Source organism: Sesamum indicum, linkage group LG11 (assembly GCF_026168435.1).
Source record: "Sesamum indicum cultivar Baizhima isolate 11 linkage group LG11, ASM2616843v1, whole genome shotgun sequence".
NCBI classification, from domain to species: Eukaryota; Viridiplantae; Streptophyta; class Magnoliopsida; order Lamiales; family Pedaliaceae; genus Sesamum; species Sesamum indicum.
In genome coordinates, this window is record NC_142667.1 from 7,384,393 (window position 1) to 7,453,108 (window position 68,716).

The following is a 68,716-nucleotide window of genomic DNA, read 5'->3' on the forward strand; positions in this document are numbered from 1 at the left end:
AGAGGTCGCGACAACTGCGACTTAAGAACTTAGATCTATTGTCAGATCGCATAATCTTTATAGATCGATTGAACTGAGTGTGTATGAGAGAAAAAAAATCTTAAGAGTGAAAGCAACCTGATTCTCATGCTGTATAAGATAGGTCTAGAGACTGTGACTACAGTCATCCATGATAGTCAGAAAGTAGCTACAATTAGAAAGTGTGGGAATTCTGGAAGGCCCCCAAAGGTCTACATGAATGAGGTCGAAAGGTGCAGCAGATCGTGTGTTACTGCAAGGAAAAGGAATTTGTGTTTGCTTAGCTTTATGGCAAGTATCACAAGATAGAGACAATGAAACTTCATTCAAATGGAGCTAAGGAATTTTATTTAATACTGTTAAAGGTACATGACCTAGTCTATGATGCCAAAAAGAGACATTACTGGCAGCAGAGTAAGAACTGGAAGTATTAAGATAGTGGGTCGCAGGTCGCTGTATAGAAGGAGAAAAATACTCTTGTTTAAGGACATACAAGTTCCTTGAAATAAATCCCACGACCAGGTTTCTCCTAGTGACCTGGTCCTGCAAGATACAACTTGTATTAGTAAAGTGAAAATGATAAGAATTCTTGCGACAAAGTTGAGTAACAGAAAGCAAATTTACAGAGGAGGGAATATAGAGAACATCTTGAAAAACGACCTCAGCATTAATATGTACCTCACCAACATATGATGCATCTTTCTTTGTTCCATCAGGCAAGATAATGGTATAAGTTTGTGAAGGTTTAGAGTAGGAATGGAATAAATCGAGGTCAGCACATATGTGGTTAGCGGCTCCAGTATCTATAATCTAGTAACTCAGATCATTAACAGAGTGTTTAGAAATATTACCAGCAAAATCATCATCAGTGCATACAAAATTGGCAGAATTGTTAAGAGGGTCTGAATGCATCTCCTCCTTCTGCATAAGTCTGAGGAGATCGCTCATGAGTTCAACGATCTGCTTGGTAGGAGCTCGTCCTCCAGCGATCTTATCATTTGTTGCTGCTCCTGCAAACCCTTTAACACCAGAACTAGATGCCTTTACCTTTCTGTTGTCACTTAAGTCTTATACCAGTCCGGGGTGCCATGAAGTTGAAAACAAGTTTCCCGAGTGTGTCCAGACTTATGATAGTGAGAACATGTCGTAGCTCGCTTGTCCACATGCGACCTCCTCCTACTTGGAAACTTGTTCGCAGATTCTCGCCTGCCATCCTTAAATGCAAGATGATACGCTGTATGACCCGAAGAGTGCTATATTAGTTAATCTTTGTTTTTCAATAGTATATAGCATCGCAAAAGCTCGCTCCATATTAAGCAATGGATCTTGCATAAAAAAATTGGCTTCTTTTCGCATCATAAACTTAATGAAGCCCCATAAGGAATTGCAGCAATTGAGTCGCTTCCTCCTTTGCAGAATGGCTTTGTTAACTCCACAAGAACGCTCCCCACATGTGCAACTCGGTGTATGACAAACACAACAACTCACTCCACAGCTTCTTAAATTTTGTCATGTACGATGTCAGGGACATGTCTCCCTGAGCAATAGACGCAATCTCCCATTGGAGAAGATATACCATAGGGCCATTACTACTCCCATATCTGGCTTGAATTTCAAGCCACAATTCACGGGATGATGAGACATACATAAATCCTTCAACGATATCTTTGAAAATAGAATTCCAGATCCAGGAGGTGACCATCAAATTCACTCACCTCCATTGTTCGAAATTCGTAGTACCAACCATGGGTCTAGGAAATGACCCATCAATGAAACCAAGTTTCATCTTGGTTCCAAGTGCAACATATACTGCCCGACTCCAGGGCAGAAAATTCGTGTCATCTAGTGGCGACGAAGATAAAGCCATACTTGAATGCTCCGAGGGATGCAAATGTAAAGCATCATTTTCCAATTGAGTTAATTCCTGCGTATTATTGAGATCTGCCATGGCTCTAATACCATGTAAAACTAGAAAATAACTCAAAAGATGCAGGAAATGAGAAGGAAAAACTCTTTGAAATTTAATATGTCGCAATACCAAAAATATATGTCATAATACAAGTATTTATATGTACAAATATTGTAATTACTTGTAATAAAACTAACAATAATGGATAAGAACATGAAACCGTCTAAAACCAGAAAAAAGCTACCCTGCGGCTTCCAAATCTTTATCAGATGAAATCTTCAAACTCTCAACAGTTATTGGGTTCTACAAATATTATTTTTTTTTAAAAAAATTATAAATCCTCGTTTAAATAGAATATAATTTTGTAATCCTTAGATGGTGTGGTAGGTGTAAATTATTGGTCTAAGAGGTTCATGCTTGGTCGCCATAGGATATATTATAGACTGAAGGGGCGTCAACCACCAAGAATTTTGCCATCTTTGGTGTCTCGCCTGTTAGAATAAGTGACTAGAAATTGCTTAAATAGATTATAGAACAGTACCCCAAGAAAGGGAATGAAATTTCGTGGCTCTTGTTGCCCCAAGAGAGAGATAGCGCTTGATGTGGAGAGAGTTTTTGTGATATAGTATTATAGTGTATTTAAAAGACATAGTTTTTTAAATTTTCACACACCTAATATTTGGACCGAACTTATTTTAATTTGTCCTACAAATTATGCCAAACCCAATAATAATCTGTTGGATTTATTATTTAATCCAATTAAATAAAATACCTAATACAAAACTATGTCTATATTTAATCCAATTAAATATATACATACCCAAATATTCTCAATTAATAAATTCAATTTATTAATGCAACTCCAAACAATTAATTAGTTCAACTAATTAATTTAAGCTCATATCCATTAATTTTGCCTTTGATGCAATCTCCAAAGTGAAGCATATAGCCGAAAATGAGATCAAGAAAGCTTCTTCATAACTCGCCTAGCCCAAGGACAAAATGTAGTAAGATCTCCTCCACGAACTTAACACACTCATCGAGCTAGTAATCCAATCCATTAATTTTTTTTTTGAAAAAAAGATGGTAGTATAATGTAACTTAAAAAATGAGGTATAAACCAATGTTTTGGCCACAAACACGGAACAAAAACACTAAAAATTGAAAGGTAAAGCAAACTAAGTCTCAGTGTGAAAACAAAAGAAGACTATGTTCAACCCTACAAATAAGGACTAGAGTAGCATTTTGCAATCTCTCGCCCCAGCTTCACTCAAAACGAACGATTCTCTCCATAAGCTCGTCAGCTGCCGAAGAAATGTTCTCAAATATCATCTTATTCCTTGCCCACCTTTAGAATCAGCAAGTGAGGATAGCTTCAAAATTCAGAACCCTCCAAGGATTGATGGAGGCTCTGGATCCATAGCTCCGGGTTTGCACATTCCTAGGAAATGTAGCTCCACCTACGGTTAGATAGAGCCTAGACTAATCAAGCAAAAGAACACCACAGTAGAATATGAAGTATGTCTTCGTGGTTAGTCCCGCACCACGGACAAATCCCTTGAACTTCCATTCCCTGCCTTGTCAGATTTAATGAGGTAGGTAGAGCATTTCGACAGACCCTCAAAATGAAGTTCTTGTTGGCATGATTACCAAAGGAGGAACCACAGGACCACATCCTGGAATAAGCCAAGGAGAACATATTTCGTACCCATGAAACACCCGTGCTTCTCTTAATGCCACCGCAACATATCAGGTTTTTGTCCTGTGTCTAATGGAATAGCCAAAATCTGATCCACATCCTCAAGCCTAAATATCCTGCAAACGAGCCCCTCATCCCAATTTCCATCTCCCGTAGTCAACTTACTAAATGTTGCATCCAACTCTAACGTGTTAGGCGCTATGAGCGGTTGGAAGGACAACGACCGGGGAACCCATTTATCTTTCCAAATGAACACGTTGTGCCTATCACCAATCTACAACCAAGATCTGACCACCAGCGACGCATGTGTTTCTAGCATATGCCTCGAAGTGTATGAGCAGCCTGGCTCTCCTTTCGCTGAGAAGGTATCAGAAGTGGGGAAATACTTATGCTTCAAAATCCGACTTAATGTGCTATACGGGTAGATCGATGGAGGGATAAGGAAATAACTCATCATGGAGGTGGGAATGGCCCGAGTCACAGTTTTCAGCACCAGAAATCGCCTTACCTGAGATAAAGTCCTAGAGTTCCACTTCTAGAATTTTTCCCAAAATCTGTCCTTGAGGTTTTGAAAGACATCTCTTTTGGATCGGCCAACCATCGCTGGGAGACCTAGGTTTTCTGCTACTCGGACTCCAAGTGGCTCAAGCCAGTGAGCGCGATCCTCTGTAGGAGTGCTCTAGCTACAAACCACCAAGGACTTCTCGAAGTTAACTGAGAGTCCTAAAGCCACCTCCAGTTTTTCCTAAACTTGCTTAACACTCTCCATAGCTGCATAAGTGGCCTCGCAGAAGATCAAAGTGTTGTTGGGAAAAATTAGGTAGGACACTCGTGACCTGTGACAATTAACAGCAACCCCCCGAATTTCACCATTTGCTTTAGCCATGCTAATGAGGTTGCTCAAGGCTTCTACACAAAACAAGAACATATAAGGGGAAAGGGTCCTCTTGAGGGAGCCCATTTTGTCGGTGAAAGTAACCAATTTTTTTACCAGTGAGCATTACAGAATACTACACAGAGGAGATGCACTTATGAATAAGAGAAATATAATTATCATGAAAACTTAGTTTCTCTAAAACTCTCGCAACGATGATCTATTCCACGCGGTCGTGCGCTTTGCTAAGATCTAGCTTAAGCGCCGCATGATCCACCGAACCCCATTACTTGTGATCTACATGGTGATTGAGCTCATAGGCTATTAACATATTATTTGTAATTAATCTACCGAGAATGAAAGAGGATTGGTTCCGAAGAACGAAAGAGGTGCTGAAAATGCTCAAAGATGGTGCACTGCACCTCCTCCCACGATAATCACCACTGGCCATCGTGCCGCTTCAAACAGGATATCGAATTCTTTCGTTGTCTCGAACTAGCTCATGCCTGAAAGAATGTCATATTTCTATACCCCTCTAGCAGCCATTGGACTTTACCCTATTGCTTCCATAGAATCTCTTCCTTAGATAGAATATCCTCCAGTTCAGTTTGCACCTCCGCCGTTCCCGACTTGTTTTAGCACTAATTGCACCTCTAATTAAGAAGGGCCACGTGCCGCCAACAACCAAATTCTCATCATACAGGATTTTATTGCCAATTATCTCAACTCCCATTCATCTCAATTACATGATCTAATATATGTATAAAGGGAAAAATGTAAGAAAACTCCTTGTGATATCGCAAATGTACAAATTAATTTCTTATAAAAAAATAAATAGCGATTTATCTCTCTATATTTTTTAAAATACAATAATTTTCCCCCTATAATTTTTAAAATGAAGCAATTTATCTCCCTCTATAAGGAGGTAAATTGCTTCATTTTAAAAAGTATAGGGGGATAAATTGCTATATTTTTTTCATAGGGAGATAATGTGCTCATTTTCAATATCACAGGGAATAAATTATTGTTCAACCTATGTATATATATACATACACACAAACTAGCCATCTTTAAACACACTGCTCACGTGCATATATTTTGAAAAAATAAATCAAATGCACAAATATTCCACTAATTCAAAAAAATAAAGTTATACATTTTAGCTTAACTGTATAAATTTTCATGCTCCAACGTTTTCTATTGTAACTAAGTTTTTTATTTTAATGTTGCATTACTTTATTATTGGTGGGAAGAAATGAAAGCTACCCTTGTGGTAGTATGTGCAGTTTATTCTCTTATTAAAAAAAAATATTAAATTACTTTTTTGTATTTTTTGAATTTGTTCACTTGCTATAAAACAAGAGGATAAATTGAATTAAGCCCTCCAAACATTCTTTGGAGGTTTATACATTTCGTGTGTTGAATTTCTCAAAAGTAGAATTATGAAATTCTCTAGGAGTTGAGGAACATCACAAATAGGAGGGAAGAATGGTGTTTGTCTAGTGACCAATTAGGGTGGATGGAGGAGATAACAACTGTTTAATTTGTTATTAACATGAATAAGATAAAAAATTATTTTATTTTTAATTTAAAAAAATCAAATAACGTGTTAATTACAAAATAACCGAATGAAATAATTACTACAATTTTATTTGTTTTTAATCAAATCAAATAATTTGTACAATTCTTTTTATTTTTAATCAAAAAGTTATTTCAATTTGTTACTAACATTAATTAAACATGAAATGTACAACTTTATTAACATGAATTAAACATGAAATGTCCAATTTTATTTTATTTGCAATTAGAAAAAACTTTATACAAAAGGATGACAATGCTAAAATAAGAAAAAGAAAACACATAGGTTCTCTCTGCATGATAGTCTATGTTTCTCTCTGCATGAGAGTTTTAGTTCTACTTAACTTCTTTATGTGTGGGGCTATTGACAGCAGATTGATCGGTTGTTGGCAATGCCGGGGAGGTTTGCTTCTGTTAGAATTGGTGATCAGAAAGTCAATTAGATTGGCGATTTTTATAATTATTTAGCAATTTTTATAAATGTGATATTATCTTGATGAATATAATAAGCATTCATCTGTGGCACCATGTGTTTGTTGTGCTTATTATTAACGTTGAATAGTATTATAACGTCACAACAAATGGCCACAGACTAATTGAATAACCCATGTAGTTGGGCTGCGTATTGGATGACAACTATGAAACTAATTTTGAGGGTTGGTCTGAAACGTTCCAAGTCGAGGACCTCGAAATTGGGCATCGAGAGTCCTATAGAGAGTTGTACTAAGTATTGCATTCATTGGATGAGTGGCGTGTTTAATTAGCGACAGACATGAGATGTCTATGCAATTTTAATAGATTAGTTGACAAGGTTGTTAACTAATTGAATTGACTCGCGGAAATCGTTATATGGAAGCTTTGGGGGCTTGGTCGGTATGATTTGAATTTCTGGCTCCGATAGTACAGATTAGTCCTTAGACTAGATGAATCATGGCAGTTGCATTCATATGATGGCTATATCTTGGATCTGACGAGAGATGACTATGTTCTCGATGTGGTCGTTATAAGTCTGGTCTAGTGTAGTTGGATTATGTATTGAGGAAGATGGATTTCAAGATAGAATCCGTCACCTATCAGTATATGATGGATATATCTCCTATGCACTCTAAGATGGTTTAGACTCTGTAAGTCTATGATCACAGCGATTGATCGAATTGGAAATGGTTTCCTTTGTCAAACAATAGAGTAAACGCATCTCAAGTATTCAGCATATTTGCCTGGTCCAGGATGGAAACCGACGCCCAATTTCATGCCCTAGACTAAGGCCGGGAGATGGTAGATGGAAGGACCGCACCTATATGAAACTCAAGAGCCTAAATGTTCACACCAACATTCACCTAATTTCTAGTGTCATGGACTGTTGCTAGACGGCTATCCATATTAACGAGAGTATATGATTAATGATTAATTAAAAATAATTAATTAAATTAAATTTAATTAAGTATTTATATTGGATACAATGCCCAAGTCTTGCTGACGCTGAACCTAAAGAGTCTCATACAATCACTATGAATTTGGTGCAATTAATTTGAAATTAATTCGAGAAGAAATGAATTAATTTAATTAGATTAAATTAATTCGAGGAGAGTATATAAATGATTGAATTATTTATTTAATAATCTATTTGATGGATGGATCAATAATTAATTAATTGAATTAATTAATTTTGAGCTGAACACCTTTAAATTAATTGGATTAATTTATTAGATTTGACTTAATCAATTGATTGGCCCAATTAATTAGTGTTTAAGCTTAAATCAATTTAATTAGATTAAATGAATTTTTTAACTTTGTTGGGCTAAAATTAATTTAATTAATTATTCTCCAATGGACTAGTTGGGTTTGATTTAATTTGATTAAATCAAGCCCGATGCATACTTAAGTCCAAGTCCATTTAAGGAAGGTTAGAGCAAGTTAAGAATAAGTTAAAACTCCTCACCATGATGTACACTATGGAGTGGTTATTTCATCCTGGTTGGAGGTTATATGCATGTGTGTGTATAGGTTGCCTTGAAGGCAAACTTGATAGTTATTGAATTTTGAATTCAATTGTATGTAATATACAAAACTACACACATATCAAGCATAACCTTAAGTCCAAGCCACAAAATTTGCTCCCTTTCTCTCTGAAAAGTATTATCCTTTTGTTCTATATTGAATTTGATTCATGTTGGAACGTAAAACAATCCAAAAACACTAAACAATAGTGTTAGTTTGAAATTGTTTTCTCTTCTTGTTCTTTATTGTATTTAGAGATAGAGAAAGAACTATATCTATTCCTTAGTGTGGTATAGATAAATTAGAGGTGTTCTAATTTGGATTCTAAAGTGAGCGGGAGAATGTAAAGGGAACAATGTACATTGCTGCTCAACTATAGAATAAAAAAGGTAAAAGTTTCATGTTTGTTTCTATATTTTTTGTTTCATCCTCTAGCCACTTGTCTAGCATGTTTATATATTTATTATTATGTTTTTGACAAACACCGAACGACCGGGAATTTCAAAGAAAACAATCCTTTCAATCGATTTAATATTATTTTTTTACAATTCTGTTGTGTTCCCATGCCATACCGATTCTTTCAGCTTCAACCATTCCAACGAGGATAATGTATTACTGCTATCAGGCTTGGACAAAGTGCGCGACGCCAGTTTTTGGTGTTTCCTTTTTATGTTTCTGTTTTATTCAACCTATTTTCTCTCATTACGTCTGAGTTTTCTCTTATCTTGTTCTTCATTTGTCATTCTCTATTAGTGCACTAGAGTCTGCATTTTCATCTTTTTTCCAGTAGTATGAGAATTGCAATTTTCGAGGGCACCACTTCCTGTTAGATTATGATTCTGCTCTCGTTCTCAATTAGCTAACCTTCATTTATCTACTGCAGAGTAGGGCATCCCTCGCCTAAAGGAAAACTGCACATGCTCCACGTCCTATCTTCGCAAGGCCGGGACAACAAAGGGTCACACTCCTTTCACTTCTTATAGGACCATGGGGCGTTGGAAATGACAACGAGAAACTGAGGTGGGTGTTAGAGTTGAGAAATGATGAGGAGGAGCCAGTTATTCCAGACAGGTTATGGCATGCAGACGCAGGAAACTATAGCCTGTACTAGTAGGCTCCTTACTGACCAATCTCACATATAATTTTGAGGGCCTGAGTGCATTAATTAAGAGCATGCTCTTAGCATTGGGGGGTATGAACATTAGGTAGCTATCGGTAGGGGTGTGCATTTCGGCGAACCGAATTGAACTTTTCGGCTAACTGAAAATTCGGTTTGGCGATTTTGAAAACCAAAAACTAAAGGTTCAGTTAAAAAAATCAATTTTTTTTTAAATAATATATATATATATATCATTTTGTTATTTTTTTAATTTTATCCAAAAATACATGTACCAAAATATCAAAATTTTAAAAATAAAATGTATCATGAAAAGAATATTTACGAATACAATTCAAAATTTCAAATCAAAATAAAAGAACACAAAAAAATCAATTCATTTAATTTAAATTCAAATTTAATAGTAGAAGTCACAGGTGTACAACTACAATATTCAATATACAAATATATAATTTTTTTATTTTATATTATATATTTATAATACATATAATAGTAATATATACTTTTTATAATATATATTATATATTTTATAATATATTATATAATGATATAATATATAATATATAAAAATATGTTTTAATATAATATAAATAATTAAAAAATTTTGATTTACAGTTCGGTTTGGTCACCAAAAAACAGAACCGAAAAATAGAATTTAAAAAAAACACCAAAAATCGAACCAAAAAATTCGATTTGATTTTCGGTTCGAACAGAGTTTTCGATTTGGTTCGGTCGGTTGATCCGAACTTTGAACACCCGTAGCTACCGTGGGGCAGTTTGCTGCTGCGGTTTAATCATTGTTATTGATAGGGATCGCGCTTTGAAGGGATACCCGTGGAGCTTTTAAATAAACATCATGATATTAAACAATATATGGGAGGAGGAGAATCTGATTCATGTGGACCTTAATTGGTGTGATATTCACATGCATATACATGATCTATCATTGAGAAAGATGAACCATAGGATTGATACCTTTATAGGAAACAAGCTGGGTAAGTTCCGTTACATGGAAATAGACGCGTTGGGCTGTTCATTGGGTGCATCGTTGAGGATAGGAGTAGGCATCAATGCTAATCTCCTACTAAAGCGAGCATTGAAAATCCGAACGAATATGGGAGAGGAACAACTAGTATCGTTCATATATGAACGCCATCCCCAACTTTTTCTACCTCTGTCGACATTTGGGGCATATCGCGAAATATTATGAGTCGCAGTTCAATGAAAATTTCTGGGACCCTAGGGAAAATACACCTTATGGGTCATGGCTCAGGGTACTGCTGTTGAACAGGGTAATCCAATGAACTGCTAGAATAGAGACACAACAACATTATACCACGACCTCAGACTCACAACATTAGCCATCTTAGAGAGGATCAACCATCATTGGGGGATTTTTAGCACAATGGTCGGGGGAAATATACGATTGCAAAGGCAACATAGAGACGAAAGACAGGTAATGATGGGGTATTGAACTTTCCATGGGAGCCAGATTAGTTCATGTGGGGTTAAGGGGAGGACTAGCCCAATCCCTGTAGGTGCTTAATATATGATTGAACTAGAACAAATAGATAGGAGATGCGAGGAGATTAATAGGGCAGCGCCTACAAGACAAGAAGAAGGGCGAGTTGACTCCATGGTGGTGGAAACTCAGGACCCAGAGGTGGACCAAAGGCAGTTTGTACCCCCACTCAATGATGGGGCATTGATTCATTTGCCACTTAAATATGCAGCACATGGTTCAACCAGAAGAGCTGCCTCAGGCCGTGGAAGGAGACCTCTCCTGAAAACCAAGGCGATCACAAATAAGAGGAGTCGCGGTCCCACTTTCATTGAGCCTGAGGTGGGATTGATACTTGCGAATAAACGTCACTTGCACTTGATTGATAAGGATTCTGATTGGAAGGTAGTAGAATTCGATGGCTCATTCAAGGCTATTCAATAGATTAAAGCAGTCCTTCAAGGAGCAATGAAACTCTTTGCGTGGAATTGTTAGGATTTGGGATACCTTTGGACAGTTCGTACCCTTACAGAGCTTGTTAGGTTCCATAGCCCTCGCTTGGTCTTTCTCTCGGGGACCAATTGTGAGAATTGGGGATATGAGGGACTCAAAACTCTACTGAATTACTACCGGGTAGGCATGGAATTAATAGGTAAGTCACTAACAATTGTGGGTTCAATCCTACTCAAATACCATACAGAAGTCATCGTTTCTTCTTCCATCGAGGTTGAACATCGGAAGTTTATAGACTTTTACGAACATATAGAGGTGGCAAAGTGTAAAGAATCATGGAATTTGCTGCAACAGTTGAGCTAGAGGTCGATCCAACCATGGTTGTGCACTAGTGGCTTCAACGAAATTTTAAGCCAACATGAAAAGGGAGGACACCGAGAGCCCAATGGCAGAACACGGACTTCGGATAATGCCTCCTATATTGTAGTTGGAAGATCTTGACTATCAAGGAAGTGTCTTCACCTGGTGTAATAAACAAGAAGAGGTGAATACGGTGAGAGCTCAATTGGATCGTGCATGCAGCAGAGCGGATTGGGTAGCCAAATTTCCAAATGCGTTGGTCTACCATGATGGCGTGCCCAGTTCAGAAAACAGGTGGTGTAGATCGACTTGGAACTGCTAGTTGTAATACACCAAGAACAATGTAGAAAACGATTCCAATTCGAGGCAGCCTGGATGTGCTCACGAGACTATGAAGATGTTATCAAAACACACTGGGAACAGAGGAATGGGGGCAGTCTGCTGGTGGACACTGATAGAGAAAATAATAGGGTGTGTGGTTTTGTGTTATTGAGACCGACGTTGCTTTGGGAATATTATGAATTAGGTCAAGAATATTCGTAGAGATATTTGGCAACTACAAGATGTAGAGAGTACTGTGGAATCCAAGCACTGACTAGAAGGCATGAAAAATAAACTAAAAAAGCTCCCTCTTAGGGAATAGATGTTGTGGGGGCAGTGTGCCAAAGCATTGTGGCTACAAGAAGGGGAAAAAAACACTTCATTTTTCCGTGCATGGGCCAGTGATGGAAAGACTCGTAATGAAGTGAGGAAGTTAAAAGATGAAGGGGGACGGATGATGAAAGTGCTGGAGAGATTAAGCGGGTTGTACTGAGCTACTATAAGGAAATATTTCGATCCAACAGAACCCGATGGTGCTATGATTAGTGAACTTGCAGACATAATTGAGACTCATTTCGTAGAAGTGATGAAGGAGGAGCTTCTCTAGCCTTTCTCTGAGGATGAGGTACAACTTACTCTAAAACAGATGCACCCACTTAAATCACCTGGTCCAGATGGTATGTCTCCTTTATTCTTTCATAAATATTGGAATGTCACTTGTTGTGACACCCTTGCTTGCGTGCTAGATATTCTTAACATATAGTTCTATTAATCCTCTTAAAAAATTCACACTTTGTCCTCATCCTGAAATGCCCTAATCTGGATAACATGATCGATTTTCGACCCATTAGCCTTACCAATGTGATTTATAAGATAGCCTCCAAAGCCATAGCGAACAGACTCAGACCCTACCTTGGTACACTTATTTCTTATATGCAATCAAGTTTGTACCCGATTGATTAATTATTGATAATGTACTTGTCGCTTAATCATTTTCTACAACATAAAAATTGGGGGCAGCTTGGCCATGTGTCTTTAAAGCTTAATATCAGTAAGGAGTAAGATTGAGTGGAATGGAAATTCCTTTAGAGTGTTTTACTTAGAATAGGTTTCCACACAAAATTAATTGATTTGATTATGCATTGTGTTATTACTGTTACTTACTTTTTTATCCTCAATAGCGAACAATTTGGATTTGTACGACCTAGTTGGGACTCCAATAAGAAGACCCACTATCTTCATTTTTGTTTCTGTTTTGTACCGAGGCTTTTAGTAATCTGGTGTACCAAACTGCGAGGCGTGAGGAGCTATAAAGTGTGGTGGTCACTCGGTATGCTCCTCGTGTGTCCCACCTACTTTTTGTAGATGACACGTTGATATTTTGTCAAGCAAGTGAGGGAGCACTAGGTTGCATCAGACAAATCTTAGGCTAGTTGGAACAGGCTTCGAGGCTGAGGACCAATCTAGATAAGTTGGGGGTTGTCTTTAGCAGAAATGTACTGTAAGTTGATGGGATAACACTGACAAATATCCTTGGAGTCAAAGTGGTTGCCAAACATGCTAAATAACTTGGCTTGCTCACAACGTTAAAACACTGTAAGTGGGATATGTTTGAGGAGGTTCGCACCATCTTCACATGTTCTCTAATACCACAGGTCATTGCTAGATGACCACCCTTTATAATATAGGTACTTTTGGATAAATGCTAATAAAGAGTGATTAATTAAATATGAATTAACTAATTTGGTGAAAATATTTGACAATAAAAATGTGTAGTAACACAAGCTCAAGTATAGCCGAAGATTGACCTATAGAGTCTAACATAAAATCACTATAGATGAATTAGAATTAATTCTAAAAAATTCATAATTTGAAGTGTTCAAATTAATTATATAGACTGAATGATGTGATTATTTAAAGAAGACCTCATGTGATGGAAATCCTAAATTTTAATTAATGGGGTTAATTATATCTCGTGCAAGTCTTGTCTAATCCTAATTTATTTACTGTGATTAAATAAATTTAAATTGGTGCTTTAATTAATATGAATATTGAAAGGACTAGATAAGATTGCAGGGCTTGATTTAATTTATTATATAAACTAAATGGCAAGTCCAATCCAATTTTGAACAAGCCCTAGCCTGAATTAGAGTTGAGCTAGTATTTTATGGTAAGTGGAGATAGTTGAGGGAACTAGGAATTTCTACAACTAGAGTTGATTGATTAAAGTCCCCAAAATCGTTGGTGAATGGATGCCTATTTTTGAGGAGGAAAAGGGGTTAATAGATATGGAAATAACAAATGCCATGCGACCATCAAATTGGACATTAGTAAAGCATATGACAAATTTGAATAGTGCTTTCATGAAATGATGCTTGTTATGTTAGGATTTGATATACGCTTTGTTAACCTTATTATATCTTGCATTACTACTGTTTCCTATTCTTTTCTTTTGAACTGCATCGAATTTGGTTCCTTTTTCCCGTCGAGGGGCACTGCCAAGGAGACCCCTTTATTTGTTCTTATTATATACAGAAGCTTTTAGCTCTTTGTTATAGAATGCAGAACAAATAGGTGCAATCAAGGAATCTTCATCTCTAGGAGGGCTTCAGGTATCTTTTACCTCCTGTTTGCAGATGACACGCATATCTACTGCCAAGCTAACCACTCCTCCATCAGCGTTGTCAAGAACATTTTGGACACTTATGATCAATTACAATAAGTTATCCATGGTATTGAACAAAAACTCTTCAAATAGCTTGAAAGACGAACTACCAGCAATTTTAGGGCTCATCAAGAAGATAACCAGGCGGTCGGTCGCTCAAGAAGGGGAGTCTTCTCCTACATCCGGGATAGAGTTTGACAATGGATTAGTGGCAGGTCTGAGAAGAACTTATTGTAAGCAGGGAAAGCTAACATGATAGAGTCAGTTGTACAGACCATCCTAACTTTTTCCATGAGTGTCTTCAAGCTCCTCAACTCCTTGATTGTCGAGATCCAAGAGATGACCTCAAACTTCTTTTGGCACAACAATGAGAAACACAAGATACATTGGATCAATTGGTCACGTTTGTGAAATAGAAAGTGCGAAGGAGAACTTGGGTTTCGATCGTTGAAAGCATTCAATTTGGCAATGCTTGCAAAACAACTGTGGCGGCTACTAACTAAAATACAATGCCTCTTGCCGCACGTTCTCAAGGCCAAGTATTTTCCGAATTCTTCTCCTTTAGAGGCAAAGGTGGGATACGGACCCTCTTTCACATGGATGTCAATTCTTAGCTCAGAGGAAATCATCATTGCAGGCACCAGGTGGTGGATTGACTCCTGAATTTCTACCAAAATTCGGAAAGACCCGTGGTTGCCTCGACCCAGCACCTTTAAACCCATCACACCACTGCCAACTGGTCTGGAACAAACGATTGTTGCAGCTATGATTGATCCAGAAACTAAGGAGTGGGATAAACACATTATTGAGAAAATTTCCGAGGATCATGAGCTTATTCTCAAGATTGCCCTTGGGTGGGAGATTCTCCCAAACTCTCGCAGCTGGCACTACACATAGACGAATCTCTTTTTGTTTTGAAATGTATACTCTCTTGCAGGTGAGGTACTAAATACCTAATCCTCTAGTTATCTCACTGATCACTTGTTGAACGATCGCTGGAAGTCCAATTGGAAGGTTAAACTACCACTCAAGGTACGATTATTCACTTGGAAACTTGCATCGGGGGCAATTCCTGCAGTTGCAAACCTTGAGAAAAGACTAAAAATGATCCAGTTCGTTTGTGCCTTCTAGGGAGAACCGAAAGATGATATTCCTCATACTTTCATCCACTGTACTTTTACTAGAGAAACTTGGGCAATATCAGATTTATCATGGGCTGTTATATCGGATTAGCAGGGAGATACGCTCAAGTGGATCTGCCATGTCTCATCTCTATTGACAACAGTTGATTTTGAGAAATTTTTGGTGATTGCTAGTTTCTTTGAGATTGCAGAACCAGGTGGGGATAGAGAATGTTGCAATAACACCACATGAGACATTTCATTAGCTAATTCATTCCTTGTAGCTTATGGAGAAGCAAATGCTATGGTCTTGAAATAACACAAACAACATAACTCTAGTCCCTCCAAATGGTTTCCACCTTCCGCCGCACAATTGAAATCAACTTCGATGGCGTGATTCTTCAGTAAGGTCGTGAAGCAGGGATTGTGGGAGTGGCCCGGTACTCAAATGGTTCCGTCCTTGCTTGGTTTTCATGCAAAAATCGGAGGAAAGTTGATGGTGAAATAGCCGGAGCCCTTGCTGTTAGGTAATCTGTTGATGTTGCGATCAAGTTCTGGAACCGTGTTTAGATTGACTGTGACTGCCTCAACCTTATGAGCAAGCTTAACACTATTGACATGGATTACTTGTTTACTGGCTCCTTAGTCTAGGATATTAAAACAACTACCCTTTCCAACTCTTTTTGTCTTTTTCTCATGTGTGTAGAGACAAGAATACTATTGTCCATAAACTCGCTACTCCTTTTGGAGCTCGGTTACACGGTGCCTGTTGTCTTTCTCTATCTGAACCTAACTAGTTTGGTCTGCTTGAAGCTGACTTCTACTATTAATGAAATCGTGTTTTCCTCTCCAGAAAAAAAGGAGGAAAAAGTGTCTAGGTGACCATAACAACGCAATATTTTCTCATGAATATTTATTTTTCAAGTAAGAGTGATGAATTATTATTAATTGAAATAAATTGAGTATAATTATAATCATTCCTTTCGACATCAATATAACAAACACTATTATAATAATTATATCCTACTCAACAACACCTACTATTACAGTAGATAAAAACTCCTACTATGCAATAGATAACATCCCATGCACATGGTGGGGTTCGAACCTATGACCTCTAATAAATTATGATGCATCAACTTCGCCAACTAAATTAAACCTCATTTGCATTTTCTCATGGATATTATTTTGACTATTGCCAATGGTATAAGACATGACTCTACGATAAAATTGATTAATTGGGTTTGCCAATTGTATAAGACATTGCTCTAGGATAAAATTGGTTAATTAGGTTGCATTTTTTTCAAATATAGAGTCTTTGAGCTTTAGAAATTGTATTTAAGTTTCTCATATGATTTCATTTGAAGTACATAATCAGCAGCAACAAATACTTTCATAGAGCTTCTACTCTAGTGGATGAATTTCAGCTTTTGATTTGTGGGATTATTGCTTTTTGTTAAAAGATCAAGCTTCTGAACTTCATAAAAAGTTTCATATTGCTTCATTTCTGATGTACATTGAAGTTTATGAACAAAACCATACTTTGTTACTAGTTGGCATATGCATAGGTCTTCTTTGGTTTGGTTGTGAATTTACCATGTCGTAGCGAAATGGTGAGGCCAAGATCGGTTTGGTTTCTTCTCACAAGCCAAGTACAAGAATAGACCGAAAAATCGTAATGATCGATACAAGAAGATTTTCTTTCAAGGGAGAACGCTGAAAGCGATTATGCCTTAGAAGATGCGTAATAATCAACAGGTTGGGGACCCGTGATCCATCTTTGTTGTTCATATTATCCTTAATTGATGGTCCAATTTTATGTAAATCATATATATTTCAACCAATATATACAGAAAAAAATGCAATTTATCATCATGTGATATTAGAAATGAGCAAAAAACGTCTTGTAAAAAATAAAATAGTAAATTACCCCCTACAGTTTAGAAAAAAATAGCAAATTACACTATCTAAATCATTGATAGAGGACAATTTGTTTTATTTTTTGAATACAAGGGGGTAAATTGCATTTAACCTTATGGAGTCGACAATTTAGTTTTAATCTATTGCTCTATGTATTTAGTTCTATAAATATAAATTATTAATTATATTAACATTTCATTAATTAGTCTGTGTCATCATTATTTTCTTACTTATTTTTGTTCTTCAAATGCTAAATTCTTGATTGTTTTCATAAAAGTTACTCTTTTATTTTAATTCTTTACGATTTATTTTATTTAAATTTCAATTACACTTTTTAAATTATTATGCCATATTTTAATGTTTTATTAAAATCATATCATATATTTAGATGAAATTTGACATATTATTTTTTGTAGTAAAAACACAAAATTTTTATGGATTGAACGCATCAATTTGCAAAACATTCACAATGCAATTTTTATTATGTTGTTTAAGATAATTAATCATTTGTAATTTAATACTTGTTGAAAAAATGGCCCATGACCTTTGGTAGGTCCAAGCCCATTTCGCCTTCTTTTCACTTGGATGGCTCAGCCCTCTCTAGCAATCGGTCCACTTATTTGCTCAGCCCACTCTCCAATCCATTGACTCGACCCACTATCCGACCCGGTTGGTATTATATACTAATACCCCCTAACCCTAACCCTAACTCTAACCCCTAGTTTTTTCTCTGCTTTCTCTCTGGTTCCTCTCCTCTTTGTTTCTCTAATTATTATGGATTTTGAAATATTCCTCCACCGCCTCTTTCTCCCTTCATCTTCAATGATGATCCAATATAAAACCCTCCATGCCTTTTGGTTATAGAGATGTAACAGTTGTTGAGCCTTTCCCTCTCCTTCTTCTGCTTCGCTTGAAAAGTTCTTTATGAGCGAAAATTTGTGGAAAACCTCTGTTGTTTTTCAAGTGGGTCTGTTTGCTTGCTTGATGTTTGGGTTTGAGCAATTGTGAGAGACTGCTGGTCTTTGTGGCCGTGGGCTTTACCTCCCGGATCTGGCTCTCTAAGCCTTACCTTTTCTCTTATTGTTTTTATATATAGTATTGTTAATAGATCTGTAAATTTATTTTTTATTGATAACTCTGCAATTGTCATGATTTTATAGTGATTTAATCTTTCGTTTTAAGCCAAAACATCCCTAATTATGTGATTTTATTGCATATTCAGCAAAAAAGGAAGATATGAGGCAAAGATGGCGAAAATCAAGCTAAAATCGAAATTAAAGGCATCAAAAAGAAAAAAAAAAGAGATTACAAAGAAATTTCTACAGAATTGACTAAGCGTGCCCACGCTTAGTGGATTTGGTCAACTCGGGATAAGGATGAATACGAGTAATTTCCGCAGAAGATAAAGGCATGAAGTGTTTAGGTTTAGAAAGGATTCTTTAAAACTTATCTCTTGTGATTTATTTACCTTTTAGAGTTTATCATGTATTTATCTCCCCCCCTACGCCTAGATTCGTAGGAGACTTTTATTATAAATAGGGGGGTCTCTTCATTTGAAGTCGGTCAGTTATTGATTAGAATTCTATAGAATTCTTCATTCATCCTCTCTCTTTTATTTTTATTTTACAACCGGAATTAGTGTGTTCTTCCATTAACATGTCCGACCAAATTCCTTATTTTTTGGTTAAGGTATGGTGATTGCTTGATTCCCATTATGTTGTGAGATCTAATCTGCATTCTACACTTGTCAAACAAATATTCATGCTATTCTCTGTGCTTTAATTACAAACGTCTGATTTATGAATGATTCGGCCGGTTGTTCATTATTAAGAAGGTTTGCTTAGCTAATTGGACTTTATAAATCCGTATAATTGTTTATTTAGTTTAATGCTTAGTAGCAACGTAGGATGATTAATTATGTCATAGTAATTAGTTATGTTGTGGAGAATGCATGATCTAGTTTAAACGAATTATCCTCGTAGGAGTTTGTTGATTATAATTAGGCCTTTCTAATTCTTAATGCTGTTAATAGATTAAATCTTATGGACGTTCTCAGGGTTGTCTGTTAATTAGGGACCTAGCCAATGGTCGTGCCTTGGCTGACGAAAAGGTAAGGAAAGGTGAGGTTGTTAGGTCGTACCAACAACCATAACTAGTTTATTTGTCTATACATGTGTTATTCTTGCATCAATGATCAACCCATAAGAATCAAGCATGATCCTAGCCTTAACCGGAAAATCTCTCTCTTGTATCTTCGTCAGGTAATTTCAATTATTTTCTAGCTTATTTAGTTTTTAATTATTTCTTTTTATCATCAAATCTCCCCCCATTATTTCCTTTTTCTTAAAGAAATCAACTTAAAACCAATCTCTATGGATCGACCCTACTCCCACTTTCACAAGTGTAGTAGGAATTATTTTTGGTGATCTCGACACCCACCAAATTTTGGCGCCGTTGAGGGGGATTGGCGTTTTTAAGAAGATTTCTTTTCTTGTCACTTGATTTTTTTTGTTACTTGGTTTAATACTAAAATCTTGTCATACAGGTGAGCTTGAATCTGATTCGAGATTGAGAAGACTGGACAGAGATTTCGAAAGACAACCAAGTAACAATTTGAAAGGATACCCACTTCTTACGAGTCATAGTTAGCACAAGAGATATTGGACACTTGGAGTGAAACATAGCGCACAACCCAATTGCAATCATGTGGTCCAACATTCAAAAGTTTGGAACTAGATATGGCAATCCTCCGGTGAATGAGGTAAATTTATTTTCCATTTATGATCGTTTTGATAAACTTTTGTTCCTTGTTGAAAGATATGTCGAAAAAGAATACCAACAAGTGAAGGCTTGTGGAATATGTAATTCTATGGCACATCCCACCGATTTGTGCCCTATGCTTCAAGAAGAAACCATCGAGCATGGCAATATTGTTGGAGGACTTTTTGGACCACCACAAAGAGGATCCTCATTTCAACATATACAATCCAAGAAGGACAGATTACCCCACTCTTAGCTACGTTTCGCAATCTCAAAACTGGCCACCACCTCCTCCGCCTAATTCCACACCTGGTCTATCTCTCGAATACATGATGAAAGCACTAGTGATCAACACACAACAGTTCCAGCAACAGACTCAGACGAGCATTCAACAGTTCCAGCAACAGACCCAGACGAGCATTCAAAACCTAGAATCTCAAATCAGTCAACTAGCGTCATCTGTTAGTAAATTGGAATCCCAAGGTAAATTACCTTCCCAGTCTGTTGTTGACTCTAAACAAAATGCTGGTATATTTGTCCTTCGCAGTGAAAAAGAGTTGCAACCAAACATGGACGAAAATGACCCCAAGCATGCGCATGTCCAGCAAGGTGAACCAAACCAAAAGATGGAGATTTCTGAAAAGCAGACCAACAAGCCCAAAACAACCAACAGTGAACATCACAAGGCGTTGATGGTCAAACCTCCATTACCGGAAGGATTTGCTGAAAAGGAAGAAGGGGAAACGAAGGGAACACTTGAAATTATTAGCAAAGTGGTGGTAAACATTCCATTGATCGGCACAATCAAAAGAGTACCCCACTATGCAAAGTTCCTCAAGGTATCTGGTCCGAGAACTTATAAGAACAAAGCATTTCACGACAAAATAAGTTCGAGGAAGAATTCTCTCATGAACCTCAAAGTTTTCCTTGGCCCACACCATCTTTGGGTGCACTATGACGAAGAAGAAGAGAATTTAAAGTACCCAACTTATTCAAGTTGAGGCACAACAATGTCTAGCCAAACACATTAAAGAAAGGCGCTACATGGGAGGCAACCCATGAAATCTCTATCTTCTCCTTTCCTCTTTCGTTTGATTTTAGTTTTTGCAATTTATTCAAGTTTTGCGATGCGTGCCCACGCTTAATGAAGCATCCAAATCTGTTTGGATGGCTAAATTGGACAGACTTGAAATTTCCACTAAGCGTGCCCACGCTTAGTCGATCTTTCAAAACTATTTTAACTCACTTCACCAAAACAGATTTGGAGTTTCCACTAAGCGTAGCGTGCCCACGCTTAGTCGCACTTCGTAGGCTGTTATTCACTTCATTTACCTTCATTTATTTATTTATATTTATGATAAAAAAAACAAAAATTTAAAAAATCAAAAGAAATAAGGAAATCAGTCAAATCTTTCCATCACACTTCAAAATCTTTGACCGATATTTTCTTTTTATCTTTCTCAGCTCATCCACAGCAACTTCAAATCCGCCAAGAACTCTTCATCTTTGTCAACAAAGCCATCTCACCGGAAAAGCTCCCCGCCGTCGTTTGCCGTCGTCGCTGACTGGAAATTTAAACACTTCGGGCTGACACCAAGGCAACCACCCACACCATGACCTTTTCGCGACTTACACTCAGGGACGCTTCCTTAAACTCTCTCCTTTTAATTTTTCCTTGAAATGCATGTCATAGTCCACATTGAGGGCAATGTGGATTTTAAGTGTGGGGATATTATTGTTGAGCATGTTTCTTGAATTGGGTTGTTGGTTGCGTGTTGAAATGGTTGTTGCTCTTGTTGATTGTTCAAACTACTTGAAAAGATAAATTTGTGCTTGATTTTCTTGACTTTTGAAGATTGAGTCTTGTGGAAATTTTTAGTTGAAATTGCTTGGTTTTGAAAAATTTTGGCATGATAAAACCCTTTCAATTTTGGACTAATCTTGGCTTGATAATGTTATATGTAAAACGAATGCATGTTTTATGTTTGAGGATAATTCACTAGTTGAAAGCATGTTTTTACCAAAATGACTTGAGTTAAAATCTTCTGATGTAGGATTAGTGGACTAAAACATACCTCGTGAGATTTTGAGCTTGATATGTCCATAAAAAATCTTCATTCTTTCTTGAGAGAATAACACTTCTATGGCTTTGTCTTCCTAGAACTTGCCTTGAACCACATCGAGGCCACACAAATGTGCATTTATCTGGATATGATAAAGGCATTAGAAACCACTTTCGGCCTTCTTTAACCACCCAATACATTTTAACTTTAGAGAACCCCTTTGAGCCTTTCGACCTATTTTGTTGAATAACCCGTCATATACGAACCTATCCCGTCGTTTGTTTAAAACCTTGATTTTGATCCCTCTAAGAACTATTAGAGCATCAAGGGAAATGGGTTTCTGTTCGAAAGAACAAGTTCTCAAAATGGAAGATTTTCAAAACCTTTGTGATTTACATGCTTAAAAGATGTATCTCAAAATGAGTGTGGGGGTTCCAAAATTATGTTCTTCTTTACTTTGTGGGAACCGTCATTAATTTTTTTGGTCTATGCCTATCACAAAAAAATGGAGAGGAGAAAAAGAAAACAAAAAAAAAGAGAAAAAGAGAAAAAAAGAAAAGAAAAAAAAAGAGAAAAAAAAATGTATGAACTCTCCAAAAGAAATAAGAAAGGCATAGTTCAAGGAACTGTCGAAAGATCTTGAAGGGAGATGAGTAAACTTTGAGAGTTTCGAATTATTGTTCACTCAAATTTTTTGGTGCTCTAATTAGTTTCTTGGAATTTAACCTCATTATCCTTTTACCCTACCCCAAACCAAAGCCCCAATACAACCAAAATTAAAGATCTTTTGATCCATATATGTGCATATTACAGAAATGGTGGAGATATGGTGTATAAGCAAGCCTATGGTGAAGCATTGTCGTAGTAAGTGTCGAGAGATACACTTGAGCCATATCTACACTTGAGAGAATGGAAAGCGGAGAGAAAATAGTCCACTAGTTTTATGCGATTGGTTTTGATGATGGTCATCACGTGAAAACTTGTTTGATACATGTTTAATTATCTTCTTCATAAAGTATGTCATTACTTTGCACATGATTACAAATTTTCTTGAGTAGTTCAAGTGTAACGGCCCAAAGATTATAATATATAATTGGGGGATTAATTGGTAAATCTTTATGAAATTTAGTTAATTGGTAAATAAATTATGTTCCATAATTGAAATACAATAAACCTTGAACGGATTAAATTGAAATTTGTTATAATATTTTGGGACAATTTGTATTAATTAAGAAAATTAAGAAGGACGTAATTGGTATTTTATGAAAAGTTTAATTAAATAAATAAAATAATAATATTATATATATATATATGTTAGTAAGTAATATAATAATATATATATATATATATACATGTATGAATTATAGGGAGAGGCCCACCGCCTCATTTCTCTCTCCTCTCTTTCTTATTTCTAATACATATACACATGCACAATCACATTCACACACACATTACAATATACATCTGCACATACACAATTTCGGCGACATCTGAGGTACGAAATTTTGATTTTAATTTATATTAATTTATATAATTATATTATTTAATTAGTCCGTTTATTAAATGTTGTTTATACTAAGCGATATATCATTTAATCGGAATATTTTATGAGTTTGGCTATTTCAAATAGTGTCGAATTAAATATCAAATTGGATATAAAAATGATATCGTTGGGTAATTAGATTATTAAATTTATTAGATTTGAATGTTGCTATAGTCAAATTATATAATTCCATCGGAATTGCTAACCAAATACGCAATTATATGTATTATTGTTTAATTTTAAGAGTATAATAGCGAGAAATTGATAGAAAATTCATAGAAATATTCCGAGAATTATATTTAATAAATGGTATGCTAATAAAGAGGAAAAACGAAGATTTGTACTTCGATAGAAATGGAATATTGAATAATTATTAGAAATTGTACAAATAATATTTAATATTGTATTTAAAAGAAATTACGATATTCTCGATATATTAATTGTATATGGTATAACTCATTATAGGATACGGGGGTGAAGTAAAAGGACTGACAATTAGTGACAGAGTAGAAAGAAATATTGTAAGGTCGAGGTAAGTAAATAATTAGTATTATCTATATATGCTTTCTGTATTTGTGGTTTTACTGTTATATGAATTTGTGGTTCGTGCTGATATTCATTTGTCTGAAAGTATATAAGTGATGAATTATTTGATTTGATTGTCGATATTGTGTACGTAGAATGAGGAAATACGTTGAAATATTATGTTTGTTGTTTGATGTGTTGTGGGTGTCTGAAAATGAGAATGTAATGATATATTGTTTTATGTTACTAGTTGTTTACAAGAATGGTGATATGTGGAAATGAGGGAGTGGTGGAAATTGAACATAATTGTGGTGTGAATACCCCTTGACGTGTTGAAAATGCTATGTGCGAAAAGAAAGTGCTATGTGCGCAATGAAAGAGCTTTGATGCGAAATGAAAATGCTATGTGCGAAATGAGATTGATGAGCCGGCTGTCAAGGGGATTCACTTAAATTTATATAACGGTGAGAGTGAGTTGGTGGGAAAAACACAATATCACCTTCTGGTAAGCAAACTAGGAAAAATGGAGTTTGGTTAGTTGTCTTATTATGAGATAGTCATGTGGTGTAATAAAGTTGATTATGTTGGAATTAAATTGATTGTATTCCATTCGTGTTGCTTATTTATCTTGTTTGGGCTATGGTTGACATACATATATAGATAGGACTGGTTATTTGCTTATTGAGTGGCAGGCTCATTCCCCTGCTGACATTTTCTTTCAGGAATAGACTTTGAGGTGTCTGACTATTGAAGAATAGGTCCATGCGCTATACTCAGGCAGGTCGGGCCAGTATGCAGTTTTCTCCTCTTAGTCAGTTAGAGTACAACTCACATTTTGTTTGTACAGAGAGAATATAATTGTACGGATTACTTGTGGTGAATCACCTTGTGGTGAATCACCTTGTGGTGTTTGATATGTATATATGTATATAATATTGTAGGTTGATAATACTTGCTATGACATGTTGGGATTACGTATGCAAATTGATTAGTTGATTATGTGCAAATTTATATTTATGAACACAGGGATTACTATAAGTATGACGTTTAGGGTAGATATAGCCTTTGTAGCGAAGGGGGTGCTACATCAAGATTTGGAGGGAATTTTTGAATGCATCTTGACTTTGCTTGAGGACAAGCAAATAGCTAAGTGTGGGGGTATTTGATAACTCTACAATTGTCATGATTTTATAGCGATTTAATCTTTCTTTTTAAGCTAAAGCATCCCTAATTATGTGATTTTATTGCATATTCAACAAAAAAGGAAGATATGAGGCAAAGATGGCAAAAATCAAGCTAAAATCGAAATTTGAAGGCATCAAAAAGAAAAGAAAGGAGATTACAAGGAAATTTCTACAGAATTGACTAAGCGTGCCCACGCTTAGTGGAATGGTCAACTCGGGATAAGGATGAATACGAGTAATTTTCGCAGAAGATAAAGGAATGAAGTGTTTAGGTTTAGAAAGAATTCTTTAAAGCTTATCTCTTGTGATTTATTTACCTTTTTAGAGTTTATCATGTATTTATCCCCCCCTCCCCCATGTCTAGATTCGTAGGAGACTTTTATTATAAATAGGGGGGGTCTCTTCATTTGAAGTCGGTCAGTTATTGATTAGAACTCTATAGAATTCTTCATTCATCCTTTCTCTTTTATTTTTATTTTACAACCGGAATTAATGAAATTCCACTTTCTAGTGTGTTCTTCCATTAACATGTTCGGCTAAATTCCTTATTTTCTGGTTAACGTATGGTAATTGCTTGATTCCCATTATGTTCTGAGATCTAATCTGCGTTCTACACTTGTCAAACGAGTATTCATGCTATTCTCTGTGCTTTAATTACAAACGTCTGATTTATGAATGATTCGGCCGGTTGTTCATTATCAAGAAGGTTTGCTTAGCTAATTGGATTTTATAAATCCGTATAATTATTTATTTAATTCAATGCTTATTAGTAACGTAGCATGATTAATTATGTCATAGTAATTAGTTATGTTATGGAGAATGCATGATCTAGTTTAAATGAATTATCCTCGTAGGAGTTTGTTGATTATAATCAGGCCTTTCTAATTCTTAATGCTGTTAAAAGATTAAATCTTGTGAACATTCCGAGGGTTGTCTGTTAATTAGGGATCTAGCCAACGGTCGTACCTTGGTTGACGAAAAGGTAAGGAAATGTGAGGTTGTTAAGTCGTACCAATAACCATAACTGGTTTATTTGTCTATACATGTGTTATTCTTGCATCAATGATCAACCTATAAGAATCAAGCATGATCCTAGCCTTAACCGGAAAATCTCTCTCTTGTATCTTCGTCAGGTAATTTCAATTATTTTCTAGCTTATTTAGTTTTTATTTATTTCTTTTTATCACCAAATCTCCCCCCATTATTTCCTTTTTCTTAAAGAAATCAACTTAAAATCAATCTTTGTGGATCGACCCTACTCCCACTTTCACAAGTGTAGTAGGAATTATTTTTGGTGATCTCAATACCCACCATTTATATTGTTTTAGATCTGTTTCTATTACATATTCTGTAATCTTAAATTTTTTTTTTATAAACCACTATTTTTATAATAGTTGAGCTAGGGTTAGTTTTTTTCTGGGCTTACTATTATATGGGTTTATACCCAACAATACTAATTCATTAATCAAGGCATTATCCATTGCCTCTCTATATAACTTGATCGATAATGTCGATCTTTTTAATTATTATGAATATCCTTAATTAAAACTAATTATTTGATCAAGCCCGTTTTTCATATAAAAATTGTGATTTTCTCAAAATTCTAATTTTCTCTACAACGCATGCCCAAATAAAACGATATGTACATAAAAAGTATAATAACTGGTATGGAGGAGAATGAATCAAATTATGAGAGATGTTACAGAAAGCATGATTCTAAAGTTATTAGGCATACCAAATAATGAACATAAATTTGCTATGGTACAAGATATGATGTCTCAGTATGCGAGATTTTGGGTTAGTTGCATATATGATGAGTTTCAACATTATTCCCAGCTCAAGATATACATATGAAGCTCGAATTTGAAACTTATACTTTAATTCTGCATGAAAAGATGTGTATGGTTTGTATGAAGTGGAGCTCTCCTGAAATTTGACATAATTATAAATATTTCTCGTTGTTTGAAAAATTATCAATATTCCTTGATTTTAATGGCTGCCTCACAATTAGTTGAATCCGTTAGGCTTTCACCCATTTTTATGGTGAAGTAATTAAAATGCCCTTATGGATTAAAAGTTATAATTTTATTTATTTTTTAATATATATATTTTTTTATGGACTAAATTGATAATCTTTTTATAATTTTTAAAACTTTTTCGTTCATCTTGTTCGATTTTTTTTTTATAAGTTTTAAATTTTTTTAAAAGAAATACAGTATGGACAAAATTGACAATTTCATACCCTCATCAAAAGATAACATAATTTATCAAACATCAGGGGGTATTGGTACTTTTTCAAACAACGAGAAAATATTCATAATTTTGACAAACTCTAGGAGAGGTCATTCTAATTTACTCTATAATTATTGATTATATTAGACATGTTGCAAAGACGAAAATGACACGTTGCATCCTACAACTGATAGCAATGTCCTAAGAAAAAAAATATGACAAAAAAGCGCACCAACAAGAAGCAAATTGAACTGATACAGGCAACGAAAGACCATTCCAACAACTCACATACGGCAATCCGAATATTTTGCGACAAGACATGAAGATGCATCAACGCCAAGATGTTCTTTTCTCAAAAGAATTTTTCAAAAGTTGCAGATATTTCACAAAGAAAGTTGGACAAAAATAAAAATTGAATACAGCAATTACAATGATAAATGGATGCAAATCGTCGTACTTTGAAGGATATTCGATCGTCCTTAGACATTTTCATTCCACGGCAAGGCGTTAGATATGATCCTTAGAATATTCATGTCAATGTTAATTGATAGTTTAAAGTTATTGCTAAATATATATATTAAATGATAATAAGTTTTATTACCGCAAGTAACTTTTTAAAATATAATAGGAGACGACTTTAATAAGAAGATTGCCGCTATTAAAATTATTATTGTGATAAAATAGCAATTTTTTTTTATCACTTATTAGACATACTTAATGACAAATTTAATTATTCTTACTTAATATTTTATCACTAATATTTAATTTTTTTCTAAATAATGAGTTGGATCAGGGGAGTATAGTTTGAGATAGCATCTGCACAAAGCAACGCTCATATTTTGCTCTCTATATATATGTTGTCGAACATGATTATAACTCGAAATTTTTTTTAATTTTGCCATTAATTTCAAATTATTGTTTTTTAATATTTTTACTACACTAATAAAAAAATACTAAGGATGATAAATTTTTTCAAATTATTATGAAGTTACAATAAAGAATAATTTCAATGTCAAAATATTAAGGATGATAATTTTAAAATTATCAACAAAGATATATTTTAATTAACGACAATAATTTTTATCTTACGCAATATAATTATTAGTGATAGATTATATATTACATAGTCACAGTAAATAGTTAGACACAACTTAGTAGGACAAAACAAATATAATCACAAATATATTGTCACTACGCGACATAAGAAATAAGCCTTTGAGCGACAAATATATTATCATAAAAAACTTTGATTTTGTCACTAATAGAATTTAATCACAATAAATTTTTTTCACAACTACTGTTTTTATATCACATTTTTTGAATTAGTGACAACGGAACTATCACTTAAATGTAGAAATCTTATCACTAAATAATTCCAAGTTGTCTGTCTTTTCGTGAAAAGAAATGAATTATCACTAAAATTTTATGTCAACCTGGGAATTTTCGAGCAAGCATGGCAGAAGCTTCTATGAATTGTCGACAATTCACAAGCCTAAATGTGAAGGCAATTTGTGTACTTCACTCAAAACTATGGAGGAGACTTAATGATACTGTATGTGTTGTAACTCAGTATTTTCCATTTGAAGTTGAAACATGAGCAAAACATAATAACAGAAACCCAACACAAACACGTGGTGGGGTGAAGCACATTTGGGATTGTAATAAGGTCACCCTTATATACTGCATGTTACATGTTCAAATATTGTGGAGAAAGAGAAAAACAGAGCATGCTGTTGTGTTTTTGTTCCTTCATATATGAATTATGAGAGTGTTTTGATATAAATACAACTGAGAGAAAAAAATATCTCCAACTAACCCAATAATCAACTAACAGAAAGAAAAATGCATAATGCAAAAGAGTACAAAAACGCTATACAAAGAACACGACTTCAAGACCTACTTCAGCACTAAGTAATTGCAGGTGAGAACAGAGCAATGGCTACAGAAGCAGCAGTAGCTTCTTCTTCTCCACGAATTCCTTCAGCCCACCCACAAGTTGGACTTGGGGTGAAGTCAACCAAGCCCAACTTGGAGAGGAGAAGGAAAAAGGAAGGCGCAGGTAAGGACTTTGTGAAAAAATCCACAAGTTGAGCTTTACTGGGCACATGCATAGGGTTAATAAGCCCGGACTTGAACTTGTCGCGAAGTATATGGTAGTCAATATCCAAATGCTTCGTGCATTCATGGAAAATAGGGTTGTTAACAATGTGGAGCGCAACTTGGTTATCACAGAAAAAGGGAATCGGAGTAGGCACAGAAATGCGGAAATCCATCAACAGATAAACCACCCAAGTTAGTTCACAGACTGTAGAACCCATACTCCGATATTCCACCTCTGCTGTCGAACAGGAGACGGTATTCTATTTCTTGGTTTTCCAATAAACCAAGGCATCACCAAGAAAGATACAATACCCGGTCAAGGAGCGTCTAGTATCAATGCAACTGACCCAATCGACATCAGAATAAGCGTGTAGCTCCAGTGAATTTCGAGAAGGGAGAAAACGTCCCTTGTGAAGGGTCCATTGAGGTAGCGAACAAGATGGAAAGCAGCATAAGATGTCATTGACGGGGACGTTGCAAGAATTGGCTAAGTTGTTAGCAAGCATGGGAAGTGTCCGGTCTTGTGAAATTGAGATAGAGAAGCCTCCCAACAAGACGACGGTAAAGTTCAGGGTGAGGAAGCTGAGCGCCTGCATCCTCTGTAAATTTAATACCGGGAGGTAGAGGGGTGGTCGCAGCACGAGCATGAAGCAGACCAGTGTCCATCACAATATGCTTGATGTATCTAGTTTGAGTGACAATGATACCTTGAGAAGAGCGAGCTACTTCCAGCCCCAAGAAGTATTTGGCGACACCCAAATCCTTGATGGTGAATAAGCGATCGAGATAAGCTTTGACTGCAGTTATGTGCTCAATAGATGTACCAAACGAGGATGTCATCGACATAAAGCAACAACACCAAAAAACTATCAATGGAGGTCTTTGTAAAAAGACAATAATCGTGCTTCGACTGAATGAAACAGAAAGCGACAATCTGTATAGTGAACTCATGGTTCCACTATCGTGACACCTGCTTCAGCCCAAAAGCGAAAGTTTGAGCCGACATATATGGCCTTGAGGCACAGAATAACCCTCCAGAGGGGACGTATAAATTTCTTCTTCCAAATATCCTTGTAGAAAGGTGTTATTAATATCCAATTGATGGATATGCCAACGAAGAGCTGCAGCAACAGCAAAAAACAATCGCACTGTGACTGATTTTGCAATGGGGGAAATACATTCATTATAGTCGATGCCCTCGATTTGTTTGTACCCTTTCGCAACTGAACGAGTCTTGTATCACTCAATAAAACCATCTGTTCTCAATTTCAATTTATATACCCAGCGGCACCCAATGGGAGTATGGTTAGGAGGTAGAGGTGTGACCTCCCACGCTTTATTTGCTTCCAAGGCAGTTAATTTAGCCTGCATGGCGGATCGCCACTCTGCCGATGCATTAGCCTCTAGGTACAGTGTAGGTTCTCGTAGAAGGGCGATAGCTTGCATTACTGCATGGTGTGAGGGCGTTATAAAGGTTACTGTAGGTGAAGCCGTAGAAGCATCAGAAACGTTGCATACTAAATTGTTAAGCCAAGATGGCTCGGTCACTTGCCTCAAGCATCTTCGCAAAACGGGGACAGAGGAGGCACCTTCATGTTGTTGCGCTGAAATATGTGGATTGGTGTGGTGAAAATCAGACACATGCTCAACTGATGCCTAACTATGTTCTGCTATAGGCGAACTCTGGCTCGAAGAAGGGTCATCATCCCATACAGAGATAGGTAGAGGAATAGCATGCTCAGATTCCGAAATGTCCTTGTAAGGGAAACAATCCTCATGAAAGATGACGTCCTTGGAAATCAACATCACTTTATCATCCAAATCATACAGTTTATACCCTTTTCGACCAAAGGCATAACCAACAAACACACACCTAAATGCCCTCTTGGTGAACTTAGATTTATAGGGTAGAACGTTAGTGACAAATGCTAGACATCCAAAAGTCCGAACAATCAAACAGTCCATTGCTCTATTATATAAAACCTCATAAGGCGACTTCCAGTGCAAAACTGAAGTTGGAAGCCTGTTGATGATATACATAGCAGTAAGAATCACATTTCTCCAAAAATGTGAAGGAATGCATGACTGAAACAGCAGGGTCCTTAGCACTTGCAATAGATGTTTGTGTTTCCTCTCAACCACTCCGTTTTGTTGACGAATACACACACGTCCGCTAATGTATTATTCCATGGTTGCAAATGAAAGATTGACATTTATTGCCTACAAACTCCAAACTATTGTCAGTGCGAATGGTCTTAGTTTTCTTGTTAAACTGAGTTAATACCATTTGATAGAACCCTTCAATAAAGCTCATGGTTTGCAACTTGTGTTTCATAAGAAAAACCCACGTAGCCCTGCTATGATCATCAACCAGTGTTAACATGTATGTGTATCCTGAAGTCGAAAATTGAGAATAAGGACCCCAAATGCCTGCGTGTATCAAATAAATAATATTTTCTGAACGTGATTCACTTGATAGAAATGGTAGTCTTTGTTGTTTAGCTAACGGGCAGACATTACAAATACCCAACTCGCAATTGCGACCATTAATAACATTCGTATGTTTTAATACAAGTAGCGAAGTAGGTCCGAGTCGTCGATGCCATAGCGAAACATCATTGCTATGAGCATTAAAGCAAATCTTTGTTTCTCCTATCATAAAGTGCTTCTTTATTTCATCTGTATCAAACGAGTGACTATCAAGCACATAAAGGCTTCCAACCAATCTTCCCACAGCCAAGGTTCCTCTAGTCCTCTGGTCCTGCACCGCGCAATAATCATGTGAAAATATGAAGGCAATGTTAGACGAAGAAACCAGTTTGCTCACTGAGAGTAAATCGTGTTTGAAACTTGATACATGGAGGACTACATTTAGAGAAAGATCATGTGAGAGACCAACAGATCGACAGTGTGCAACACTGTGCTTTGTTCCATCAGGACGAATTACCAACGAATCAGCTATATAAGGTTTAAGGTTACTCATAAGTTGCAAATTTGCGCACATATAAGCCGTAGCTCCACTGTCAATAATCCACAAGTTCGGACATAAGGTATTGGACAGAAAATTGAAAGAGGTACTTGCTGCGAATTCGCCCAACCTGGCGAAGTGTACTTGAGTTGGATCTGACTGTGTCTTTTCCCTTCAGCATTTGTAGCAATTCGCTCGTTATCGCGGATAAGTTTTGTGTTAATACCTTTTATTGCGAACCTGCAGCAGTCTCAAAAGTGACTACATTCAAGCCTCGAGTATCAATGCCATATCTCTTCTTCTTCTCAGCTAGCTCCTTAAACCATTCAGGATATCCATGTAGTTTGAAGCATGTTTCCTTAGCGTGTCCTGTTTTTGCACAATGCGTGTAGTACTAGTTCTTTTTATCCATGTGTTGTTTTCTCTACTGAAAGCTTTTACCTCCTGTTTCTCTTCTGTATTCAGCACCACGTATCATCATCACTGCATTGCTATTAAGCTTTTCAATACTGATACTGCTCTGTCACTGGCTTTCAACTCTCAAAACTAGGGAGTACGCCTTATCCATTGAAGGAAGTGGATCCATAACAAGAATTTGACTGCGTATTGCGCCAAAGGAATCGTTTAATCCCATTAACAATTGCATTAACTGAGTAGAAGCGATCTTATTGCTCACAGTCCGTTGCAAAGAATATGTACATTCCTGCGTAGGATTGACACACTCAAGTTCATCCCACAACATTGTGATTTTTGTAAAATACGAAACTACATTCATATTACCTTGAAAAATTGAAGCAATTTCGCGTTGTAAGTTATAGATCATAAAGCCATTTGTCTGCCTAAACCGCGCCTCAAGATGCAACCATAAACTTATAGCAGACTTAGCATATGAGAAGACCTTTGCAATGTCTTTAGATATCGAATTCATAATCCATGAAAACACCATACTGTCTGTTCTAATCAAATGTTTGCATTCTTCAGTATTTTTATCAGGGTTTTGGATACGATCCATCCATAAAAGACAGTTTCATTTTTGCCGTGAGTGCAACTTTAAAAGATTTACTCCACAGTAGGTAATTATTACGCGTCCATGGTGTTGAAACCAAAACCATACCTGGAAAATCCTAGGTATGTATCTTCAAATCTTCAAATTCGTAAGCCATACTCGCACCTAAGGATGAGCTCACACCAAAACCAGCTCCAGCAGCTGCTTCGTTCATCTTTGTTGTTTTTCAATTGGTGATTTCATAGATATATTTTCAGTATCCAGACACCATCATATGATGGCTCTGATACCATGTTCAAATATTGTGCAGAAAGAGGAAAACTGAATTATATGCATAGTTGGGGAAAAGCAAAGCATGCTGCTGTGTTTTTGTTCCTTCATATATGAATTATGAGAGTGTTTTGATATAAATACAATTGAGAGAGAAAATATCTCCAACTAACCCAACAACCAACTAACAGAAAGAAAAATGCGTAATGCAAAATAGTACAAAAACGCTATACAAAGAACATGACTTCAAGACCCAATTCAGCACTAACTAATTGCAGGTGAGAACAGAGCAATGGCAGCAGTAGTAGAAGCAGCAGTAGCTTCTTCTTCTCCACGAATTCCTTCATTACAGTCATTCATCTTGAACAGAAGTCCACCTAGAAAACTTCATCATCACTGTAAGTTTATAAGTTTGTGCTGAAATAGTTGAGCTGAGAAAATAGAGAGAAACTCATAGGATTGAGCGCTCAGATTAATCCTGGTGTAATTTCTCTACTCCAAGCTTAACGAAAACAGAAACAGGAAAACAAAGGAGAAGAACTCATCAGAAATTACTCTATCCGTCTTTGTGACAATCGAATCATATTTATACATCTCAAGTGAGTTCCTTCTCCCCGTAATTGTTCATGTGTTGTTGCTCTAGCACAATTTATTGTTGCTACTACCATCGGCTGACACTATCGATATCAAAGACGCACTTTTAGTCATTGTTATATTAGTTTGTATCCCGCAGTAATAATTATTTTTTCTCTATTCGGCTCACTGCAGGGATGAATTCCCAATAGTGGTATCAAAGCCTTCGGGTTCTTTTCTTCTGATGATCGGTAAGATTTTTCTTTTTCACTTTGTGAGATTTTTGCATTTCTTTTTTCTTTATGGGATTTTTGTGATTGGTGCTTAATGCTTATTCCTAAAATCTATAAATCCTGTTGTGTGCAAGTTTATCTGCTATGTGCAAATACTATCAGTTGATATTTTACTCTTGTTTATATCAATTTTGCATTAGTTGCTAGCATTTCTTTTTTTGTAGGCAAAAATGGCGATGATGATTGCCAGATCCATTCTTTGGGCTAGGTTCCCTTTTGGGTCCTGGTCCAAGAGGAAATACGTTGAAAAATTGGCCTAGGATGAAATGTGTTAGGCCCAAGCCCACAACCCAATCCACCACCTAGAAGGCTTGACTAGACCCACCGACCCGATCCACCCATTACCCAACCCGATTCTCATTTTTAGATGACTGAAACCCTTCGCATTCTTATTCTTTTCCCATGACCAAATTTATTAATCATCTTCGTATTCTTCCCTCTTTCTTGATTTTTTATGCCAGCATCAATAGTTTCTCCCTATTTATTCACTACTTTCAAAAAGAAAAAGAAGAGAAAAACAAGTGAAGAAAAAAGAAAAGCGAAAGCTTAACCTAAGTGGTTCAATGATGCCTTGGTGGCCGTGTGTGCACCTTGGTGGCTGTCGTCCGTTGGTAGGTTTGAGCAATTGGTGGTTGAGTTGCTAGCCTATGTGGTTGTGGGCTTTCCCATGGGATCCGGCTCCCTGAGCCGAAATTATTTATCATTACTGTTTGTTCTAATAATATGTAATCATAGTTATATTGATTTGTATTCCACAATAATAATTATTTTATCTTTCTTGGGCTCGTACAGGGATAAATTCTCAAAAACATGAATTTTCCTAATTTTTGTGCATTTTAGCTATTAAAAAATACAAGATGGGTGTTGACTTTTTACTTTTTCATTTCTACCTTTAAAGTGTTAATGTTCTCACCATTTGAAAATACCACAGTATGCTCATCTCATTTCAGTAAATAGAAAAAAAAAATACAAAGAGTATGAAGATTAAATAGATAGGATAATTATAATTTTGGCCCGATAAGTATGAAGATAGTAATTTTAATTTTGTATGAATATTTAATTTTGCACATTGGTCAAGTGTTGGTTGTATTTTTCATTTAATTACGATTGAAGTTGCTACCCTCATTTATTTATAGGACTAAAAATTACAATTTTTTTTAAAATAATATATAAGTTAATACTCTTAACTTTTTATCTAACTATATATGTAGCAATTGAAAGGCCAAATCTAGTTGTTAGTCTCTATCTCTTCTTTTTGTTCCACTTTACTCCCTCATCTTTCAAATGCACTTTAGCAGTTCCTCATTTCTTAAATTTAGCCCATTAAGATCCTTGATCTTTAGATTTAGCGAAATTTAAATTATAAAGGATGGAATATTACGTTACAATGGAAAATGCCAAATTCTTATAGAGATACAGGAGGAGATGCAATTTTTAGTTTACTTATGTTGAATTTTATTTTAGATGGTTTCAGTGTGCCGGCTTCGTTAAGTAAAGTGCTGCAAGATAAGAACTTGTGAAGAAAAACAGATAAACTATCAAATAATAAAAGGATATTCGTAATTATGTCAAAATTTCAGAAGAGATCATTGTAATTTACCGTTAAATATATAAAGTTCTTTGTCAGCATAAGTGATGAATTGATGTTGATCTTTTTAATGCAAAAAATATATATATAATACGTTGTTTGGTAATTTTTGAAATTTTGTGTATTTTTTTTCAAACAAATAAGATTATAATACATTAAGTAAATATTTTATTGAAGAATAATGCAGAAATTTGGCGTTTCTCAACTTCACCCCTTTTCAGTGAAATATTCCATCCCTTAAGTCTAAGGTCAATGATATTAATGGAATAAATTTAAAAGATAAGGGACGACTAAAATAAATTTTGGCCAATTTTGGTCGATCTTTTACTTTTCAAATCAAAAGTTGAACGTATCTTTTCCTTAACAGAAGAACTTTGATATGAAGGGCTGATTTATTAAAATATTATACGCAATCCAAAATGGGGTAGACACGGCACTTTTATTATTAGTTGTTACCTTAGGTGTTTGTTTTTCCTTTTATAAAATTTCGACATGAGTCGTCATTTAAATGATGACTCCGGCCAATTCTTCTTTTTAATTTCAATTATTATTTATTAGTTGAAGTGATATTTACAATTTAATTAATACTCAATAATTATTAATTATTGCTTTAAAATTTTTTAAATTTTATTTGATGATTTATTAAATATTTTACTAAATAAATATTATTGAGTATTTTTAATAAATACATTTTATAATTATTTTATTATCTTTATTAATTTTGTCTTGTAATAATAAGAATTTCGCACATTAACATAAAATTGGCCGATAATTAAAGTGCACGTGACCAGTTTAATTGTATGCACTTTTTCGACCATTTAAGCACATTTCGGCCATGTAATTGTTCTAAATGTGCAAAATTTTAAAATTACAGAACAAGATTATCGAAATAAATTCATACAAGATTAAAATTACCACCCTCATACATTTATATGACTGAATTTTTTATTTTTCCAGAATAAAGTATAAGCCCGTTTGGTTTATTTGATTAAGCATGATAAGATTATTTATCATGTTTAATCACACGTTTGATTTGTATGATTATAACTCGATATTAATATTGGACCATGCCTTACAATCTTAATTTATGGGATAATGGAAATGTTTGCGAAAAATTCTATTTTTACAGAAGTGATTTTTGTAGAAAAAATTGACAGTTGCAGCAGAATAAAAAGTGAATAGTGTTTGTAAAAGGAGTAAAAAACAGACAAAAACTAAATTGGATAGTGTTTGAAAAAAATTACTTTTGATTCGTTCTTCTTAGGGCAGGGGTGTCCACCACGTACTTGCTTTTAATAAAGGTCGTTCTATACTACTTTCTTTCTTCTCTTATGATAGAAAGAGGAAAAGATCACTCCTAAATGCAGTCATGATCAACTATACGATATCACCAAACGCACCTCGATACTTCCATTTTGTCAACCTCAACCAAACCTTAGCTTCTCTTACCCTTTTTAGAGTTAGAAGACAAAAGAAGGCAGAATGCAAAGAAAAAGCACCAAATATAATATACAAGTGGGATCTACAATATGAGCAAGTTGCGCCAAAAAACCGTTTTTTCTTCCAGTTCCCCCTTGGCTTCGTTTAAACAAAAGCATTTCTCGCACCAGGTCTAAGATCAAGCCCTTCTATGGAAAATTTGGTATGCAGTCGTAGATGCGCCTTTCGACTGGCATTCACTCCTCCAAGTGAGGGAATTGACGCAACTCGGCACCAGAACAAACTTAAATAAATGGCCCTCAGGAGTGGGCTCTAACATTTGAAGCCAGAGTCGTCTTCCATTTATAACTTTACAGAAAGAACCCCATACAGAGTCTTTTAACTAACAACTAAGCTATTCGAACCAAGCCAATTGAAAGCAAAGTCAAGGAGCCATTTTCAAGTAGGCCGCTTTCAGTCCTCTCATTGGTAGTGGAAGTGGTGATTTGTTCGCCGTTCTACTAAAAAAACGTTTTACATAAAGAAGTGACTACACCCAGAGGATAGAGGGGCTTACTGCCACAAACTTAATTGATGAAAGATCATTTTGCTCCCATTTATTAAAAAAATACCTTTTTTTTAGCCAAACAGATGAGCATAGCATATAACTCCACTCCAAGAGCAGAAGGAAAAAAGCAGTTCCAAGACAATAAACTAAGACTAAGAACTAAAAACTAGGACAAAGGAACAAAAGAGTTAGAAAAAAACCAAGGCAATTAAATAGAACAAAGGATCCCATGGTGAGCCTCGCCGGACTACTCGATCTCCGTAGTGGCCTGAAATCCCTTCAGAAAACTTTCCTCCATACTCCAAACGCGATTAAGAACCTCATCAGCCAGGAGTGCAAAATCAGTTTATTCCGAGCCCACCAGAGAAACCAGCAAATTAGAAGGTCGCAGCCAAAGCTTATCCTATCCAGATTCCTATGAAGCCCACGAAACCAATCCTCCTAGTCATTGTGATCACATTTGATACAGCCCTAAGAAATATTAGATAATGCCCAAACCAGGAGGGCAAAATGTCATATGAGCAATGTATGGCGAAGATTTTCTAACTCAGTACAACACCATGGACAAGTCCCCCCTACCGCAGCACTTCATCGAGCCAGATTAAACAAACTAGGAAGAAGAATTCTACAGGCCCTCCTAATGAAAAGTCAAACCATTAGGGGTACCGCGACTTTCCAAATAAAATTCCAGCTAGCCAATCTGAAGGATATCGAGCTTGAAGAACCTGACTGGTCCCCAGAAACAAAACCTTGACCAATGAGTTTGTAACAACTATGAAAAGAATACCGAAAATGCTTATTGAAGTGCCACTATAGTAGGTCCTATTCGTCCACATTCAATGGAATAGCTAATATGGCGTTCACGTCCTCAGGCTTCAATATTGCCCGAATAACTAAGGATGGCAATTGCCCCGAACCCCATTTCGGGCGAGTTTGGGATGAAATGTCTTGGGTCTAAGGCAGGTTTGGGGTGGATTGGACATGCCCCGACTAGGTCCAAGGCGGGGTACGAGTCTTGTCTTAAACCCTCCCAGAACCTGCCTCGTCGGCCTCGCCCCTCCCCGGGTAATAAGTTTGGTATTTTTTTTAAATATATTATTAATATATAGTATATTATTGATAAAAATTTATAATATAATATATAAATTCTAAGCAAATTTTGTATGTACCCAATATAAGAAATATAAAACCTAAAACATTATTTGATAAGAAAATTAATAATTTAGATGAACTGATGAACATATTTTTTTGTCTTATACAATTCATTTTAGATTGAAAATTGTATTAAGATATTTAAATCTAAATTGATCTCATTTATCTAAAAATAAAATATAAGTTGAACATATTCTTTGTTAGATATAACTCATTGTAAACCGTAAATGATATTACTTAAGGAGAAAAATAATAATTTAGATGAATATATTCTTTATCATATACAATTTATTTTAGATTGAAAACTACATTAAGGTATTTAAATCTAAATAAAAATTATTTATTAAAAATAAAATATTAGCGGAATATATTTTTTGTATTATATAATTCATTATAAACCGTAAAGTGATATTACTTGATGAGAAAATTATAAATTTAGATGGACGTATTTTTTGTCTTATACAATTCATTTTAAATCGAAAACTATATTGAGGTATTTAAGTCTAAACTGACACTATTTATTAAAATATAAAATATTAGTTGAATGTACTCTTTATATAATATAATTCATGTGAATCGTAAAATGATATTACTTGATGAGAAAATTAATGATTTAGATTAACGTATTCCTTGTCTTATACAATTTATTTTAGATTGAAAACTATATTGAGGTATTTAAATCTAAACTGATATTATTTATTAAAAAATAAAATATTAGTTAAATATATTCTTTGTATAATATAATTCATTATAAGTCGCAAAATGACATTACTTGATGAGAAAATTAATGATTTAGATTAACGTATTCTTTGTCTTATACAATTTATTTTAGATTGAAAACTATATCGAGGTATTTAAATCTAAACCGATATTATTTATTAAAAAAAATAAAATATTATTTGAATGTTTTCTTTGTAGAATATAATTCATTGTAAATCATAAAATGATATTACTTGATAAGAAAATTAATAATTTAGTTGTGTGTATTTTTTGTTTTATACAATTCATTTTAGATTGAAAACTGTATTGAGATATTTAAATCTAAACTGATATTATTATTAAAATATAAAATATTAATTAAATGAATTCTTTCTATAATATAATTTATTATAAATCATAAAATGATATTACTTGATGAGAAAATTATTAATTTAGTTGAATCATTGAAGAATTTTCCCCTCCCCCCATCTATCAACTCGTTCACCATAGCCTGCAAATGCAAAGTGTTTGGGGTTGTAATTACCCAGAAGGATGTCGAGCTCAAAGAACCCGACTAGTCATCAGAAACAAAACATTGACAAATGAGTTTTTATAGCCACTGCAAAAAGAACACTGGCCATGCTTATTGAAGTGCGACTGTAGTAGGTCCTGTTCGCCCACATCCAAGGGAATCGCTAATATGGCGTTCATTGTACTCAGGCCTTAATATCTCCTCGTTCCAGCTTCCCCCCTCCCCCCATCTATATACTCGTTCATTGTACTTTGCAAATGCAAAGTGTTTGCGGTTGTAATTACCCAGAAGCAAATAGGCCGATCTATCCAGATTTTAACAAGCCAACCAGAGCTTGTCACCGAGACCTTGCTGCAATCAAGTCCTGCGTTGCTAAAATACTCCTCTAGGTGAAGGAGCAACCCACCACTGCTCGAGTCTCATGCAACTCGGATGTTGGGAAGTACCACTGTTTCCAAATGCAACTACCAAACTATTCGGGTGGGTAATCATTTGTCAGAGTTGCTTTGCCAACATCGCAAGGTTAAGGGCACACATCTTCTTGAGGCCCAAACCACCCATATTCTTGCTAGCACAAATCTTATCCCAAGCGAGCCATCAATTTTTCTCACCCCTTTATTATGCCAAAGAAAGGCAGCCATGAGACCCTCTATCTCGTGCTAGTAGACAAAGAAACAAGGAAATAACTCATCACAAACATGGTAATGGACTATACAACCAACTTGAACAAAACCACTTTCCCCTCTTGAGATAGATTTTTGCACTTCCAACTCTGCAATTTCTCCCACACCCTATCCTTCAAATTTTTGAAAAACAGCCTTTTCTGAACGACCCACAAGAACAGGTAAGCTCAAGTACTTTTCATGCCTATCCACCACCTACACTCCAAGAATATTGGTGAGGTCCACTCTACATGCACAAGGAATATTACGACTAAAAGTCACCGATCACTTCTCTAAGTTCACTTTCAACCACGATGCCTTCTCAAACATACTCAAAGTCCGCCTCACACACTGCATCACCTGGCTCGTGGCTTGGCAAAAGATCAACATATGGCCATGGCGACTAACAACCACTCTTCGAGATTCCCCATTGGCTTCCTCTATAGAGATAAGATGACCTAAAGTCTCTACACATAATAAGAAGAGATAAGAGGAGAGAGGATCCCCTTGGCAGAGACCCCGCTAGGGGTGAGAGTAACCAGATATCTGATCAGATAGCACAATAGAATAAGATGCCGTGGAAACACACATGTGAACAAGAGAAATAAACGTAGAATGAAAACCTAACTTAGCTATAACCGTCACAAGAAAAGTTCACTCCACACTGCCATAGGCTTTGCTAAGATCAAGCTCCAACACAGCGTGCCCCACCAAGCCTCCCACTTGTGTCCTACTAGGAACTAAAGTCGATTGAGGGTCACAGATAATGGCTATGAGCAATAGTTTGAACCTATTAGTTAATACCTTAGAAGCAATTTTATAAGTGATATTAGAAAGACTAATCAGATGAAAATGACTCATAGTCTCGGGTTTAGGATATTTTGGTATCAGGACAACATAGGTATAATTGAATTTAGCCTCAAAATTCTTGTGGTTTAAAAACTCAAGCACAAAAAATGTACCTCCAAACCTACAATATGCTAATATTTTTGGTAGAAGATAGGAGATATCCCATTCGGCCCCAGAGATTTATAAGGATACATTTGGAAAATAAAAAATTTTACCTCATCCGAGGAAAATGGTTGGGCCAGAGCCTTGTTCATGTCATTACTGATTCGTGCCGCCATCCCCCCAACAACTGCATCAATGTCCTCATATAAAGGATATGTCAACTAAAATAGATCCTTGAAATAATTAGAAATAATCTATAGTATCTTCGAACGAAGAGCTCCAAATACCATCATTATTTTATAGGTGAAAAATCGAGTTTCTACTTATCTAACACTCGCCCTTGCACAGATAAGTAGTATTTATGTCCCCCTCACAGAGCCAAGAGCCTTTCCTCATTGCTTTCACATGAGTTCTTCTTGAGACAACAATTCCTCCAATTCGCATCTCAGTGCATCCCGTTTCTACCTATCCTTGAAGCTAATTGGATCTATATCCAACTTCTACAGTTGCTCCTCTAATTCCTTAACCCTTCATCAAACATGACCCAAAGTGCAATCTGTCCCAACTAATTAACGTTGCTCTAGTGCTGGATAGACTCTTCATAACCAAATGACCTGCTGGGCTGTCCATGCCACCACCCCCACAACCTTCGAATGAGATCCTCACACCCTATTGTCCATGTCCACATAGCTTCAGATCAGAATATTTTCCTCTGCCAATTAAATTCTGTTCATGAGTAGCATTTAGGTGGATAATCAGGGGATTGAGGTTAGATCCTCTAGTTTGTCTGTCACAACTTGTGCATTCGAATGAAAGCACCGCAAAACGCGAGTGGGTCGGCCCAGGAATGCGCAAGTGGAAGCAGTAATATTAAAAAGGAGAAAATTAAAACGAAACATAATAAAACCATAGTTTCAAGGATGTACCCTAGGAGTTCCTGGGCATTCAATATAGTTAATTAAAAACAACAATAAAATTAAATCGAACTAATGGCATAAATAAAAACGAGAGGTAAAAAAATTCTAAATCAAGAATTATCTTTTTCTTGATTTATTTTGAACCTCCTTCGTTTCATCAGTTCACGCAAGACTTCAACGTAGAAGCCCTCTAAAATTGCATCCACACCACAATGGAATTTTGGGATCCCTCAACTCAGTTTATTAGAAAAGAAATTAGGGAGAAAAACAGACCAAGTGTGTTCATAAGAGGGGCAGCCGAGTAGAGTTAGGTGTGTTCACCCTAAGCCAGATTCCTCATCTCAAGAGCCTTAACTGAATTCAGCATACTAGTAAGTAGGGAGACAAGGGCGGCCTCGAACTTAGGTTGCTTGGTCAATAGGAGCTACCCCACCTAGAACAAGTTATAGAACTATGAGTCAGCAGACCAAAGACTGTCGGGAATCACTACCCCAGCACCCTCCGTTTCTGTTAAGATTTTTCCCTAATTTATTGCAAACAACATCCTTCACTACTAAAGAAAACAAATATGCGGTCACTAGGGGATGTGCAATCGTTGACCAAAAAACGAGGCCGTAACGCTATCTTGTATGTCCTGAATGAACTCCAACCTACCAGACAAAGAAAGAAACACGAAGGAAATTGGAAGAAAAGTAAACGCGTCACAGACACGAAATAAGACAAGAAGAGAAGGGATAAAAGAACGAAACACGGTAAATTTAAGAATACATAACCCAAAAACATGAACAAAAAACCACCGAAAAAGTAAACACCAGAGAAAAATCAACTAAACAAAGCACACAAAACACTAGAGACACAGAAAGCCACTGCTAAGAAGCGGAGACCCCAACAATGTCGATGATTTTCCAAAGCCGACGGCTTAAAAACACATGGAGAAACGCTCCCTGACGGACAAGAAGTGATTTGGTGCTGGTAGGACTCTCATGCAGAGAGAACATAGGACTCTCATGCAAAGAGAACATATAATTTTTATTTATTAAAAAGATACTATTATTGCTTATATTTACACTTGTTGTTTGTCAATTATTCATAAAAAATAATAAATTTTATCTCAACTAGTAAATTTCATATTTAATTTTTCAAAATATTTATAGAAAAAGTAAATATTTAATTTAAGAATGCTCCCACTAAGTAATATAATTATTGATTCATATATAATTTAAACTTGCATGATTGCAAAGACAAATTATTTTATTAATTAATTGTAGCTATTTAATTTGTATTTCTTAATAATATAGGAATAACATAATTAGATAATATAGCAAATAAGATATAAAAATTTTAAAGTATTTAATATATGAAAATGTAAATTCATTATTGTAAATTATATGATTATTTGAAAATTTTAATATCAACTTTAAATATGCAAATTTAAAGATAAAATAAAAATGATAAAGTTAATTTAATAATATTAAAATGAGGTTAAAAAATTAAAAAATAATTGAATTTATTTATAAAAAAACCAAAACAGTTAGAAGCACACTTGACTTAAAAGCGCTTTTTTTAGTCATTTCAAAAGCATAAGCTGGCATCCAATTAACACCTTAACAGTATTTTTTTGGAGTCAAAAGTTGAAAAATACTTTTCTAAAACTCGTGCTAACACTCTCAATGTATCCCACCTATCCCACCTAAAAGGTAGAATACACTATTTCATTAATTAGTCTAAGTTAATTAGGATTAAATTTTTTTTCCTTATATGTCCTCCCACTTAAAATTGACATAATTTTCATAATTCATATATTCAGTCATTATTCAATTGGTTGATTATTTTTATTTTATCACGAAAATCAATTTTTCCACTTTGGCTTTTTCCTTGTGGAATATATATATATATGCTTAAAAGAATGTAATTTAATTATAATAATTTAATAATAAAAGATAATAAAAAAATGTTGCTTCATTTTTTTAGGACTTTCGAGAAATACTTAGTTTTGATTAGTTATTAAATTTGAAAAAGTACAATTTTGTGCCATACTTTTGTATTTCTTTTTTAAAAAAATTAAACATTCGTTCTCTTTCTTTTTTTTTTTAATTGAATACTATTTGAATTTCTACTTCATATAATGTAGAAAAAAAATAAAAACTCCACAATAATTATTATTTGAAAAATTATATTTCAAATAATACTGAGAGTTATTTTTTGTTATCTTTTGTAATTATTCAAAAGCTTCAATATTAAGATAAAAATTACATAAAAATGATATTGTTAATGATCTTTTTATTTGTGATCATTTCAACCAAACATTATATTATATTATCAACATAACATCACACGTTTAATATATCAAACCAAATACTATACAATAAATAATGACATCATTTACCATTCAAAATTATAACTTTTTCAGAACAAAGTATCGGTCATTACTATTAATTTTTTTATCCAATTATTATATACATAGCAATTCAAAATGGGATACATAGCAATTTCCGACGCCGATGCCAATGGCACATTTGTGGGATTGATGAATATTATTAAAATTTTTAATTATCATTAATTTTGTAATATTTTTATTTTTTTCCTATGTTTTAAAAAAAATTGCTACACAATATAATATTGGATGTCATTGTTAATTAATAAAGATACTTATAATTATTAAAAAATCAGCAATACTTATTTATTAAAATTTTAATATATCATTAAAAAATTATTACAAGTTATAATTTAATTTTTTTTAAAAAATACATAATTATTAAGTATTGAAAACATCTAAATCGTTAACTAAGACAACGACTCATGGAAAAAATGCAAGTCTACCCCAGCTTGGGGCAGACTTGCATTTATTTATTTTTATAATATTTTAATAGGTAAGCCCTAATCGTAATCTTTTTTTCTTCATTTCTTATATATAAAAAAAAAGTAATTTTATACATTCTGTGAAAGAGAAGATCATGATTTTATGAAATTATTCTTAATCCTTTTATCTAATTTTTTCCAAAAAAAATGCTATCTACAGCAATCAAATATTAATACGAAAACTTAACTTTTAATAATAATTAATTAATATTTATCATAATTTTTAACTATATTTTATATTATTATAACCTCACTTGCAGAAATAATAATTAACATTAATGTTAATTAGTATTCGAAACGATATTCTTCATTTAATTATTGTAATTAATTATAATAAAAAAACCATCTTTGTATTTTTGTGAATATTTTTCTGACATTATTGGAATTTGTTGAAAGTCACTGCTTTTTTAATACTTTGCTTTTTATTAAAGATGTACGGACCAATTGTTTTAAAATAATAATATAACAACGTAATGATTGATTCTATTTTAAACAAAACTCATTAAATTCCAAAGTCAGAACTGTTCATTCCAAGACCCAACGGTATGAGTAAATTAATGGGTAAATCATAGTCTCATTCCGTTAAATTTAGCATAATTCTGTTTTCCCTATTAAAAAAATTATAAATATCTTCGTAATTTCAACGTCCCTTTATTAATGTGTTAATTTCCTAATTCCTTTATTATGTTTTTATTCAATTTTTATGTTAAATTGACTAAAATATCTTTATAGAATATGAATTACATACACTTTTATTTTTTAAAATCTTTTAAAATATATTTGCGAACCAATATGCCTTATAAAATCATTGAAAAAAATTCAAGCAATCCCCTTGTGATATCGTAAATGAGCAAAATTACCCCCTTATGAAAAAATAAATAGCAATTTATCTCTGTATATTTTTTAAAATACAATAATTTACCTCCGTATGTTTTCTAAAATGAAGCATTTACCTCCCTGTATAAGGAGGTAAATTGCTTCAGTTTAAAAAATAAAGAAGGTAAATTGCTATTTTCTTATAAGGGTGTAATGTGCTCATTTTTAATATCATAGAGGCTAAATTGCTACCCTAAAATTGTATATATTACCCACTATTAAATTCTTTTACATTTTTTTCAAATATTTTTCTTAACAAAAATAATTATTCAACAGGACATACTTATTTTTTATTTAATACATAAAATTGACAAAAAAGTGGTGAGGCTGTTGTTGTTTGTCAACTCGGACTGAAACACGTGAATGCTATCATTATCGAGCAAGGGGATATCTTCCAGATACTGTTTCTTATTTAATTAGTCGCATAAACAAATGACAACTCATACACAACCCCACATTTTGAGAACGATAACAACATTGATTTCTTTTCATAAAATAAGAAAAATTATTATTCATGTCTTTCAATATATATTAGACGTTTTTACAGAGGTATTATTTCATTTTTTATTTCCTAAATTATTTTTAGCATTGTTTATTCGGACCAAATCATTTTGATTCGTCAGTTCTTTTTAAATCTTATTATTAGTTGACCGTCTGAACTATCGGAAGAATCTTTTAGAAGGAAAAAAGTACGGCAAATTAGCAACAAAACCCTAAATTAACAACACCTTACCAGAAACAGAAAAAAGATGTGTCGGACACTAATTTGGGTGAAATTAGCTAAAATTGCGAGAAATTTACTTTTGATTTTCTAAGTCAGCCATTAAACTACTTTTGGTATCGCATATTCCGATCTTGTCAATTTTTTTTCAAAATGATTCAAAAATTAGTCTTGGCCATGAGTTGACAAAGAAAGGCCATCTATACTCGTAAACGGCGGTTAATTACTAATATTATTGTGCTGGTTTTTAAATATGACAATTATACCTATAATTGAATAAGTCTTGAAATTAATTGTATTAGTATTATTATTTTACAACTGTGACTCCGTGTTATTTTAACATCACTACGCCAATTCTTTTATTGTGTCAAAATACCTTAATTGGTTTTTTTCTGTTTCTTTCCTTTCTTTTTTCTTTTTTTAAAAATATAATTTGTTGGTTTATATATATATTTTATTTTTATTTATAATATATTTCCAAATATGAAAGATTATCTATTATATGCATATAGAGACGACGTGCTGCGACATCTATTGAGTACAAATAAATAGATTAAAATAGGTGTAATATTTTTATTAAATTTATAGTTTTTAACAAAATGTAATTGAGAGGAAAGAAACGAATAAAAGGAAACAAATATAGAGAAAAATGTGGATGAGTGGAAGTAGTCATTTGAACATGGAACTTGCAGGACAAAAATAAATTAATTAATTTTCAAATAAAAAATAAAAACAACAGATCAAAAAATATAAACACCAAATCATCATAATACAGTACAAAAAAAAACATTATCTTTTCTCTAAATTATAAACAATCATGATTAAAAAATCACAATAAATCAATATTATTAATCACAGTATAAAACTAACGTAAAAAATTTAAATTTTTACCATGATAAATCAATATCTATCATAATTTTTAGCTGTCAGCTAATGATTGTTTCGAAGCAAAAAAAACCACAGCTAATGATTGTTTCGAAGCAAAAAAATTATATTTCTTTCGGTGGTATAACAACGATTACATATAATGCAGTCGTGGAAGTTCGTGAGGACAGATCATATTCTTATAGGAAAAACGTTCAACCAAAGTAATAGATTAAATACAATTTACCCTGTGTGTTAATGAGAAAGTGCGTAAAACTTCCGTAGAAAAATAAAGTACAAAAAATCCCTTTGTGATTTAAAATATAATACAATTTACCTCCTTCCGTCAATTTACAGCGTATATGATTGCACTTTATTTTTTTACAAAAACTCTACACACTTTTTCGTTAACAACGGAGGTAAATTGCATTTAACCCCCCAAAATAATAGAAAATGCTGGGATCATACCGGCCATCTTAAAGTATTCTATGGGCGAATCATATGATTTTGACGTGGTTAAATTAAACACATCATGTGTCAAGTGTTCTGTGCATAGAATGTGCTGATAATAATGATATATTTAATTTAAAAAATGAAATGTTTACATCCAAATATTCTATATGTATATATATTATATTAAGTGCATGTAGCATTTATGAAATCAAATTTGACTTTATGTCCATGTTGCCATTATTGGATAGTAATTATGCACGTAGGTTGCGTACCACTATGGCTAACCTATATCTATTTATACTATATAAAATAAAAAATTATTCTACATTTATAAATAGTAATTAAGGACACTGTTGCATCAAATTATTTTTATATGTAGTTAATAATGTTCTTCAATTGACAAAATAATTAATTTATCTGACTTCCTAAATTTTACATTAATTGATAAATTAAGTTTTTTCTTTCTTTCTTCTTTTTCTATTTTTAATGTAATGTATTGATTTATATATTTTATCTTTATTTTATACTATATTTTCAAAGTATGCACAAAATTTATTCATTATATGTAGGCAAGAATAACATGCCACAATAGCTTGTACTAATAAAAAGAAAACTCCATTTTTACGCTCGAAGAACAGTCACTCACACTGCAACACCAACTTTTTAGATTACCAAAAGTATCCATTATGTGTTTTTCAACCACCTCTATTCAAATTCTATTCTTATATTATGCTATCTATCTATATTTATATTATATATAAAAAAAAATATCTTTTTTTCTCACAGACGTCGGTTATGACACAACAAAACTAATTTTGTTATTATGCTGATAATACCCTTCGGTTGATTTTTATTTCCTGCACTGCTTTCTTTCTTTCTTTTTTATTTTTTAGAAATACAACATATTGATTTATATATTTTTTTGTTCATACTATATTTTATTTTTCTATCTATACTGTATAAAAGAAAAGACTTTTTTTTTTTTTTAACAAATGACAGTTATGATACCGCAACTCCAATTTCATCTTTATACCAATAACACCTCTAAATTGATTTTCTTTCTTTTCTTTGTTGCTTTCTTTCTTTTTTTAAAAAAAAATAATATGATGTATTGATTTATATATATATATATATATATTTTTGTATTCATAATATATTTTAAAATGTAAAATATTATTTATCATATGCACGCAAGGATGGCGTGCCTCGACAGCTAGTTAATATGAAAAAGAAAAATCTTTTTCACTCATAAATAACAATTTGTGACACCACAATACCAAAATTTTATACTGATAATATACTTAAGTTAATTTTCTTATATTTACTTATATGTTTTTATTTAAATGTAATATTTTGATTTATGTATTTCATTCTTATTTATAATATATTTCAAAATATAAATTAATTATTTATTATATGCACGTAGAGACGGCGTGTCATAACGGCTAGTACTAATGAAAAGAAAACTCCATTTTTACCCACAAAGAGTGGTTACATATATCGCGACACCAACTTTTTATATCACAAAAAATATCTCATATGTATTTTTCAACTACCCCTACTCAAATTCATATTCTCATCTATATATTTATACTATCTATCTATACTACTATGAAAAAGAAACATCTTTTGCACTCACAAACAACAGTCTGTGCCACCGCAATACCAAATCTTTTATATCGATAATATATCTAAGTTAATTTTTTTATTTACTTATTTATTTTTTTTAAATGTGATGTTTCAGTTTATATATTTTATTACGTATAATATATTTTAAAATTATTTTGATGTAAATTATTTTATTTTATTTTACTATAACTTCATTTCATGGAATATGAAAAAAGTGATGTAAATTACATAATAATTGATTTATACAAGCAATATAAGCACATTACATTCAAATAAAAATTTATACACGCAGCGATTGCATGCCATCGTTGCTAGTTTATTAAGTATTAGGGGGTTAGAGTAACTATTTTAATTTGACATTCATTTGATTTAGGCTAAATTACAGTCATCCCTTATAAAATTTGACATGATTACAAACACCTTATTATTGTTTCAAATTACAAATATTTTTCTATTTTAACGTCTATTTAATGACGAGTTCATTCTGTTAGTCTAACAATAACGGTATGGTCAGGGTTCGAGGGGTGGAAGTGGTGAACACGTTCAGATCTATTGATTTTAAATTATTATTTTAAATTATTATGTATGTTATAGATTACAGTAATAAAGTTGGTCGTCGAAATTCGTTAGAACAGATCATACTCTTATAAAAAAATGGTGAGCCAAAATAATTGAAGAGACAATGCCGGATCATGTCTGGCTATTTTAAACTATTCTATGCGTGAAACATGTGGTTTTGACGAGGTTAAATTAAACTCATGGCGTATACGTATATTCTTTGTATTATACGATATATATTTTAATTTTAAAAAATTAATATATGTTAATCATCCAAATATTCGATATATTATGTACTGTATGTAGCGTCTAAAGAGTTAGTTATGACCTCATATTCGTGTTTTTATTATAATGATACGTAATGCGTACAAATATTTGACGAAAATGGGCACGTGTTTCTCAAGTACGTGGCTATTGGATTAGGACATTTTGGAGGGAACATTGGCATGTGAGACAGTGAGAGATATATATTTTATTTTTGGAGGGATTATAATTTTTGGCGAATGTAAATAACTTTAATTTAAAAATTAATTTATTATTTAAAAAAAATATAAATATATATAATACTTTTACTCACAAAATAAATTTTAGATTTTATAGTTTGTGATTAAATATTAATATATTTTTAGACCAATAATAATTTAATTTCAAAAATAGTAAAAAGATCTTAAAAATTATTTGAAATATAAATAATTATAATTTTAGAGCTATTTTATTATATATATTAAAAACAAAAAAATTCTAATATTTTTATTTTTTGTAAAAAATAAAAAAGAATCTTATAATTTCTGTCAAAGTTGGTCAAAATATTTTTTTTTCTTTTAATGGTATCAAAAAATATGTTTTTTTTGTTGTTTTGGTATCATTAAACATCACGTGAGGAAATATGAGGTAACAACATTAGCATCCACGTGCGTGGCACATGACCTCTGCCGTTAACTTAGGACCAACAAGGCGTATATTTGGATTTAATGGTACCAAAACTCGAACCCACGATAATTGTGATACCAAAAACAAAAATGATCATTTTTAACCAGACTTAAAAAAAGGATTATGCCCCTAAATCAACTATCATGTATTATTATAATAGGAAAGCGTGAGAGGTCTTCTTCTTGGATTGAAAAAAAATCTGATTCTTCTTTGATTCTCTCATTATTTGTGATTCAGATGTAGGGTGAGATTTAAAAAAACAATAGGCTGAGATTACCATTTTTTCGTGAGAGACTTTGGAAGAGAAAGTTGGGAAAAAATGGATTAGGGCCTTAGGAAGTCTGTTGGCTTAAAAAATGAAGAATTTGCCCCGTTTCCATTTAATTATTTACAAAAAATGAGAAAAACTAAAAGTTAGTATCCTTAAAATGAATTCCCATAATCACTACGATCAAAATCGAACAAGGTCTAAGTTTTGAGATAAAAAATGAAATTTTCCGGACGACATGCCACACACATAGCTTTTCCGTCTAGAACTTAACAACACAATGCATTTTGCATATAACCACTAAATTTACAAGAATATTTTAAAAAGTATGAAACCATTAGCGCCAAACTCTAATATTAAATTACGATTTATTGCATCTGCATGATCACACAAGTTGACATATCAAAGGCCTCTCCACGTCTATATAATGGACCATCGAATGAAACTTTGTGGCATCTGAAAACAAGCAAAGCCATGGCAGCTCATCGCCTCTGTATCACTCTACAAGTTGTGCTATTTCTCATCATTTGCTCATCATTTGCTAGCACAGGGTTTGGAGCAACTAACGACACTTCGCTCAATCTCACCCGCACCAGCTTCCCCAAAGGCTTTGTATTCGGAGCTTCCTCGTCTGCTTATCAAGTAATTAAACATCTCCGTCTGCATTACTTTCTCTTTGACTTGCATTTGTAATTCACAGGAAAATATTTTTTTAGTTTCATAAAATAAGGACAAAATATATTTTGGTACTACAACTATGCCAGGTGTCGTTTTTAGTTCCATAAAACTCATAATTACGTACTTTTAATCCCAAATAGTCACGTACGTCGTACGTTGTGGTTCTGGGACTAAAAAGGCATTGTTTGGATTAAAAAGGCTTAAAATCATATTTTTTGGGACTAAAAGGACGTGATTTTGAATTTTATGGGACTAAAAATGTCACCTGCCATAGTCGTGGCACAAAAAAAAAAAATCTGTCTTTATTTTTTAGGACTAGAAAAACATTTTGCCCTTTGTTTTACTCCCAATAAACCCTAAATTTTTTGGTTCATGCAAACCTTTCGGCCTTACGTCTGATCTTTTTGTTTGGTTTAATTGTTTGGTAGTATGAAGGCGCTGCGTCTGAACATGGGAGAACACCAAGTATATGGGACACTTACGTCCACCAATTTCCAGGTTCATTTTTGTAACGCACAATTTTTCCTTTCTTTATAAATCTAGAATTAATCCGAATAAATCTAAAGAATTTGCACGAAGAATTTTGAAATTTTAATTTCATCGATTCAAATATAGCATCTCAAAATATATTTAAATATGATGTGATGGAAGAACAGTGATCTCAAATACTTTTGGTGGTATTCAGCAGAAGAAAATTTATTATTGTCTAAATTTTAATTTCTATAAATTAAAATCAATGTAAAAACTTAGTTTATTCACAATGACAAAAGTATTCGTCGTGGCACTTAATCATGACAAATGATTTAGTCACGTTGACAAAAATCACAGCTAATAAATATTGCCTGCCGGCCCATAACCAATAATTATTTAATATGGCGATATTTTTTTAATTCTAATAATTTGTTATAATTAAATATTATATTTGTTTTAGTTACTAGTGATTATATATATCATGACATGATCAGTACATGACATGGACGGAATGATATTTAATTCACAATTGACTAAATACTATAATACGTGCATACACATTATTAGAACTAATCATTTAAGTATAATTGATGTGTATGCATGATTTATATGTTTTATTATATTTTTAAACTAAATAAATATGATTGTCCGCTTTCTTTGAACTGTACATCAACTATACAATAAATGTATTGCACTTGCTATATATTGATTTAGGTTTAGTCGAGTCTATCCACATTTTGCTTACCAAAATTAGTTCTATGTATTGCATTTCTTTTTTTTTTTTTTCTTTGCATCTAAAAGTTAAAGTTATATAATCTATAATGCCCTTTCTTTTCTTTCCTTTGGTTATTTTTAGTTGAACAGTTTAATATGTAAAATTGTAAGTAATATAACTTGACAAGTTTACAGAGAGAATCGCTGACCGCAGCAACGGTGACGTGGCAGTCGACTTCTATAATCGGTACAAGGTAGTTTCTGGATTCTAAATAAATTTGTCTTCGATAAAGCAGTATGGATAATTTAATAAAGCTGAATTTTTATTATATTATTTGTTTATATAATTTAATAAAAGAGAGTTATCATAACTGCTTACATATTTTAACTTTAAATGTGTCTAAATAAAAAATCATTGAATGATTAAGTGATCAAAGAGAAAGTTATTTATGAATATCAGTCATCAAAAAAACTATGATGTAAGATGAAGAAAAAAAAATATGATAAGAAATGAATTTAAGGATAAATTTGAGTATTCAAAACTTGGTACGATAAAATATTTTCTTTTATAATAATATGGTCAAATACTTTAAAATTTTATTTTTAAAAATAAAATGCAACATTTTATAAGATATATGAATTTATAAAATTTTAATTAAATACCACCTAAATATCGACGGCATATTTATTCTTTTTTCATATGTAAATAAGTTTAATGGATTCATCTTGCGTTTGAATTTTTCTCCCACTGCTTTGATTATTAATTGTTAGTGAAATATGATGTGGCAGGAGGACGTGAAGTTGCTAAAGGATGTCGGAATGGATGCTTTCAGAATGTCCATTTCTTGGACACGAGTATTACCAAGTAAGATATGGAAACTTATTTTTCTTAAGAAGAAAGAAAATTTAATCAAACCCCTCTCTTGATTTTAATTTTTATTCTTACATATATACTTAATATAATATACCCCGCAGGTGGAAAGTTAAGTGGGGGAGTGAACCAGGAAGGAATCGACTTTTACAACAATGTCATCAACGAGCTTCTTGCAAATGGTGACTAAATTCATATATTTTGTCTTCTTAAATTATTTGTCGAACTCCATATTTTTAAGTTTTCTTGTTTTATTTGTCACTTGAAATAAATGGACAGGTATAACTCCATTTGTAACTATATTTCACTGGGATCTTCCCCAAGCCTTACAAGATGAATACTTAGGATTTCTAAGTCCTCGCATTATGTAAGTCAAATTTACATATAATTACTATTAAAGTAATACATGCGTGAGAATAAAAGAAGAACTGAGTATTATATATTATGGTGGCAGTGATGATTATAAAGATTTTGCGGAGCTTTGCTTCAAGGAGTTTGGGGATCGTGTTAAGCATTGGGCAACACTTAATGAGCCGTATATATTCTCCAGTGGTGGCTATGATGGAGGTATGACTGGCAACGCACCCCCCGGGAGATGCTCCAACAGGGCTATCTGTGCGGAAGGGAATTCAGCAACTGAACCTTATATCGTCGGCCATAATTTACTTCTTTGCCACGCAACAGCTGTCAAACTATACAGGGAGAAATATCAGGTTAATTATTCTCGTTTCATGCACAGAACAATTTTGTGCAGGTACCAATGGTAATTGGATGATAAGAGTTAAAATGAGTCGAGTTAAATCAGAGGCATCATACAAGCACTACATTTAGTTCGTTTGTTGATAAAATTTTAGTTCCAACAGTAAATTTGTCATAACATTATACGTAAACAACAATTAAATAATGAAGTATATCAAATTCATATAAAATAAAAAAAATATCCATTTACATCAAGAAATTCAAACTCATGATGATCTCAGCCGTGTGAACGTAATATACTTGATTCATTATTCCACGTACCCTGAATTTAAAGTTCTTGATTAATCTAAAAGTTGCCAGTATTTATGTTGCAGGCAATTCAAAAGGGAGACATAGGAATTGTACTAATAACTCATTGGTTTGTACCATATTCAAGCAGCAGACTCGACGTTAGAGCAGCACAACGAGCTCTTGATTTTATGTATGGATGGTGAGTATATACACATATAAGTTTATAATGTCAAAATTTGAATTGTCAATTGTCAAAAATTGAAACCAAGTTTAGTAAGTTCCAGCATTGAAAATTTCTTTTTTTTTTCTTTTTTGAATTTGTAGGTTTATGGACCCTATAGTTTATGGGGATTATCCAACAACCATGAAATCCATCGTGAGAGATCGATTGCCAAAATTCACAAAGGAGGAGGAGACATTGGTCAAAGGATCCTTTGATTATGTGGGAATTAATTATTATACGGGGAATTTTGCAAAACACGTTGTCACTAGTGGAAATGCTAGCAGCTCAACGGATAATAGGGCCAGTCTTTCAAGTAAGTTTTGACATTAGTATAATTAAGAATAATAAAATAAATTATATTAAATTTACATAAAATAAAAAAATATTTATATATTTGGTGAAACTCAAACCTATGACTTTGAACTTGTTTATGGGACTTCAGTCTTAATTGTGGTTTAGTCGCACTTTGATATAATGATTCCTGCAAAACTTTGATGTTATGTTTTCTGAATTGTTTGACAGCTCAAGCCAATGGTGTACACATCGGCACACCTGTAAGTTGTCATCTAGAGTTCTTATAAGCCGTTTATAAATTATGTTGTCGGATTAATTTTTATAATATCTCGACCTCATAATTTCAGACTGCAGTGAGCTATTTCGATGATTATCCAAAAGGACTTCATGATCTTCTGGTCTACACCAAGGAGAAATACAACAATCCAACCATTTATATAACAGAAACTGGTAAATTAAAGCGTTCTTCTACAGTGGTATTCTATATATATATATGTATATATATATATAATTAGAAGAAATGTGACTTTTTGTTAAGGTTAATTACTATGACCACCTCTCAAAAAATAAAAAATTACTATGATAAAAAATAAAAAATTATGGTAATATTGATTAACTACACACTATGTAACAACTATTGACCCTGTTTCTGTAAGTAAAAAGAAATATCAGTTGTAGTTAAATGGGTAAAATTTGTTTTAATCCCCAACATTTGATTTCAACTTCAAAATCATTCATATCCTTTCAAATCACTGCAAGTTTTCACCTTTGGTAGGTAATTTTCATATTTACCTTATAAAAAATTTTCTCTTTCGCAAAGAAAATAATGTTAGACTTTTAGTCCCTCACTTTTTATTTTTAATTTGCAATTTGGTCCCTCACAATAAATTTTAAAACATATAACTACTATATTTAGAAGAATATACTTTTAGAAAATAAAAAATGAGGGATTAAAGTATATTTTTTTAAAATAAAAGTTTCATAAGGGTGAAATATTAGAAAATTACCCATCAACTGTACTAATTTAAAATGAATTAAAAAATAAAGACTATTTTGAAGTTGAACTCAAATGTTGATGACTAAAGTAAGTTTACCTATCTAAAATTTATAATACAAATGTTGATCAATTATGTTTAAAATATAATTTTTTTGTACTAATTTTATTTAATTGTGATTGATAATATTAATTTGTCATAATTGTTAAGCTATAGTCATTTAATGTATAAAAAGGAAATTCCGTATTGGAGAATGTTTAATTTAATTTCTTTTATACTAATCCTAGGTATGACCGACGGTAATAACGTTACCGAAGTTGCTATTAATGACAACGGAAGGATTAACTTCTACAATGGTCATATTCGGGCGACTCACCGAGCCATCGAGTAAGTTTAATTTTTAGTTAATTAATTGTTTTTAATTATTTGGAAAAATTCTCTAATTTGTGTGTAAAACTCTCTAATTTGTCATTAAAATCAATCTATGTATATTATCAATACAATTTCTTAAAAAATTCAACAAGGTCAAAAATTAACTACTAGAAATAAAAATAAACTATGTGTGTAATCAATACTGATAATTTTACATTTATTGTTGACAGGCAAGGTGTAAAAGTGAAAGGTTTCTTTGCATGGTCGTTTTTGGACAACTTTGAATGGGGATCAGGTTACACTCAACGATTTGGGATTACCTATATTGATTACATAAAAGGACTTACAAGAATTCCCAAAAAGTCATATACTTGGTTCAAGAATTTCTTGAATGCATAGTGAGAGAGAAGCCTATATGCATGCAATAAGATCAGAGTTTAGTTGCTATCGATCGACTAGAAACTTTTAGGGAATGTTTGGTTTGTGTGATTGGCATGGGTATATTTTTCAATATTGTAAGTGTTTGATTTGTGTTATATTCGATCATGTATTGTGTTCCAGCCAAATAATTGGTCAAATTGTATTTGACATCAGAATTACAATAATAAAATACAATGTTAATCCCTTTTTTTATTTGTTTGTGAGAAATATGTTGGAGGACGTGGATGATAAATTGAAAAAGTAAATTTAATCAATAAGTTTGTTTTTATTAGAATAAATTATAACAAGTAATTGGTTATGATGTACGATATAAAAAACTCGTGACAAATGGATGATGGTTGATAGGCACCAGTTATCATCCAACCATGTGTGATTAACCAAATAGGTGGCTAGCATTGATGTAGTATTTTATTTTATTGAAATGATATGTCTATTATGGTGAAATCGTATGTCCTTTGGGTGAAATGATTCTTTTATTCCGAGAAATGTCATAACCTTTTCCAAGCATCTTTTTCGATTAGACATGTCTATTCAATGATACATTTCCAACTTCTATAAATAGTCACTCCCATTTCATTTCATTTCATTTACTCAACTTGGAAAGTATTTTAGAGCATTTCCAAGTATTTTTTGTTTTGTCATTTTTCAAAATTTGTAGTGCTGCTACTTTGAAATTGTAAGTTTGAAAATAAATTGCCATCACAATTAGCACTAGAGTGGAGCAATAATTATCTTAAAGATATAGGGTCTAAATCTTTCTTGACTTCCTAATACATAACTACCGCATATCCTTCAATTTTTCACAAGTTTAAGACAATCATTTATTGTTGTGCATTATGGGTACTAAATATGTTTCTGCGACTAATCCGATAACTATAGTTGTCTAAACACATGTTGCACACCCTATTGCTACCAAAAGGGAAGGTCGGAGAAATTCTCTAGCAATGACTTTAAGAGATGCCATAAAAAGATGTTATTTTACTCCACTACGTTGAACCTAGCTAAGCTCTCACATGAGAAAAACCCCATTATTTTTTAGGGGGAAATTTATTCTCGAAAGAGGATTGCATTTAATATATGGGGACATGGAGAATTTCTATGGAAAAACTACATCCTCACGACTTGAGTGATGTGTTATACAATGTATATACCTCAACTAAGACTGCAGAAGTTCTTTGGGGATTTTTACAGAAAAGAGAAAGAAAATTGACGTTAAGTCATAATTTTTAAATGATGAGTTAGATTACAAGATTTACACAGAATAACCTAAAGGGTTTGCTGTCCTGCCCAAAAAAAAAAGGTTAGTAGACTGATCAAGTCGTGTCGGGATTAAACAAGCCTCTAAACAATGACATTAAAAATTTAACAAAACAATTTAGTCAAATAACTTCAAGGTCAATGAGTGTGATAAATGCGTCTATAGTTGAAACCGATGAAGAACAGTCGGAGGTGGTGGATGAAGGTGGAGGGAGCTACTCTACCTTTACAAGCAGTATTTAAGAATGGATGAGATACTAAGGCTATAGGTCCACCTAATTGATCTGATGAATGTAACGTTAACGTATTAATCTAACCAGTAAAGATTTTCCTAAGTTGAGGTTTTCCTAAATTAATATGATATACTCTTCCAAGTTATACCAAATCTATTATTACCAAAATATTAGTGGATTCCTTCTTTCTATAGCTCATGATAATAAGATCTGTGAAATTTATGTAACCAGATGAATCATTCCTATGTATGCCTTTATATCACTAATTCACATAATGAATTACCCTATTCACTATGCAGAATTCCCTTCTAGCTCATCAGCATAATTAATTTAATCGAAAAGACGATCAAACTCTTAAATTATAATAATAAGCATAATAATTCATGGAATATAAAAATAAAGTTGTAGATTAATCTCAAAAAAGTATTCAAGATCGAAAAGTTTTAGAAAAAAGTAAATTAGTTCATAATAACTAAATCTAAAACAAATAAGGAAAATTAAGAGATGTTCATAGACTAGAAAATTGGGCTTGAACGGCTGTCACTCTATTGTCGGATTGACTGCTTCATGTGTCTTCTTGTTTTTTTCCCTTGCCCGAACGCGTATTTCATGTTTTTCTCCTCAAAAATTGGTCAAATCCTGAACGTGCTTTCCGTGCTTTTACCTTAAAAAATTCGACAAATCCCATGCTTCCTTTGACTTCTCTCTTTTGTAGTAGTTCCTAATCATGGTAGGAGAGAAAACGAATCCATGTAACCAATTTCTTTCCTTTTTCCTTCCTAAGCCTTTTTCAACCAAAACTCTAAGAATAAATAAAAGAAAAAAAAATGTGGAGCCACATAAAATTAACAACAGAGAATACGTTGGAAAATCCTCATTTTTCACCCCATTGCATATTAGATAACCCGTAGTCACGGGTTAAACTGATTATGCTTTTGGCAACCGAATTTTTTATCACCCGTGGGTACGAGTTTACCTGGATATGCTTCTGCTGAGACGATCTTTGATAACCCGTTAGCACGCAATATCTTGAATGTGAACCACTGAATTTCTTCACTTTTTTTTTTTTCACTTGAGCTCTTTTCTTGAAAAACTCTTCTTTTTATGTGAAAATACCTATAATGCCACAAATATTAGCAAAAAAGTATAAACATATGATGTAGGAAAAATGATGGTCAAAACATAATTCCATCTAAACAATAATATATTCATCCAACATATACATAGTAATTACATTATATACATGTTAGATCTTTAAGTGCAGAAGCAAAATAATTTAGGATACTTACCTCTAGCCATTGATCTAAATAGAAATCTATACAGAAAACCGAAGTGCTGCAAAATTGATGTTGGATTCTTTTGAAATCTGGTGCAATCAAACCGATGATGTGTTTTCTTTACGATCGCAAGATTTTAGGTGACCTAAGCCTTAAATCATGTTTTTTGTAGAAAACTCCATAAAAACCCCAATATTTTTTAAATATATTTTTCTATAAAAAATATATCATGTATACATAATTGGTGGTTCCTAGAAGTTGCATAAGTTAGGTAGTGGACCACATCAAAAAAACTTTCATACAGAAATAAGTCGTGTCCACGGTTTATCATAATTGCACTAGACAGAGAATTGTTATGTGATAAGTCGTGGCCTTGACTTATCTCATATTTGCTTTAGCTTCAAAACAACATGTCAGAACCATGTCCAACATTCTCCCAGTTGGTCCACCTATTCAATAATCAAAGTTCCATTTCAAAGGGGTCCAAAAAGAAATAAATGAGTAGTATTTTTCATGTATTACAATGCATTATATTTCTCACCAACACGGTAACACAACTTAATTAAATAAACCATATGCTTATTTAGGATCCCAAAATAATATTGTTTTCTCAAATTTAAATGTACACACTAAAGTGAGAAAACACAACAATTGAATACGAGTTTCATTAAAAGTAACAATTGTATCATAATACAATCACATCATGGGACTTATTTCCATTCTAACTGCATGATCCTTAAAATTCTTTAGTTCCATGCCTTTAGTTAAAGGATCAGTTATCATCAACTCAGTGCTAATGTGTTCAATAACCAATTTTTGTTCTTTAACACGTTCCCTTATGGTTAAATACCTAATGTCAATGTGTTTACATCAACTTCCAATCTTGCTTTTTTAGCCATAAAGACAACAACTAAATTATCATAATATATCCTTAATGGTTGAGAGATTGAATCCATTATTCTCAACCCAGATATGAAACTCTTTGAACACACACTCTGTGAAGTTGCCTTAAGGCAAGATACGAACTCAGATTCCATAGTGGAAGTAGCAATCGAAGTCTATTTTGCACTCCTCCATGATACAACTCCATTGGCAATCATAAATATATAACCAGAAGTTGATTTTTTTGAATCAACACAACTAACAAAGTCTGAATCAGAGTGCCCAACAACTTTCAAATTCTCAGTTCGCCTATACATAAGCATGTAGTCCTTCGTCCTTTAAGATACCTCATGCCGTTCTTTGCAGCCCTCCAGTGATCCAAAGCCGAATTACTCTAATATCTTCCCCAACATCCGCATGGCAAATGCAATGTCAGACCATGTACAGACTTGAGTATACATAAGATTTCCAATAGCAAAAGCATATGGGATATCCTTTATCTGTTCCCATTCGAGGTCATTCCTTGAACACCGTTTCAAATGTAACTTGTCACCCTTTACAATGAGAGGTACACTAGGTGAACAATTTTTCATCCAAATTTTTTTTATGACCTTATTGATATAGGTTTTCTTAGAAAATCCAAAATGCATTGTGATCTATCTCTATGAATCTTGATGCCAATAACATATGATACCACACCGATGTCGTTCATTTCAAAATTCTTAGAAAGAAATTATTTCACTTCACATAGTATACCCTTATCGTTGATAGCAAGTAAAATATCATCTACATAATGTACAAGAAAAATAAGTTTTGCTCCAACTAACCATCTGGTATATAGATTGATCTATGATATTCTCTACAAATCCAAATGAAAAAATAACACCATGAAATTTTAAGTAATATTGACGTGATGCTTGTTTTAGAACATATAAGTTTCATAAGTTTACATACAAAGTGCTCACTGTTACTAAATGAGAATTCTTCAGGTTGCTTCATATTAACCTTTTCCTCTAGTCACCATTTAGAGATGCTATTTTCACGTCCATTTGATGTAAATTCATGTCAAAATAGGCAAGAAACACCATGATAGTGCGGAGTGAATCTTTCTTGGATATAGAGAAAAGGTTTCCATGTAATTGACTCCTTCTCTTTAAATGAACTCATTAGCTGCAAGTCTTGTTTATATGTTTTGATGTTGCCTAATGAGTCTTTCTTTGTTTTAAAAGACCCACTTACACCCTATGAATTTTAAACGATCATGCAATTCGACAAGATTCCAAACTTCATTATATGCCATGGAATTCATCTCCTCTTTTATAGAGCATCATATCACAAGTTGGATTCCCAACTTTTCATGGCTTGAGAAAACGTTTCAGGGTCATTTTCGACTCCAATATTAAACTCAGATTCCTATAGATATACCGTATTGTCACTAGAAATTGTTGATCTCTTTATCCGAGTAGATAACTTAATGTTGCATCAAAATTCTCCGGAGGAGCTTTTCGATCAACTGGTTGTTCTATATTTTGAAGTATATATAGAACAATTGGATCTAGTGGTTCATAATCATCAACTTGTGGAGTGGTTTAGATTGGTTGTTCAACACGTGTTTGAACCGTAGGAGTGTTGTGAACTACAACAATAAATCCATTACTTGAAGTGGATGGTTGAGATTCTAAATGATTGAAATTAGATTTTTTACTCAATCGTTTATGACTCCCACTAATCAATCATCCTCAAGAAACTTGGCATTCCTTGATCCCATAATTCTAGTGCTATTTGATGGACAATAAAATCTATATCCCTTAGTCCTTTTGGTATATCCAATGAAATACCCACTAATGGTCCTTGGGTCTAACTTCTTTTTTTGTGGATTATAAACTCTCACCACAGATGGACATCCCAAATGTGTACGTACCTCAAACTCGATTTCCAATCTTTAAAAAGCTCAAATGGTGTTTTAGGGACAACATTGGTTGGAACTTGATTTAATATGTACACAACCTTTTTGAGAACTTCAGTCTAAAAGAACTTAGGAAGTTTGGAGCTAGTCATCATGCTCCGCACCATGTCCCATAATATTCAGTTTCTTCTTTCGGCTACACCATTTTGATCTGGATCATGGTGTATTGTGCAATAATACCTTGCTCTACCAAAAAGCTTTGCAAAAGGACCAGGTGTTTGTCCACCTTCAATATATCTATCAAAACACTCTCAACCTCTATCTGACCTCACAGTTTTAATTTGTTTATCACATTATTTCTCTACTTCTGCCTCGTAAACCTTAAAAGCATTCAATGTTTCAGCCTTATGTTCAAAAAGTACAGATACACATGTAATGTGAGTAGTCATCAATAAAAGTAACAAAGTACTTTCAACCATATTAATCTAAGTTTGGATAATGAAGATCCGTATGTATGATTTCCAATAAGTTCGAGCACCTCTTGGCACTTTTCTTTGACACATTGGTCTACTTGCCTTTAATGCAGTCCACACAAGTATCAAAATCTATAAAATCTAGAGTGTTAAGTATTAGTTTACATGTTCCAATAACCTTTATATGTGAACCCATCTTGTTGCATGAATAAATATAGCATTCACTTTCCACTAGTTTCCTTAGATTTTTCCAAACCTGCAAGGAGTTTGTGACTTGAATTTTCAAACCAGAATTAATCCATCATGTGATATGACAAACATCAACCATATTGGACTCATAACAAACATAAGAAAGTTGATTACCTTTCTTTTCAAGTCAAATCTTGAATTCTGGACAATCCTTCTTTATCTGTCCCTTCTTTTTACAAACGAAACACTTGGAATCCTTCTTAATTTCACCATGAGAAAGTACTTTTGTCTTCCCCTTTCCTTCGAATTGATCCTTATTCTTTCCTTGTGTATCCCTATACACAGTTTCCCTAGCCTCCATAGACAATCTCTCTTCCTCTTACACACACATGGTCATAAGTTCATTGATTGATTATTTATCTTTATGTGTGTTGTAAGAAATTATGTAAGGAGCATATTGAGGTGGCAAGGTATTCAAAATATAGTACACAAAAAAATATTTAGATATATCAACTTCAAAATACTTTAACTGAGGAACAATTTCCCTCATTTCCATAATATGCTCATGTGCATCATTTAAACCGGTGAGTTTTTTAGAATTAAATCTTATGATCAGGGCGTTGGCAAATGAAATTAATGAAAATGCAGACCACAAGACATTAAGCTCCATGAATCAATTTGATTAAAAAACTTATAACAATTATATGTACAATAAATCTCATCGCAAATTTTGGAAGCACAATAAATACGTTATATTTTCAATTGCAGAATTATACATATAAGTTCAATTCCCAAAATATCAACATCAATCTCAAATCAATGCAAAGATAAAACATGCTCTGATACCAAATGTAAGCATAAAATATGATATAGGAAACAAGATGGTTAAAACATAAATCCATATAAACAAAAATATATTCCTACATAATTGATGTCTTACATCTAGCATGTACATAGTAATTACATCATATACATGTTAGATCTTGAAGTGCGGAAGCAAAATAATTTAGGATACCCTCCAATCATTGATTCAAATAGAAATCTATATAGAAAATTGAAGTGCTACAAAATTGATGTTGGATTCTTCTTAAATCTGGTACAATCAAACCGATGGTGTGACTTCTCTACAATTGAAATCTTTCTTTGCTTTTTAATTGTTTCATCGTCAATTTTTCTTTCATGAGTTAATTTAATTATAATAATTATCCTGGAGCCATGGTTAGCCATTAAAATCTGCACGTAGGGAGACAATAAAAATACTTATACCAAAATTCCTGAGACTTTCACATCAAATCAATAATGTACATCTAATCCATTTTAATGTGAAAAATCCACATGATTATTCTAATTTGAGCATGGTAGACTATTTTTAGTCAATTAGCAAACATGATTAATTGATTTACTTTAATATATATATATATTTAAATAAAATAAATGCCCAACTAGGTATAAATATGAATGTAATGATAAGTAACTTCCATATAAATGTATAAAGTTTATGACAAACACTTAAATACATTAAGTGATAGTCTTCAAATATCCAATTAGGGCGTGTTTACTAACGAGTATTAGGCGGGATATACAGCGTAATCCTGGTCTGTTAGCCGTTTACTTGCTAGTGAGGCGGCCCGTTACTACTCACCAAGGCCCGGGCCATGGTGTGATTAAACGGCCGATTAGAATCCAGCCAATTTGGGTAGGATTCAAACTATCCCGCCGCGGAATCCTTGTCGATTTGACATTATTACCCTCAAATTAACACTTGAAATTACTTCGTTGTCCTCGTAGTCACTCCCACCGCCTCACTTCGCTTTCAGTTTTTCATTTCAAACCCTCTTTTTCCTCGAGTACTGCAAAATCCCGCTTGTACGCAAAGTTGTAGCAGGTACCCACCATCATCATCGCTTAAAGGTGAGTTCGTGGTTGTCGGACAGCGTGGGTTCGTTGCAATCGTTGTTGTTTGTGGGCAGCACTATCATCGTTCTCGATCTTAAGGTTGGTTTCTTTCAACCCATTACTTTCTCAGTGGAAGGTGTTTCAGTAGTGTTGTTCCTTATACTCTTTACTATCTTAAAATTTTCTATTCTGTACCTTGGTTGGTTGTTAAGAATATGCCGTTTTACTCTGTTTTGATCTGTTGTGACTCAATGTTTGGTGATTTGCACTCCTCCTTGGTTTTGCATTCGTACAAACTACTGCCATCATCAATAAAAGTGTTTTTCATATTTAGGATGAGGTCATTTCAAAGAGTTACTCTGGCTTTAATAATTTTACAACAAATCGTCGACGAGCTTACAGTCGCTCTCACGTTGTTCACTTCTGTTACAAAACACCTGAACGCACGTAAACCTCATCGTCCCCGGACGGGACCTCCGAGATTCTTAACCAATTTTCGGGTACCAGAACAGCTTACTCACCTGCACCGGCTAGTTTCAGTTAGCGATGAGTCGTGCCTTCGCAACTTACGTATGGACCGTAACGCCTTCGGTCGGCTGTGCTATTTGCTCCAACATGCCGGTGGAGTTTCAGAAAGCAGGGCTTGTACCGTACCCGAGCAAGTCGCTATTTTCCTTAGTGTTGTGGCCCATCATAAAAAGATTTGTGTGGTGAAGCATGATTTCTTGCCGCACGATCCACAAACATTTCCATCGGGTCCTTAGAGCAGTTATCAAACTGTACAACATACTCCTAGTCCGCTCTACCCCAATTACTGACGATTGCGTCGACCCACGGTGGAAATGGTTTAAGGTACCAGTACAGAATATAACCCTTTTACTAGATTTAAGAAAGTTTGCAATAGCACCAGTCAGTTGATTGCATACATTACTACGTACATATACCTTACACTTGTGATTGACTTAATGCATCACAGGATTGTCTCGGGGCGTTGGATGGAACCTTCATTGACGTCCGAGTACTTGAGGCTGAGAAGGGACGGTATAGAACCCGCAAAGGCCACGTCGCTGTGAATGTACTTGGTGTGTGCAACCCTAATATGCAATTCATATACGTTCTTTCTGGTTGGGAGGGGAGTGCAGCGGATAGCCGTGTTTTGCGTGATGCACTTCACAGACAGGGTGGACTAAGAATTCCTACAGGTTCCAACTCACCGCTATACAATATACCCATAGCTCATGAGATTACGACCTTCTCCGGTCCTACATAAGGATAGTTAAAGTTGATGCGTTTAACAACACATTGTGCAGGACAATACTACTTGTGTGACAATGGCTACGCCAATGCTGAAGGTTTCTTGACGCCTTACCGAGGTGTAAGGTACCACTTACACGAATGGGACAGCGGAGCTGGTGGCCCCCAAGATAAATTTGAATTTTTCAACTTGAAGCACTCTTCCGCTCGGAATGTAATTGAGCGTACTTTTGGTCTACTGAAAATGCGATGGGGAATTCTAAGGAGTCCATCATTCTACCCCATTAAGGTGCAAAACAGGATCATCTTGGCTTGTTGCTTGTTGCACAACTTTTTAAGGACGGAAATGCCTGATGATCCGCTTGTGAACGAGTTGCCCAGTGATGGAGCTGAAGGCGCTGATGCAGACGCCGATTGCGTGTGGAACATTGAGAGCAACCCTTCATGGAATTCATGGAGGGATGCAATGGCGACGACTATGTACAACGAGTGGACGAGTTGCTCTTGACGTAGTTTGTCCAATATAATGGCTGCATCTTCCATCATTCATAAATCTTGTTCCGTTAAGGATTAAAGTTCGGTTGTAATACCAACTGCTCTATC

General features: G+C 33.8%; 2 protein-coding genes and 1 long non-coding RNA gene across 3 annotated transcripts; 2 read left to right on the plus strand and 1 right to left on the minus strand.

Moving 5' to 3' along the window:
- The first annotated feature begins 23,637 nt into the window (after nt 1-23,637).
- LOC148785062 (uncharacterized) lies at nt 23,638-25,374 on the plus strand. Its single transcript, XR_016062794.1, has 2 exons — nt 23,638-23,852; nt 24,366-25,374. It is a non-coding gene; the product is annotated as an uncharacterized LOC148785062 (long non-coding RNA).
- A 6,223-nt stretch (nt 25,375-31,597) lies between these two features.
- LOC148785063 (uncharacterized) lies at nt 31,598-34,129 on the minus strand. Its single transcript, XM_088875214.1, has 5 exons — nt 34,075-34,129; nt 33,150-33,278; nt 32,468-32,899; nt 32,239-32,335; nt 31,598-31,964 (listed from the first exon to the last, which is right to left on the minus strand). Exons 1-5 carry the CDS (start codon nt 34,127-34,129, stop codon nt 31,598-31,600), a joined length of 1,080 nt encoding a protein of 359 aa, XP_088731340.1.
- Nucleotides 34,130-53,133: 19,004 nt separating this feature from the next.
- Nucleotides 53,134-58,938, plus strand: LOC105173769 (beta-glucosidase 12-like). The gene is made up of 13 exons (XM_088875359.1): nt 53,134-53,339; nt 53,804-53,873; nt 54,756-54,814; nt 55,350-55,425; nt 55,536-55,613; nt 55,711-55,798; nt 55,886-56,144; nt 56,505-56,620; nt 56,746-56,957; nt 57,167-57,198; nt 57,286-57,388; nt 58,221-58,320; nt 58,536-58,938. Exons 1-13 carry the CDS (start codon nt 53,172-53,174, stop codon nt 58,702-58,704), a joined length of 1,530 nt encoding a protein of 509 aa, XP_088731485.1. The 5' UTR covers nt 53,134-53,171; the 3' UTR covers nt 58,705-58,938.
- The last annotated feature ends 9,778 nt before the right edge of the window (nt 58,939-68,716 follow it).

Coding starts and splice junctions, on each gene's coding strand:
- LOC148785063 (XM_088875214.1), bottom strand. CDS start 34,129: ATGAACGAAGCAGCTGCTGGAGCTGGTTTTGGTGTGAGCTCATCCTTA. Junction 32,900..33,149: donor CACTTTTGAGACTGCTGCAG/GTTCGCAATAAA, acceptor AACCTTATATAG/CTGATTCGTTGGTAATTCGT. Junction 31,965..32,238: donor ACCATGAGCTTTATTGAAGG/GTTCTATCAAAT, acceptor TATCATCAACAG/GCTTCCAACTTCAGTTTTGC.
- LOC105173769 (XM_088875359.1), top strand. CDS start 53,172: ATGGCAGCTCATCGCCTCTGTATCACTCTACAAGTTGTGCTATTTCTC. Junction 54,815..55,349: donor ACTTCTATAATCGGTACAAG/GTAGTTTCTGGA, acceptor ATGATGTGGCAG/GAGGACGTGAAGTTGCTAAA. Junction 55,799..55,885: donor TTTCTAAGTCCTCGCATTAT/GTAAGTCAAATT, acceptor TTATGGTGGCAG/TGATGATTATAAAGATTTTG.